The sequence below is a fragment of the Juglans regia genome, chromosome 13 (genome assembly GCF_001411555.2).
Source record: "Juglans regia cultivar Chandler chromosome 13, Walnut 2.0, whole genome shotgun sequence".
Lineage (NCBI taxonomy): Eukaryota > Viridiplantae > Streptophyta > Magnoliopsida > Fagales > Juglandaceae > Juglans > Juglans regia.
In genome coordinates this window covers 26,552,049-26,624,137 of record NC_049913.1, presented here as the reverse complement: position 1 = coordinate 26,624,137, position 72,089 = coordinate 26,552,049, and the positions used below count along the sequence as shown (strand labels likewise).

At 36.7% G+C, this 72,089-nt stretch overlaps 2 protein-coding genes across 4 annotated transcripts; one reads left to right on the top strand and one right to left on the bottom strand.

Moving 5' to 3' along the window:
- Window positions 1–15,313: 15,313 nt before the first annotated feature.
- Window positions 15,314–32,829, top strand: LOC108979086 (alpha-glucan water dikinase, chloroplastic). 3 transcript variants are annotated; one of them, XM_018949668.2, is made up of 34 exons: window positions 15,314–15,438; window positions 16,151–16,452; window positions 18,465–18,509; window positions 18,606–18,715; window positions 18,895–18,973; window positions 19,140–19,231; window positions 19,333–19,486; window positions 20,288–20,509; window positions 20,688–21,026; window positions 21,128–21,238; window positions 21,374–21,472; window positions 21,578–21,718; window positions 21,911–21,999; window positions 22,527–22,661; window positions 22,941–23,103; window positions 23,292–23,381; window positions 23,463–23,648; window positions 23,927–23,989; window positions 24,094–24,156; window positions 24,255–24,314; window positions 24,409–24,561; window positions 24,701–24,784; window positions 25,136–25,312; window positions 25,393–25,499; window positions 25,716–25,929; window positions 26,014–26,117; window positions 26,315–26,453; window positions 26,615–26,740; window positions 27,763–27,873; window positions 28,473–28,571; window positions 29,796–29,969; window positions 30,041–30,133; window positions 30,337–30,452; window positions 32,273–32,829. In XM_018949668.2, the coding sequence occupies exons 2-34, from the start codon at window positions 16,174–16,176 to the stop codon at window positions 32,475–32,477; spliced, it is 4,422 nt and encodes a 1,473-aa protein (XP_018805213.1). In that variant the 5' UTR covers window positions 15,314–15,438; window positions 16,151–16,173; the 3' UTR covers window positions 32,478–32,829. The 3 variants fall into 3 exon arrangements, with proteins under 3 accessions (XP_018805213.1, XP_018805215.1, XP_018805214.1); XM_018949670.2 differs by having other exon boundaries at window positions 15,314–15,470; window positions 18,468–18,509; XM_018949669.2 differs by having other exon boundaries at window positions 15,314–15,470.
- Window positions 32,830–70,065: 37,236 nt separating this feature from the next.
- On the bottom strand, window positions 70,066–70,545 carry LOC108979076 (uncharacterized mitochondrial protein AtMg00810-like). The gene has a single exon (XM_018949658.1). The coding sequence runs from the start codon at window positions 70,543–70,545 to the stop codon at window positions 70,066–70,068; it is 480 nt and encodes a 159-aa protein (XP_018805203.1).
- Between the last annotated feature and the right edge of the window lie 1,544 nt (window positions 70,546–72,089).

Genomic DNA, 72,089 nt, shown 5'->3' with positions numbered 1-72,089 from the left:
TACCCAACTACAATATAAGAAATTAGACTATCCACATCATCAATCTTCTCAAACGTCAAACCAAGATCTATGGTCCCCAAAATATAGCACAAAATCCATTTAGTTGCTTGTCAGTATGTCTTTCCTAGGTTATGCATATATTGACTAACTAAACTGATAGCCTGAGAGATATTAGGTCATGTGCACACCATGGCATACATAAGGCTTCCAATAACACTTGCATACCGGACTAGTCATATAGTCTCGATCCTCATCGCTGCTAGGAGATTGCAAAGCACTAAGCTTGAAATATGGGGCCATCGGAGTACTTACTAGCTTTGTCTTCGAGTCCATACTGAAATGTTGTAGTAGTCTCGTTAGATATTGCTTTTGAGTAAGATGAGTTGTGCCTTTCACCCTATCTCTGTTAATTTTTATCCCCAATATTCTTCTTGTTTCTCCCAGATCCTTTATCTCAAACTCATGACTCAGCTGAGTTTTCAAACGATTTATCTCCACCTTGTTTTTACATGCAATTAGCATATCATCTGCATATAAAAGTAAATATATAAAGGATCCATCTACAAGTCGTCTGAAATACATATAGTGATTGAATTGTCTACATGTATTTCAAGTCAATCATGATGTAGTCAACCAAAGCTAGTAATATTCAAATTGATGAATTTTTTACAACAGGAAAGAATACTTCATAGTAGTCAATTCCCTTTGTCTAAGCGTAGCCCTTGGCTACCAACCTAGTTTTGAATTGCACTCCAGTTTTGGTGGCTTGATCATCTTTCTGATTGAATACCCAATTACATCTAATTGCTTCTTTCCTCGAGGGAGCGGCTCAAGCTCCCAAGTTTGGTTCTTATAAAGAGACTGCATCTCCTCACGCATCGCCCTTATCCATTCAACATGTTCACTTGACTAAATGGCTTCTTTGTAAGTGGTTGGGGTCTGATCCCCTTCTACTGGTAGTGGATATGTCCCATAGTCTGCATAATGTGTTGGTAATTGTATCTCTCTTCTCGGCCTATTTGTTGTAATGGATTCAGGTTGACTTGGAGACATTATGACTGGACCATCAACCTCATGTTGTCCATACTCTCTGTTAATGATTTTTGAATCTTTTAGAGTAGAAAACTCTACCTTCTACGAATCATGAGGTGTTTCGCTACGTATGCTGCCTTTACGAGAGTCTTCATGCTCATGTGACTTGAGCATCTCAGACTCATTAAATGTGACATCTCTACTAATAATGACCTTGTTTGATTCTATGCACCAGAGTCTATACCCTTTTACACCATTACTGAAGTCTAAAATTTTTGCTTTCTTGGCTCTAGGATCAAGTATGCTTTCGTGAGCATGATAGAAAGCAGAACATCCAAAAATTTGTAATGAATCATAATCAGTAGCGTGAGTACCATTCTGCATTTCCATGGGTGTTTTCCTGCCATTAGCAACTATGGGTAAACGGTTGCTGAGGTGGCAAGCATATGTCATAGCTTTAGCCCAAAATTGTTTATTGAATCCAGCATTCAGTAACATGCACTGAACCTTCTCCAGAAGAGTACGGTTCATTTGTTCTGCCACCCCATTCTATTGTTGTGTTCCTCGTACAGTGAAGTTTCTAACAATTCTCTCTTTCTAGAAACTTCCATGAAAGAGTCCAGAGTATATTTGCCTCCATTATATGATCTGAGCCGCTTGAATTTTCTGCCGGTTTGAGTCTCAATCATTTTCTCCCAGTCAAGGAAGATCTTTAGCACTTCATCATTTTGCTTCATCATGTACACCCCCACACAATGAGAATAATCATCAACAAAATTTACAAAAAAAATCAATGCTTACCATCCAAAGATGTAGTTTTGGTAGGTCCCCAAATATTGGAGTGCACATAGTCAGGTATCCCTTTCGTACAATGGACTAGTACTCCCCTGCAAGAGGTATAAATTTCCTCGTCTCGAGCCTTTCATAGCCACAAGAGCTCCCATTACCACTTTGAGAACTCTATCTTCTATAGTGATTCTAAGCCCCTTTGAATCCATAGATCCATGTAAGATAAAATTCTTTCGCAAGTCTGAAACATAACGAACTTCTATCAAGGTCCTAACGATTCTGTCATGCAACTTCAGCCGGATGCTACCTATTCCCTGAGTCTTACAGGCATTGTCGTTTTCCCTATAAGTATTGCTCCACCATCAATATTTGTGAAGTCAGTAAACTAGTCCAGATTGGGACACATGTGATAGGTACACTCAGAGTCCATAATCCACTCATCAGCATAGCAAATGAATGATAAACCTGTCATGACAATCTATAGATCCTTATCTCTGTTGGTGACATTGACTGTGGATGGTTGGTTCTTATGTCGTCCCTTTAGCTTGGGACAATCATTTTTCCAATGCCCGTTGTTGTGACAAAAGGCACACTCATCTTTGGCGAGTCTTCTACCAATTGATGCACCACGTGACATGGCCCGTGTTCTAAACGAGAACTTCTCCTTTTTCTTGGATGCTTTGACTGTGATCTTCCTCTTGCTGTAAAAGTTTCACTTGATGTATCTAGTTGGACCTATTTATACTTCCTGTAATACTCATTATTTATCAAAACACTAGATACATCACTAAAATGATATTTTCCTTCCTATTCAAAAGTGTGGTAATCAAGTGGTCATATGTATTAGGCAAGGAATTGAACAAAATTAAATCCTTATCTTCACCTTGGATTTTGAAACCAAGTTCTGCAGGCCAGCAAGTATTTTATTGTAATTATTGAGATGTTCGGACATACATATACCTTCTCGGAATTAGAATCAGAATAGCTTTTTCTTCAAGTACAAATGACTCTCAATGCTCTTCGTCATGAATTTTTCTTCCAGTTTTCGCCAAAGATCACTTGCCTTTGTCTCTCTCATGACGAAATACTTCTGGTCTTTGGCAAGGAACAAATGGATTGTACCAAAAGCTTGAAGATTAAGCTTATCCCAATCATTTCCTGACATGTCCTTGGGTTTGTCTTTTAAGGTAATTTCCAACTCTTGTTGGATTAAAACATCCATGACTTCACATTGCCACATTCCAAACTTATTAGTTCAATTGAACTTTTCAACTTTAAATTTAGCATTTGATACCATGGACCTACGTCCAAAGTTGCTGACAACTCCTGAGCTCCTTTCTCCTAAAGATTCTTCCATTTGGACCTTTAATGCTTTTCCACAAATAATACCTAATGCAAAAAAAAAAAAAAAAAAACACAAAACCAAATTTGTAGGCTTTAAAATGACCATATCAAAATTTAGGAGCAAGATTTCACCATTTTAACACTGCGGTTGGATCTAGAATAGCTGATTTTGCTAAGAATGAGTCTTGCTTCACCAAAATTGGCCTCAAATAGTTCCAAAATAGCAAAAAAAGAAAACAATTCTAGTATATGCGCGTCGCATGCGCTGCAAGTAGGTTCATGCATGTCACGCACCTTCTACCTTTGGCGCACGTGAAAGTGCATAGGCAAGTGCATGTCACGCATCATCAACCTCTAGTGCACATGGACACATGCAGCGCTATGGGGCGGCACGTGGAGCGTGTCAGATGCACACTCTAGACTTCTAGAGGTGAGTGCAGGCTCATGGAAAGTGTGTTTTTTAGGCGGTTTGTGGCAATGTGTTCGTCTTAGAGAGACGACCCTTCTGATATGATCAAATGTTGATTGAGATCAACTTTGTTTCTGGGCAATACTTCAAACTTGTTCTCTAATACCAATTTGTTGTGATAGAACGCCCACACACACACACACCAAATAGAGAGCGTATTTATGTGGTTAGGCAATTTGTCCACATTCATAGGAGCGGAAATAACCGATTTCACTATAATTTGGTGAAAATATAAACACTCACAGAAAAACTACACATCTCTCAAATGCCGCTTGATTTTCCACACACTTTAGCCAGTAGGCTTCGGGTCGATGGCAGGTTATAACCGCATACAATCCTTCTAATTTTGGCCTGAGCTTTCCTTCTTCTTGAGAGGTCACTCTGGCTTCCTTTAGGACCACGTCTCTTACTTTAAATGATCTGAGTCTCACTCCGGCTTTCCACAGACGGCGCTAACTATTAAGGATGTGATTCATATCACAGCCGACGAACTCAATCAACCTGCAATAAAAGAAACGTAGAGGCTTGGTGGGATGGGAACACCTTTGATGCCTAAGTCAGTGTTTATGTAAGAGAATTGAGAAATCAATAGGGTCACAAAAGTTACCTCGAATCACCAGTTGGTGCCAATTATATAGACGCTCACTCAACTGATAAGAATCGCGTAATTGCATGATCTGCTTCGATGATCTTGGATGTGTTGAATGTCAGGCCCTTGGATAGGCAATAACTATGGAATGAAACATCATTATGGGTGAGTATCTCGGATGCCTATCCTTTTCTGGAAGGTCTGAGATTCCCTCGACGATTACACCATTAATATGTAATTAACAAGGTTCGAATATATTGACGATATCTTCTCGTGGTTACACGATTGGGCTCCTTATTTCCCATTCGTTGGGCTTGTGGTATTGGGTTCGTGAGCTTATGTAAGGTGGATCGGGCCAGTCCGATTGAGAAAATATATGTCCCTCAACAGTTCATGATTAGTTTTATCACTTTCTATTCAACCCCATTTGACGCATGACAGTTTTCAAGAAAGGCCATTTCACATGATCATGTGCTTTACTTATGTCAACTTTAAGTGTCATATAGCATGTTCTACCTTTTATTCACGTATTAATTAAATGAAAGATTTCATAAGCAACTTGGATATTATCTAAAAACAATCTTTCTAAAACAAACACACTCTAATTTGGGGAGAAAATAATCGGTAGCACAACTTTAGGGCATCCTTCGAGAGCCTTGGTCATTACTCTGTAAACGACATTGCATAAATTTGGGGATCAATATGATGAAGGTGTCATTGATGTCCTGTAGAGAGCTTATGTGCTTAAGGATATCCAATATCTTTTGACATGTGCCATCTCCAATTATATGCCACTAGGTTTGGAAGAAATCATGTGCTGGGAAACAATTCGACACGAGAGAACTCAATGGAACCAGTTGAAATACAGCCTGCTTGACCTTTTTAGCTTTGAAGTCTCTCATCAAGTTCCCATTCATTTTTTTAGTAACTCGGGCCTCCATGTCTTCTAAACAATCTGCAAAACTTGTAGGCTTCGATGAGGTAAATAATTCAGTAAAGAAGTTGGTAAAGATTTCACCCACTGTAACAAGTCTAGACTCTACGGCTTCGTTGTCATTAGTATCTGGGCTATGTAGTTGTTCTTCCCCCTCACCATCATGTCATTCCTTAACCCTTCTTTTCCTCTCTCATGACACGTGCATCTACCGCCCTGTCTCGCAATAAATCTACGTCAATGTACGTCATTCTTTGCCCTAATTTGCTTTTGATTTTCAAAGGAGGTGCTCTATATTTTCTCATTGGAGAAGGTTAGTTTTGATGTCCCTTGCACCTCCAATGCATGCCTAAAATTGCCCCACCAGAACACCTCAAAACTCCTTCAATCTAATTATTATAATTTTTCTAAACTTCCAAATAAAATATAAAAAATAATTCAACCTTTTCAAATCCCAAAATAAAAATTATATTAAAAAATTATATTCTAAGAATATTTTATTCAAATTTCAACTTTAATCTCATCTCATCTCATCTCATCTGTGTAACCAAACGAGGCCATACTATTGTCAGAGGATTGCTATGCATTAGCCTTTATTCACTCCCACACCCCACACTAAAAGTTTTTTCATAGGGTGTGAGGGTGCTTTTCATAGGGTATAGAGGTGTTTTTCATAGGGTGTGGGATGTAGGATGATAAATAGTGGCTAATGAGAAAATTTTTTCTTATATTCAATCCTTCATGCAACTTTTTTCTTGGGCCATTGCAAAAACTATCTTCCAAGGTGGCCCTCTTCTTGGGCTTTGGATCATAGGATTTTGGTATTTTGGAAAAATCTTTGAGGATCTCTACGCAACTAAGCTTGGTTTGAATAGCAAGAGTCTCTCATTTCATCCAATCTCATTTCATCTCAATATCCAAACAACACAAAGATAAACACTTTTCAATTTTAAATTTTCAAACTTTTCGTCTAATCATTATAACTTTCTCAAATTTCCAAACAAAACACAAAAAATAATTCAACTTTTTCCAATCCCAAAACAAGAATTATATTAAACATTATATTCTAAAAATATTTTAACTTTATAATATTTTTATTTAACTTTTTATCTCTCATTTTTCAAAATCTCATAAAACATCTCAACTCAAACAATTTCACTTCTACTAATCACTAACAATTTCATTACTATTCATAGATTATTTCATCTGACTATCTAAACCAAGCCTAATTGTAACTTCTTAGTTTTGAAAAATATTGTATGTTCTCATCGAGATGAATTGTTTTAACACACCCCTTTAAGTTCAACGAGAAAGGGATGAATTGAACCGCAAGAACGACAGTCAAGTTGTTGATAATAGTCACCATTTGCTAGCTAGTCCTTATTTCCTTATTTCCATTTGCTAGATGTGGATAATGGTCTTCATCTACCTCAAATCAATTGGAATCTATTTCAAAATGTTTTATTCATGAATGATTGTGTTTAGAGTTAAATAACCATGAATGTTGAAAGAAATTAATTCCCCAACTTGATGCTTGCACCCAAATTAAAGACCTGACCTTTTTTTTATGCTTAATTATGATCCAACGGCCATGTTTTTTAACCCATCAACCAACCAATCGAAAAATTTAGGAGTGCTATCCGCATGGTGCGGGACAGATGGGACCCTTCTCCGTATTACTAAATTTCACATTACTTAAATATGACTATTGTATTACTTTGACCTTCTATATAAATGTTGGCTTAAGAAATTAAGGTAATCCAATAACTTGAATATAATTTCAAGTTCTTAGTAAATTGTATATATCTATATAATATATTTATTGATATATATAATTATAAAAAAAAAATTGTATATGTGAAGCGGAGGGGGGCGGGCGGACGGGGGTGGGGTAGCTGGATATGGCCCACTGCCCACACCTAGAAAAATCATGCATCATAATTCCACAGGCAAAAGATAAAGGATGGCTTGCTGGCGTGGTTGGGTAAGTATCTTTCACACAAAAACTGATATTTTTTAATTTTGTATGCATTTTTCATGTGTCCTTTTGCATCTTTCATCTTACTTTTGTTTTTTTGTTTTATATATACTCGTGACCGTCATGATCAGTCCCGCCTTTGGGAAGCAAGTCGACGATTTTCCAAGATCCCTTTCGTTATCTTTACACCTTCACTGCAAGTGGCCGTGTGCATGCGTTTCCTATATATGATAATCCAATCTATTGAAATTAATTATATATTTATGTTGAATATATATATATATATATATATATATATGTAAGATAATAATTAAGGGAGGTCGGTATATATATATATATATAGAAAAATTCTAGACATAAGTTCAACACCCTGCACACCACTTAAAAAATATATAATTTTACTTTTTTACTCTCATATTTCATATTGAATTGAAATATGAAATATGAGGATAAAAAAATAAAATCACATATTTTTAAATAATGTGTAAGGATGTGGAGTTTCTGTGTAGAACAACTCATATATATATATATATATATATATATATATTTATATATACACACACAAACAAACAATATTAATATATATTTAGCTCCCGAAAATATATGCTGAAATATAAATATAATAAGAAGATTTGAGTTAGAATCCAGTGCACGCCTTGGATCTGTCAATGAGTGCATTAATGAACTGCATGCATCTAAAAAATGAACTGCATGCATCTAAAAATATATCTTGTAAATAGCCGACTAGAGCAATATATTTACAAAAACGACATTAATGCTAGTATATAATTGTATGTCGTATGGTTAATGTCCCCATTTAGACGTGATAATTTATTTACGGGTGAATTTGGACGTGTAATAAATACGTGAGGGCCAGCATTTCTTTCTTCCATTCTCAAATTTTCCTGACCATTGAAATTATCTATTGATCATTCTTGTGGCGCCCCCTTCTTCGATTTTGACACTTAAAAATTCATTGTAAAACCAGTCGAAGGTGACAAGGTGACTGGAATCCTTTTAGAGTTGCGTTCAGGGTTTTAAAAAGCGTTTAAATTTTAAATAGTTTTAAAATTTCTTTAGCAAAAAAATTAAGTTGTATGGGTTCTACATATTAAAGTATTTTTTAATCTCAAATAAGTTAAAAATACGTTTGTGAAAAAATATCATTTTTTATTTTTTTTAAACGTGTTTTTTTGGATAATACAGAACATAATTCAAATTTTAAAAATACTGTCAATGGGCAAAAATACCTATATAATTTTCAAATTATTTCAACTTTCAAACTTTCAAGATTATGGTCATAATTTTTAAAAAATCAAATAATGGTCATTTCTACCTCAAAAAATACTTTTTAAATTTGTTTTCAAATAAATATAACATATTTGAAAGTGTTTTCATAATAAAACTTATTACTTTTCTTTTTACTATAGGGGTGAGGTTTTTTTTTTTCAAAAAAGGAGGGCGGCACCTCCATTTATTAAAAAACTCTCACTAAGGTGGAGGAATAACCAGGATTACAACTTCTCCCAAAAAACCAGAAAACTCCACTAAAAAACAAGGCTACTTAATGAATGTAAGGTAAACCCCATCTATCCATACGCACAAGCCCACAAAATCTTCCCGGACCAAAACCATCTCCTAAAAAATCTCTTACCCGACCATTAACCCCTTCTTTTGCCAAAAAATAGCAACCATATTAGACTCTCTAAAAATATGACACACTCAAGCGTTGAGAGAAGTAATAAGACCCAAAGCTTCCTCCAAAAAATCCCACAAATACTAGTAATTACAAGTCTCCGACAAAAACCATCCCACTACTACCTTCGAATCAAACTCTACTAAGACATCCCTCAACCCAAGTTGATTACACAATCTCAATCCCTCTAGCAAAGCCCAACACTCCGCAATTGTGTTTGTTGTATTTCCATAAGAATAAGCAAAACCTGCCACAACTTTTTCATATTCATCCTGAATAACTGACCTCCTCCCGATGCACCCAGATTCCCACAAGAACTCCCATCAACATTTAATTTATACCAACCCGCATTAGGCTTAGACCACGCACACACCCTCAGAGGATTAGATACCATGAGCACAATGAGACAATTCAAGTTCCTTAATATACCTCTCCCGCTAGAGCTTAAATGCTTAAATGGCTTCAATGTGTTCGAAATTTGCACAATAAAAGTCTTCACCAACCGAACTATGGCCCTCCAATCAAATGGAACCTCTTCCATTTGGGATGCATGTCTTGCTCGCCAAAGCGCCAAAAAAAAAAAAAATAATGGGAAGCACACCACGAAGCCACCTAATTTGAGTTGAGAAAGATGAACCCAACCACCAAGAATTCATCATTATTTTCCAGCCACGATCCTGGGATAGCAGCACCCCCATCACACCTGCAAAAAATCCCATACCTTCCTCACCCTAGTCCCATCACACAAACCATGATCTAAAGTCTCTATCTTAGAATCATCACAACAATTGCACTTTGGAGCCATTTGAACACCAACCTGTCGAACTCCTTCATCCACTGGAAGTGCATACCGATGAGCTCGCCAACACAAGAAAGACGTTTTTTTTAGACATGTTTATGCCAGAGCCACTTCCTCCATGGACACTTAATCCTGTGCTACCTGATTAAACTACATGCTGATTTTGTGGTAAAACAACCATCAACAGATTGCTTCCACACACAAATGTCCCACCCTTCCCGTAAACGGACTTGAGAGTTTAATACACATTCCAGAACCTCTTCGTTCACCAGTGTACGCAGTCTATCCACATTACATCCAGAGGCATTCAACAATGAATTCAATTTCACAACAGGATCAACCACCTCTACATTCGCCTCTACCAAAGCACCATTTTCCAACCAATCATCATACCAAAAACTCAGATTTCCCTTTCAAACTAGCCAACGAGTATTCTGTAACACTTTAGGCATAACTTGCATAATACTCTTCCAAAAACATGACCCTCTATTCATATTCATTGCCACCGAAAGATGAGAATTTTTCACATACTTCCTACTGAGAAAATCAGACCAGAGGGAGCTACCTGAAACCAACTTCCAAGCAAACTTCATTAATAAAGAACTTTGAATCTCCGAGATCTCGAATACCCAAACCACCCCCCTCCATCGGCAAGCAAATACTATGCTATGATACCCATTTCCTCCTCTTTCTATCCCCATTGGAGCCCCAAAGAAAATTTGAGAAAATGGGATTCATACATTTTATAATCCCTTTTGGAAAGTTCATTACTGATAACAGATGTATTGACATGCTATTTAAAACATGTTTCACAAGCACAATTTTACCTCCAAATGACAATAGTCTACTCTTCCAGCCTGTAAGCTTTTTTTGTATTTTAACTAACAAAGGTTCAAACATTTGTAGGGTGATTCTTCCCATTGACAAAGGCACCCCCAAGTACGTACATGGCCACGTTCCCTCTTCAATACCTAATAGCCTCTTCACCTCCAACTTCTTGGCATATTGAAAATTGCTTGAGAAAAAAAAATGAAGACTTATGTGCACTTACAAGCTGACCCGACATTTCTTCATACGAGCGAAGCACCTTCATGAGGTTTCGAATGGATTTCTTCCCACTATTAGAGAAAATCAAAAGATCATCCACATATAATAAGTGACTAACCATAGAACCACCACCCGAATTAAAAGCCTTAATATCTCCTACTTGAAATCTTTTATTAAGCATCCGAGATAAGATTTCTTCCGTCAAAATAAAAAGATACAGCGACAAAATGTCTCCCTGACTAACACCACGAGAAGGCTGGAAAAATCCTTTCGAACTCCCATTTAGCATAACCGAGTACATCGGTGAAGAAATCAAATTTTAAATAATATTCCTTCACTCATTCGAAAATCTCAATATCCTCAAAACCTCTAGTAAAAATCTCCAAATGACTAGATCGTAGACTTTTACCATATCAATTTTGATCATTACATTTCCCCCCTCGACTTCCGATTTAGCCCCTGCACCAACTCTTGAGCAATCGCAATATTATAAAAAATGCTACGCCCCCGAATAAAAGGCGCTTGCTCCAAAGATATAATTTTTTTTCCAAAATCGGCGCCAATCGAAACACCATTATCTTTGCCATAATTTTATAGACCACCAAACACAAACTAATATGGCGAAATTGTGTAAAACCCTATGGCAGATCCACCTTCGGAATCATGACAACATTTGTTGCACCCAAAAATTTTGACATCGGTTTACCTTAAAAAAACTCTTTCGCATAGCCAATAGATCATACTTCACAATCTCCTAAGCCATCCTAAAAAAACTTGTTGTATAGCCGTTAGGACCTAAGCTACTGTCCTGTGGAATGGACCAAAGAGCAGCCCGTAGTTCTTCCTTTGATGGTGGTACACAAAGTCGAATATTATCCTGATCTAAAACCACCTGACTGAGCAACTCCAGTGCCTCCTCATCAAACTCCACACTGGACGTGGTTAGAAATTCTTTGTAAAAATTAACAGCTCCATCATGCACTGCATCAGCTGATTCCATACTTGCCCATTTGAAATATTCATCCGATCAATGAATTTAGTCTTCTTCTTAACAAGCAAGGAAGCATGGAAAAAACCTGTATTTAAATCTTTTTCCGAAAACCATTTAATACGTGACTTTTGGCAGCCCATAATTTCCTCTCTTTGAAGCCATTGCAGATGATCTTGCTTACAAGACAACAACTCAGCCTCTTTTTCTACAGAGTAATCCACACATAGCTCCTGCTCAAGAACCACTAACCATTGCTCAAGTTCCTTCAGTCATGCTTCCATTCTACCAAAAACCTCCACATTCCAATTTTGTAAAGCTCTTTTTAATGACTTGAGCTTTTTACTCACCTACACCATAGGACAACCCTCAACTGATTAGTTCCAACAATCCCTCACCACCAGTAGAAAAAGACTCATGGGTTCCCCACATCCATTGAAAACGGAATGGCCTAGCACCACTTCTCCTCATCCGTAGAAGAGAAACCAACATTAGACAATGATCCGACATTGTTCTCGGAAGATACTCAACGCGAACACCATCAAATAAATTAACGAACGCCGCATTTACCAAAACTCTGTCTAACCTTGCCCAGATTCGACGAGTTCCTAACCTGCCATTACACGCTGCCTAGCTCATGGCAAGTCCAACAGACCATAGTCTTAAATTGCGGAATTAAAATCAACTTTGGCACTTGCTGCCCTGAAGATGCCACCCATTTTCTCATCATCACTCCAAATAATGTTAAAACCGCCCCCAACAAACCAGGGCCAACTTCCAGTATCCACATCTCTCAAGTAAGACCAAAGTTCAACCTGTTTTCTTTGAAAACAGCTAGCAGACACAAATGAGGCTAACACACATGCACCATCTCGAGAAAACCACCCAGTTAGAACCTGATCCGAGCTCGACACGAAATCAAAAACCAAACCCTTCTCCCAAAACAACCAAATCTTACCACCCAACTCCGCATTATTACAAAAATTTGGCAAGTTCATCCACCTTGCCCACTGCTTACATTTATTCGCAACAAGAAAATGTTCAAAAATAGTTATGACCGAATGACAATCTTTATTCAAAATGCACCGAAGTCTACTCTTCGATGAAATAATACCCCTAATATTCCACGTAAGTATGTTCAACATAAATTAAAAATTTTTTTAGGAATGAGTCATCCTCTTCAGGATCACTATAGATTTTTTCTTCTTTATACCCTATATACATTTCAACGGAATATTTAATTTTGGGTCTGCTTCAAAGCCTTTTGCTGTCAATTCCTCCAAGTCCTCCTCGTGCTCACCATTTGACATTGATCTGCAGGATGAAAATCCTACCACCTCTCCACCCGCCCCTTTATTTCTTCCTCTGTCAGTCAAATAGAACAATTCAAATTCTAAAGTCTCATAAATGGCCTTTAGATAACTTCTTGGAGATAAACCTCTTCTGAAAAATTATCCAACTAGATGCCCTTATGCTAAGGGAATTCATCACCCTTTAAACACTCTGTTTGCTCAAACCAACTAGTGCATTTGGCTTCCTTTCCATTACTACATTCAACTTTGTTTGGCAAGAACACTGGCTGAGCACCAAAATTTTCTGCCTTACCTGCCTGACTCAATTCAAATTGACTCTTGTTCACGACCTCCCCGTTCTCAACCACAAATAACACTTCTTTTCTAAAATTTTCTAACTCAAGTTTCCGGTTCCTAACCTCTGCCAAAATTATTTCCCTACGCGAAGGCAAGACCACCTCTGGATCTTTCATCACGTTTTTATTATGCTCGAACTTCTCTTTTGCCTCCACCACTTTCCACACCTGCTTAGAGCCCTCTCGCTTACCCTCCTCAAGCTTCTCTACGTTCGCCCTTGCCCTCCCATTTGGAGGCTTTCTCCCATACCTCTGATCCATATGCCCCTGTTTTCGACAAAGCGTACAAAAAACAGGGATCGTCTCATAAACCACCTTCTGAAAATGACTCGATTCCAGTCCTGGTGTGCCTAGTCAAAACGAATGTCTCAAAGGCTTTGAGATATCCATCTCCACACAAATATGTGCTGCCTCTGGTCTTGTTACACATGTCGTCACATTGTCCCGCTTAAGAAACCTCCCAAATCCCCCACCTATACTCTTTAAAATCGAGGCATGAAAATAATTAGAAGGCAACCTCGTCAAGGAGATCCAAACAGGCACCATATGCGATTCTTCTTCTTCGTTGAATTCCGAGATCCAATGAAATACTCTGTATGGCACCCCCTCTATCTCTGTGTTCCCTCTAGCCATTACACTAATAAAATCATCCTCAATCGCCATCCTAATCAAAACGACCCTCGGACTACTAAACTGACCCACAACCGGCCTGGCTCTCAAGCCCCAACGATTCTTGATAAATCCCCTTACATGATCCATGGAGGGTCTGCGCAGTAAGAACTTTAGAACAATTGAGAAACGAAAAGGTTCTGCTGCCTGCTTGATCTCAGCCTTTGAGAACAAAAAGAACATTTCACCATCACTGAATCTCGGCTCTTGCAAAGGGAGATCAACCTCCGGTAAAGGTTGCGGCCTGTTAACAACAATATCCGAGAAAATACGATCTTTCAGTAGGCCAGACGATTGTCCTACGTGAAGCAGAGATTTCTGCCTCTTTGAGAGATGATTCGTAGAAGCCAATCCTGTCGTCTGCTCCAGTGGGACGACATTGAGCGCCATGCAGAAGCCCTAGAATCGCCCCAATCCTCGAGAGAGAATTTGAGGACCACCACGTTAGCAAGTTTGTGATATTTGTTTCCTACAGGGGTGAGGGTTCAAACTTGATTATCTCATTTAGAGGCCAACTTTTATGTCATCCGAAGAACATTAGTTGTAGAACTTATTACTTAAATTATAAGCTATAAGGCTTAAAACTATAAGTTATATTTTTCACGACAATCCCAAATATGCACTAAGCCAAATATCTAATATACACGTTAAATGAAATTGATATATATTTTGTTTAATTTGAGACGAGATGAGATGAGAGTGTAATGTGTAATATTATTTATTGTTTTAGAATATAAATTAAGACATAATTTAACCCTAACTCCATCGAGATTATACACAAGAATTTTGATTCCTCAGCATCATGTTAATAAAGATTTAAAACCCATAATCTTTCATTCATAAATAGTAAATATTGTACGGCTTGCCGACCTTTTCTATGAGACGCAAGCCTCCAAATTTGTAGAAGTTTCAATTTTTATTATTGCCAGAAGACTTCAGAATTCAGACATATGGACCCATGATAAGGATGGTAAAGGACGTGCCAAAATGAGCGCGGTAGGAGATATTACAATATGGAGAAAGTAGAAAAGCGCCACCCCCCGGGCCCCTCCCTTCCCCCAACCCAACAAATAAAAAAAAGGGCAATACAAGACAAATTAGAGAAAACCAAAAAAGTCACAAATATCGAAAGAGGTAGGGGTAGTACTGAAATTCCATCCAAAACCAAGGGCAGTTGTCCAAAACAATTTTAAATATCATGCCGCCCCTCCCCCCCACATCGCACGTGATAAGTTCCATTTCCCGAACTTTTTCGTTACGTGACATAGTAGAAGCGCGCCACGTGTCCAATCTTTGTGATAAAACGCCATATTCCTCGTTAGTCGTTTCAAAGATTTTCTTCCAACAGAGAGCTTCCCAGTTGCAGACTCGGTTCGGAGCTTTATAGTGGCGATTGAAGCTGCACACTCACCTTCTCAGTCTATCTTATTCTCCTTTGCCCCGCGCCTCTAATCGCGTAATCTCTCAAATCCAGTGCTTGGATCGAAAGTACGTAGTTTCAATTATTGAACGCGTGTGTGTGAGTGAATTTTTTATTTTTATTTATTTATTTTTATATATATATATATATATATATATATATTTATATATATACACATAGAGTTTGATCAATTCTAGATAGCGGTTTCTCAATCGATCTCAGTTTGGCAGAATTTAACTAACATTTATTTTTTGAAGTTCTAGGATTTATCTGTAGACTATGGAAGGATTATCGACTATAAATGCTGAATTGTTACGATTTTTGCTTCTTAGTTCTCGTGCTCCGTTTGGTTTCTAGGAAAATGCAGGAATAAATCAAAAGAAAAAAAACAGAGAAAAATTAGATTTTTCATTAGGATTAGTGAAATTCAACTGGGCGTAATACGAACAATTATCGTGGCAAGTTCTCCGAAGTATTTGTAAATCCAAAACAGTGGTAAACATGAGCATCATAGTTTAAATCTTCTTATCTTTTGTTTTCCCCAGTTTTTCTTAATAACCACATCGAGAATTAGAGCTCATAATAGGGTAAATTTATAATGTCCGTAATGGTAGACAAAGTAATTGTTTTGTCTGATCCATTCGTATCTTGTTTAGAATCTGGCACAGTATTGATGCTTAGCTTTACATATGTTTGTTTTTTTGGAATTCCTTTCCCTTATTGTGCTTTGATTCATGAATTTCTTCAGAAGTAACGTGTGCATCAACGAATATGAGTAATATCTTAGGCAATAATATACTCCACCAGAGTTTGCTTCGTCCCCCAGTCGTAGAACCTCTGAGTAAACTCAATTCTTCTGGCATCCCCGCAAACACTTTGTTTCAAGCTGCGTCCTGGAACCAAGCAGCAGCGCAGACACGGAAGTCACCGCTATCCACGAAATTTCTTGGGAACAATCTGAAAGTGCGGAAGCCAAATTTAGCCATGGGAACACATCGACCTTTGAAATTTAATCTGCGTGCTGTATTAGCCACAGATCCAGCTTCTGAGGTAATCTTTCGATTGCAGAAAATGGCCGCTTATTCTTTTCTGTTTATTGTTGAATGTGGAGGAGATGCTGCCTGCTAGATTTGCTTCTCTCCCACTTGCTCGCTCCATACAAATTAAGGTTTGAGGCAACAAGTCTAAAAGGTACCTATAAATATAAACTATCAAAAGAATAATTAAAACTTTTGGTATTATTAATCAAATTTTGTAGTCAAATTTTGTTTTATAATGTATTTTTTTCAACAGATAACAGATTTAATACATTGCAATGTTTATCTAGGATCTTATTGGTTTTTATTTTACATAATTTCTAAGAAACAACTTTACGTCTAGAATCAATAATCTCATATCTTGTGCCCCCCTTCAATAATCTCAAATAAATAATACTTACACTTGGAAAAAAAGAAATCTAGCCCTTTTATGTAATTAATATTTCGATTCAGATACTGGTTTCTATTGGTAAATTTTCAAGAGTTAAAATTTTAAGAACAAATGTTGTCTTGTTTTAGAATGTTTTCAAGATTAAGATATTTTCTCAAACTCTCTTCATTTCTAATTTTAGATTTAGAAATTAAAAACAGCTTCATATTTTAAAAAATATATAAAATAATTCAATTAAAAATTTCTGCCAATTGTCTCATAATCTATTTGCTTTTCACAAAGTATAAATTTTATTTCCATCGGAAGTGCTTTCTATCTAATTAATTAGATGCAAATAAAAATAAAACAGCTGGCTTTCAAATGACTGATTACTTTAATCATTTGTTCATATATAATTTGTACTTTTACAACTTTTTAGCCGCACGATGATGTATCATTAGTTGAAAGACCTTATTTCTTAAGGGATTTAGGTAAGAATTTTAATTGCCTACCTAATAAGCTATCCCCGTTGCCTCGAATTAGATTTTGATAAAATATGGTATTTACTACATTTGAATAACCTTTAAGAAAATAAATAAATATGGTGTTCAAAGAAGCTTCCAGTTTGGTGGGGTTCAACGAATGTGCTAGGAATAGAAAACAACTGGTGATTGGGGATGAGGACAGTGTCAAAGACATTATCCGCCCGTATAGACCATTTGAAACATGGTGATTGGCTTCCCCATATATATGCCTAAATAACACCATTTGAAACATGTATTGTTTGAGTCCTATTTTCCTATCATGATGTTAAGATTTAGATGTTGGATTCATGTATTGAAACATTGAAAATGCTAAACGATTAAAGTCAAGGTCCCAAATATTAAAGCAGTGGTCTTGACTTCAAGCGGCAACTCCTTTCTTGAATCTTCTTTTCTTAAATGTTTTCGTGTGTTGGACTAATTTATAGGGGGTTTTGACCACACATGATAGGGAGTATTGGAATGCTAATTAAATTATACCATGTTAAGTTGCCAGTTTTCTGAAAAGTTTTAAGTTAATGGGAGTAAGAGTGTAGTCATTTTATTAATATTCTAGTATTCCTTCTCACGCATGGGTCAGACTTTCCCATAACAAGTGTTCTCAACGTATGAAATATTTCAATTGAAATGGAGATTAAAGAGTAAAATCATGATTCAAGCTCAGATGGACTGCCCTCATACTATATATTTTTTCAATTTCTCTCATACTATGTTAAATAACTAATTATCACAAAATCTTAACAATATGTATTAATGTTGGTGCTTAAGCAACTTGTCCCTCCTTGAAGAAGAAACTACTTTAGCTTAGGATACGTGATGTGCAACATGAAAATATCATTTTATAAAATATTCTATATGAATGGGGCTTATCGTTTCTCCTAGCTGCCCGTTGCATCTCAAAAGGTACTCATCTAATGTATTTGTGTATGGCATGTTTCTTTCTTATTAGATATTATGCAAATGATGCTTGCTCCAAGTTTGAACCAAGCTTTAGCTAAACAATATGTGAAATCTTGCTCTTGAAATTGATACAGGAATAATTGACACATTTTCTGCGGGATTGTTGGTTGTATATGTGTTTGAGTTAAACAAATTTTGCTTTTGCCTTTGTAGCAGCTTGCAGGAAAATTCAACCTTGATGGAAATATAGAATTACAGGTATGAAGCTGACTCCAGATACTTGATTTGAGGTTTTACTGAAGTGATTTGCAGGAAAATTATACTGACAGAAGCTTCACTTTTTTAACTATGCAGGTTGGTGTAAGTTCTCCTGCTCAAGGGTCTGTTACACAATTAGATATTCAAGTCTCCTATGGCAGTGACTCTTTAGTTCTTCACTGGGGTCTTATACGTGATAGAAAAGAGTAAGTTCAACTGTACTTGTAATTCATTTCTCTCAAACTCAAGTGTATCATTTTATCACTTTTTTAGCTTTTTTATTTTTATTTTTTATTTTTTTTGCATGCTGGGGTGTTGAATAAGATCCAAAGTTTTCATGTAAAATCTGAGACATCTTTCCTCACATCCTTTTTCCTGTTTTTAGAAAGTGGGTACTTCCTTCTCGTCAGCCAGCTGGAACAAAAGTGTACAAGAACAAAGCACTGAGAACTCCTTTCATAAAAGTAAGTTCCAGAGAGCAGCTGCTAATAATTCAACCATAGATGTTTACCATATGACTGACTATTGGTACTCTTTTGAGTAATGTAAATAGACTATTAGATTCTAATTTTTTATTTATTGTTTTTTCTCACTTATCAAAAGAACTTTATTGTTTTCTTTTCCCTCTAGTCTGGCTCCACTTCATTCCTTAAAATAGAAATCGATGATCCTGAAATACAAGCTATAGAGTTTCTTATACTTGATGAAGACCAAAATAAATGGTGAGCCTGTATTACTTCTCATTTGCTTAATTTAGTGGCTCGCAAATAAGATAGTTCAAATTTGATTTGCCTTTTGACTTCATGAATATTTCTGTTATCAGGTATAAAAATAATGGTGAGAACTTTCATGTTAAGTTCTGTAAGAAAGAGAAGTTGACGCCAGATGTTTCAGTTCCGGAAGATCTTGTACAGATTCATGCGTATATGAGGTGGGAAAGAAAGGGGAAACAGATGTATACCCCAGAGCAAGAAAAGGCAAGTGAAAGTGCTGAACTCTCTGAATATAGCTCAAATAATCCATATCACAAAAATTTTCACCAAATCTTCTCTCTCTCTCTCTCTCTCTCCTGTACTGCTCCCGCCTGACCACTTGTTCAAACAATAGGTTCTCACCCCTTGAATCTAGCTTTTCTTCACTATCCAGGTAGAAGAAACATCAAATGTATGAATGTGTCTTAAATTAAAGCCCTCGTCAACCACCTTGATAAAATCTTCTCTACTAAGTGGGGAAGTTTAATTTAGGACACCTTATATTCCTATTTATTTATTTATTTATTATTCTAGCTCTAACAGTTGCCCCAAAAGGCTTTATATGTACAAATCTCACAATTGGAGGAGTTGGTTACTGGCCTGAGAATTGTTTTACCCAGTTCTTAGTTGCCTTGCTCCAACGTCTATTGAAACAACCATGGGAGAGAAGCTGGATTTTTATCTGGGGATGGAGAAACAGGAAAGCACTCTTGTAATATTTGACATAATGTAAAATCCTGTAATTTCTTGTTAAACATTCCTTTCTTTCCATTGCTTCAGTGAGATAGCATCTATAGGAGCCCTAGTGACCTATTCCAGAAATAGAACGCAATATCTATGAAAATACGTCTTCCAGGCAACCTTGTTATATAAGCCATTTTTTTTAGTATAAATGCCATCTGAAAGATCAACAAAGCTCTTCTTGTAGGATGTGTGAGAAATTTGGTGCCTTGGTATGTTGAAATGTACAAATTTGGGCTTCTTTGTCTTAACCTGTTCATGATGAAATTGTAAATTTTTTAACAGGTGGAATATGAAGCAGCTCGAACTGAGTTGTTGGAAGAAATAGCCAAGGGTGTGTCTGTCCAAGACCTCCGAGCGAAGTTGACAAAGAAGAATGATGTTAGAGAAGACAGGGAGTCATCCATTTCTGAAAAAAAGAGAATTCCTGATGATCTTGTACAAATACAATCTTATATCCGATGGGAGAAGGCAGGGAAACCTAACTATTCCCCAGATCAACAACTTGTAAATTCAAATGCCCTTAAGTCTTATTGGTTCTTTGTAGCTCTTCGTTCATTTTAATGGCTTTCTTCTGAAGAAAATGGATGTAATAGATTGTTCATCTGCTTCTTTCTGTCTCAAATGATGTGTGTCCCTAGTTGCTTGTACTCGTTCTTGATTGGTATAATGTTCTGACAAACAGAAAGAATTTGAGGAAGCAAGAAAAGAGTTGCAAACTGAGCTAGAAAAAGGTGCTTCTCTCGATGAGATACGAAAGAAAATTACCAAAGGAGAGATACAAACTAAAGTTACAAAGCAACTGCATCACAAGAAGCATTTTGGTGTCGGAAGGATTCAGCGCAAGAAGAGGGATTTAATGCAGCTTATCACTAAATATTCGGCTGAAACTATAGAGGAACAAGATTTGTTCAAACCAAAAGACTTGACAGGAGTTGAAATTTTTGCTAAGACAAAGGAAGAACAGGATCGTGGTCAAGTTCTGAACAAGAAAATATACAAGCTTGCTGATAAGGAACTTCTTGTGAGAAAAGATCTGCTATTGACATTGTTCTCTTCCAATTTTTTCATTTTCCTACCATTGTGGGGTTTTTCTAATTTTCTCATCCCTTATGTATTATCAAGGTACTTGTCACCAAATCTGCGAACAAAACAAAGGTTCATCTGGCCACGGATTTCAAAGAACCAGTTACCCTTCACTGGGGTTTATCCAAGCAAAGAGCTGGAGATTGGTTGGTAATATTTCAAATCTGTTCAATGTGAACTTGCTCGGCAAAGATGTTGGAAATTAAAGCTGATAATAATGGTTTCTTGTATATCTAGTGGCTAGCTTTTGTGCCTTATGAGATGAAACATATTAACATCTTTCAGGAACCACCTCCAACAGCATTGCCCCAGGGTTCAGTTTCTGTAAACAAGGCCATTGAAACACAACTTACAAGTAGTTCTTCTACAAATCCCCCTTATGAGGTATGCAAGAAATATTTGATTTGATCCTATATGCCTCAAGTGTGAATCCTTACGACCAAGTTTCAAAAGATCAGGTGACAACATGTTCAGTCCCATAATTTTCAGGTCCAATACGTAGAAGTAGAGATTGAAGATGACAGTTTTACAGGGATGCCATTTGTTCTTGTTTCTAATGGAAACTGGATAAAGAACGATGGCTCAGACTTTTTTATTGAATTCAGTGCTGGAACCAAGCAAGTTCAAAAGGTTGCTCTCTGTTTCATAATGAGGATCTTTTTTGATTCACTGATTTAGACTTATTTTTGTTTTGCATTTTTTTGTTTTTTAATTTTTTATGGGTTTATACCATTTATTTTTTTCGTTGTTGCTCTTTTGCATTCTGCTTCAGATTAGATTGCCTTTATAGACTAAATGACTTAGGCTTTCTTCCCATCAAAGGATGCTGGTGATGGCATCGGCACTGCCAAGAGTTTGCTGCATAAAATAGCAGAGAAGGAAAGTGAGGCCCAAAAATCCTTTATGCACCGGTTAGTAATCTCTGACGAATTGTCATCCTAGTGGTTTTTATCTTATGCTATTGCATTTATTTGCTGGGTGTAGGCTATTCTTGTAGGATCTCGAATAAAATAATTTTATTATTATTATCTTCGTTGTAACATGATTTGGTCCTCAATTAGATAGATTTGAGACTTTTACGTCATGCTGATTGAAGCTCTGCCTCCTTCCCCCCCCTCCTTTCCCACATCCGCCACACATGGAAAACAATTATGCAGATCTTCTATCATTTTATGATCCACATTTTTGTTGAAAACCAAATTGACTCGGCTTCATCATAATTCTTAGAATTCTTTTTCTGTTTATTCATCACTTGACACCACACTTGGGTGGTTTTTTTAGAGCTAATAGTGTCTAATCTATCAGATCTAACGGAAAAGAAAATTGGAATTTCATATCAAATCTCACTGCTAATTTTATGCTCAACTCATATTTTTGCCACTCAGAAGATCTAGGTTCAGTTATCTTTAGATTGTCACTCATATGTTCTTTTCCTCAGATTTAATATTGCAGCAGATTTGATAGATCAAGCCAAAAATGCTGGGGAACTGGGTCTTGCAGGATTGTTGGTGTGGATGAGGTTTATGGCTACAAGGCAGCTCATATGGAATAAAAATTACAACGTGAAGCCACGGTACTACTACTCAAGCATTTAATTGTTCAATTTTATCCATGGTCTTCTACTTTAGATATAGGATAAGTCTTCCTAAATTAAATGGGCTCAATAATCCTTATCAATGGCTCAACAAGTTGAACCATAATCTTCACATACTCAAGTTCACTAGTATCTGCTTCCACATATAATCTCACTTATTGATTTTAATTTTGATAATTTCATTTTCTTTTCTTTGTGAACTAGTTGTCACTTATTGATTGGAATATATGATTTTTCCTTTTTGCTCTATTGGTGCAGTGAGATCAGTAAAGCACAGGATAGGCTTACAGACTCGCTTCAGGATGTTTATACGAACTATCCGCAGCATCGTGAACTTCTGCGGATGATTATGTCTACTGTTGGTCGTGGAGGTGAAGGTGATGTGGGACAGCGAATCAGAGATGAGATTCTGGTTATCCAGGTTGATGTGATTTGCTATCTGCTTATCTTTCTATCAAGTCACCAAGTGTCTGAAAATTATAATTTGGTGGGAAATGGTGAATAAATCATATGATTATATTTTAACAGGCTTTTTGTTTGCAGTTTTTATTTCCTTTCTCTTGCATGTGAATGGATAGAACATATGAATAATTTTTGGTTGATCTGCAGAGAAATAATGATTGCAAGGGCGCAATGATGGAGGAATGGCATCAAAAGTTACATAATAATACTAGTCCTGATGATGTTGTAATCTGTCAGGTATTGTGGTTGCTTTTCTGTTTGGAACTTCTCATTAGTTTGCAAACTTTTGACTTTTTTTGTACCATTATGTCCCTCCAGGCACTGATTGATTATATTGAAAGAGACTTTGATGTTGGAGTTTACTGGAAAACTTTGAATGATAATGGAATAACAAAAGAACGCCTTCTAAGCTATGATCGTGCCATTCATTCTGAACCAAATTTCAGGAGAGACCAGAAGAATGGCCTTTTGCGTGACTTGGGAAACTACTTGAGAACTCTGAAGGTTGGCTTCATAAACCTTTCTGGTCCTAGCTCCTATGGCATTTATTTTGATCTTTTTTCAAGACATTAAAACTGCACCCGAATATACGTTCAATATTCATTCAGATTTTGTTGTGTCGTGAATGTATGCTTCCATCTGTTGTTGTTACTCGTTTCAAATGTATGGGAAAGGATATGTTAATTTTCTGATGTTATGCGGCATACCTTTGGGTCGATTGCCTGCCTGTATGTCATGTATCCATATTTGACAATTTGGGTCCAATCATAATTTATATGCAGGCAGTTCATTCAGGTGCAGATCTTGAGTCTGCTATTTCAAATTGTATGGGTTACAAATCTCAGGTATTGTCAGTAACTGGATGGACCAGCTGAACCCTGTGTATTTTTTCTTAGCATTTGATAGAACGTTTTCACTTAGAAAGAAATTAAACTTTGGATTTCTTCAGGGTCAAGGCTTCATGGTTGGTGTGCAGATAAATCCCATCTCTGGCTTGCCATCTGGATTTCCAGTGAAGTTTTCAACTTCGTTTTGAACTGTCATTAATGATTTCTATGTGGGGGACAAATTATGAAATTAATTGCATATTTTGTTCATCTCTTCATACAGGATCTGCTTAAGTTTGTCCTAGATCATGTTGAAGATAAGAATGTAGAAGCCCTACTTGAGGTTTGTATGCTGGCAATTACATTTTTTTCTGTTTGCCTTTAGACTCTTACCTTACTTTTCTATATTAATATATATATATAATTTTCCAACACAGAGTTTGCTAGAGGCTCGTCAGGACCTTCGACCACTTCTCTCTAAGAGTCAGAATCGCCTGAAGGATCTTTTGTTTTTGGACATAGCCCTCGATTCTACTGTTAGGACAGCTATCGAGAGAGGATATGAGGAGTTGAATAATGCTCCACCAGAAGTAAATCCTGTTCATGATACCAGTTGTTCTGTGCAGTATTCATAACCTCTTAGTGTCTTAGTTCTATCTACTTTTATGAATCATAATAATGATATATCATAATAAATGCTTTTGACATGCCAATTTATGCATCATGCAGAAAATTATGTACTTCATTGCTCTGGTTCTTGAAAATCTTGCACTTTCATCAGACGATAATGAGGATCTCATCTACTGCTTGAAGGTAGTACTAACTGAATTAAAATATAATCTAAATTTTAATTACTGACAAATCATTAATGCATACATTGCAGAAGTTTTCAAACTCTTGCTTTGGAACCAAATAGTTCTGTTAAATTTCTCTTGAGAAGCATAGTAAAGTTTAATTGACTTTTTTCGATTGGTAAAGTTTGAGGGACACATCCAACCCTGTTTTGTATAGTGGAAGGACTGGAATTTTATTGGCAGTGACTAAATAGTACCATTGGTGCAAAATCAGAAGTAGAATGTCTTAACATGCTCAACATGGCATGCTTTTCTAGACAACAGGTTTTTCTTTTCAGTATGATCTAATTTTCTACCACTGCTTATGAAGGGATGGAATCATGCCCTAAGCATGTCCAACAGTAAGGACAATCACTGGGCATTATATGCAAAATCAGTGCTTGACAGAACCCGCCTATCGCTTACAAACAAGGCAGAGCTGTACCAGCGAGTTCTGCAACCATCAGCGGAGTACCTTGGGTCACTGCTCGGAGTGGACCAATGGGCTGTATGTTCTAAGTTGTCTTGAATGTCCCAATAACATGACATGTCATATACATTGTTTGGCCTCATATTTGCATCTTACAGGTGAATATATTTACTGAAGAAATCATCCGTGCTGGATCTGCTGCTTCATTATCCTCACTTCTTAATCGACTTGATCCGGTTCTTCGAAAGACTGCTAATCTTGGGAGGTTAATTTTATTACCATCATTTAGCCAAATAATCCCATTGAAAGCTCATGTTTTCATGGCTGTTAACTCGAACATATATAATTCTTAAAACTGAACTGCAATGTGATTTTACTAGGTAATTGAAAATAATAAAGCTTGAAACGACCATATTGCATTATTCACCAATTACATGCTGTAACATAACCTTCTAATGAAAGTTTGGTTGGTCTGGGACAGTTGGCAAGTTATCAGCCCTGTTGAAGCTGTTGGATATGTTGTTGTTGTGGATGAGTTACTTTCCGTTCAGAATAAATCATTTGAGCAGCCTACAATTCTAGTAGCAAAAAGTGTGAAAGGAGAGGAAGAAATTCCAGATGGTACAGTTGCTGTGCTAACTCCTGATATGCCTGATGTCCTGTCCCATGTATCTGTGCGAGCAAGAAATGGGAAGGTAATTGACTTTAGTATCATATTTCTCCTCCCTGCAAGTCTTATAGGTAAGTGTTTATTAAAATGGCTGACATTTCATTTTCAGGTGTGCTTTGCTACCTGCTTTGATCCCAGAATCCTGGCTGACCTCCAAGCGAGGAAAGGGAAGTTATTGCGCCTAAAACCTACGTCTGCTGATATAACATATAGGTGATATTTGTGTACATTTAAAATATGTTTCTTGTATTTCCACTATGTGCATGTTGAAATTCCAAATCAGCCATCAGTCAATTTGGAAAATCCCATTATTTCTATTTATGATTCTCTATATGACATTCTTTTATCTAAATTAGCATCACTAAAATCACTAAAATATAATCTTTCTTTTGTTTTTTATCCCATTTTAGTGAGCTGAAGGAGGGTGAGCTAGTAGATGTGAGTTCAGCTAACTTGAAAGAAGATGCTTCTTCACCTCGTCTCACTTTGGTCAGAAAGCAATTTAGTGGTAGATATGCCATATCATCTGAGGAGTTCACAAGTGATATGGTTAGCCTTCTGAATTTACCTTCCGTTTATGTCCTACGACTGCCTTGTTTCTTTTTTCTTTTTCTACTTTAGTATCTATGTAGTTAGGAGAAATGAAAATACCAATTCCTTTTTGCTCTTATTAAGTTTGTGTAACTTGCACATAATTGTGATTTTCCTAGGTTGGAGCTAAGTCACGTAATATATCATACTTGAAAGGAAAAGTGCCATCTTGGATTGGGATTCCTACATCAGTTGCTCTACCATTTGGAGTATTTGAGAAAGTTCTTTCAGACAATTCAAATCAGGTTTTCCTCCATATCAAACTCATGCTTTTCTTGTGTCATACTAAACTACAACTACAATCATTTAGGATATGTTTGATTAATAGAAATTTAGAGAATGTAAATTTTTATAGATGTATTTTTTTTTTTTTTTAAAATGTCGGGAAACCTCTCCAAGGCTGGGCCTCTCGGACCCACCCATGCAGAGTAAACCCTGGTCCCGTGCATTGCACTCTCGAAAATTTCCTTACACGAAATTGGTTAAATCGCTGGCTCTTCACTAGGAGGTGTGGCCCCAAAGGATTGTTTGCACTTATGAGGTGTTGAACCTTGGACCTTGAAGGGAGTGATACCCCAAGACCAAGGCCTTCACCACTTGGGCCAACCCCTTGGGGTTAAATAAATGTATTGTTTATTGGGGCTTTTGTGAAAGTAGATAGGAAAATCTGAATAAAAAGTTTTTTTGAAATATGTTTTGTGTTGAGGCTTGTGAAGTGGATAGGTAAAGTTGACAATTTGTTTGAATATAACTTTTTTAGGGTAGTTTTTGCTATTTTTTTTTGTTTACTTTTCACTAAAAATTGGGCAAATGATTGGATAGTTTAAATAGATTTTTTTTTTTTTTTTGAGATTGAAAGGATGTTTGGATTGAAGTTGAAAATTTGAAAAAAGAAATGGCAAACCAAACACGGCCTTAATGTCTACTTTCTTATTTGTCAAAAACTTGAGAGGCTTTTTTTTCTGCACTAATAGGTTTTTTTCTGTATATATTAATATGGGAAATTTGACTGTGAATGTTAGCATTGTCCTCAACCTATGGGGAGACCTAAATTTCCTGAGGTGGACTTTAATAAACTCTAAATTTAACAGAATATTAATCACTCTGACTCTATTTTAAATGTAGGAATTACATCAATTATGAAATCTGGAGCTCCGATTGCTCCTGCTGCTGGATATCTTACGTAGAGTTTGCTGTATTCCTCTAGTCTGACAGAATCTCTCTCTCTCTCTCTCTCTCTCTCTCTCTCTCTCCCCTCACACTACAGGCAGTTTCTCAGAAGTTGGAGCTTCTGAAGAGAAAGTTAGGAGGAGGAGAGTTCAGTGTACTAAGGCAGATTCGTGAGACAGTTTTACAGTTGGCAGCACCAACCCAATTGGTATGTTTTTTTTTTTCTTTTTGCTGGGCTTTAGGTGTCATGGTTTTTGAAAACATATTCCACAATCCCCCCCTTCCCCTACTTAGGAAAAGAAAAACAAAAATCCTCCCCCTTACACTGATAATTTATTATATGAAAACCAGTGGGGCATAATTTCTGGTTATTATGATGGAATGATGCGCATATTCCTTTCCTAAAGGCAAATATACGCAAAAAGCTATGATAACAAGGGCAATATTTATAAATCGCATTACTATGCTCTGGGTTCATTTGTAGTTTCCTCAAAACTGCCTCACACCCTTCTACCCTTTTTTTTGTGCCGAGTATCCATTTTCTTTTTGGAAAAAAGTTTAATAGTATAATAGTATTGGTATATGAGTACCTATATCTTACTTAGCCTTTTAGTTGTCAGCAAAGTGGCTATATATAAGGTAGACCTTCACTCGTTCTACTCTAATCTTTTTTCACTTCTTTTTCCTTTTCTTGGTAAAGATGAAGTTCATCTGTCCCACCAAAAAGAGTAATTCTTCTGGGGCCTTCATGCAGAATGATGTAATATTACTGAGAATTAATAGCTTACATGCAAGACTTATTTTCAGGTGCAAGAGCTGAAAACTAAGATGCAAAGTTCAGGAATGCCTTGGCCTGGTGATGAAGGTGAACAGCGATGGGAGCAGGCATGGATAGCTATAAAGAAGGTAAGGCTGGTTTTTTCTGCACCTAAGTGCAATGTACAGCATGATATGTGAGAGCTCTGCTGATCCTCAGTTCAACCATGGGGAGAAGGTGGCCTTGGGTGGATTCCCCGATCTCATCCTATGGTTGAGTGAGAAAAGTAAGAGAATAAGAATGGAGTGTTCCCCTGACACTTAGCTGAGAGTGGTTGTCTGCATCTGAGTATGTTGCATATTCCTTTTCTATGCGGAAAGTCCCGAGGGATGTTGCCACACCACATGTTGCCATCAGACATCTGAGTATGTTGCATATTCCTTTTCTATGCGGAAAGTCCCAAGGGATGTTGCCATCTGATTAGGGGAACCTTGACCAAAGGAAATGATTGTTTGTCATTTAACTAGATATTATCATATTACACACCCGATTCTATAATTTCAATTTGTCAAGGATGCCTTGTATAAGGAAATGATTGTTTGTCATTTAACTAGATATTATCATATTACACACCCGATTCTATAATTTCAATTTGTCAAGGATGCCTGTATACAAGTTCAGGCATCAGGCAGCTAGTGGGTAGCCAGCTGAGCAAGATTTTATTATATACATTCTGCTCGGAATGCATCTAGTAGGCTTTCATGACTTTTACCTCGTCGATGTTGGACTTTCGCCCTAGGCAATACTATTTTGTTTGAACTTTTGGACTGATTTCATTGGGTATTTTCATATTGATATTTGATTGATTCTAATCAAGTCTTGCTTTTCTTTGTAATAAATCTTGAACTACGATGACTTGCTAAAATATTTCATATCTTGTATCTGTAGTGATTTGAGTAATTCTGTTCCGCTGGGCCTACTGTTAGTAGTACATTAACATTACTGTAATGCCTTATATATTTCCGTGGAGGTATTCTGGGACATTATATTTGTTCACTGATATTTTACCCTCTTCACTAAGAGCTTGTATATATCTCTTCTCTAAGAGTTTATCCTTATTTCCATCCTGCTCTTCGATGGTTTTCTATTTGTTTTTTAGTGCTTAGAGGAAATTATACTCTCTCTTTGATTCTATCAACGTTTATAGTTCTACATAGCCGAGTAACATATATTTAAGATATCGATAAAAAAAAACATATATTTAAGCAAGCATACACAAATGGTTTTGTTATAATGCAAGAAATATGCAACTTTCTCAACTATTTCCATGCAAGATTTCTAATGCTGTGTGATATGCGTTGATTACAATACAGGTCTGGGCTTCAAAGTGGAATGAGAGGGCATATTTCAGCACCAGAAAAGTGAAATTGGATCACGATTATCTCTGCATGGCTGTCCTTGTTCAGGAAATCATAAATGCTGATTACGCATTTGTAATCCACACCACTAATCCGTCTTCAGGAGACTCATCAGAGATATACGCTGAGGTATTGCAATGGCATTTTACTATGGTTCTGATTAAGTAGACATGTTGATTTATATCTTTATCCTGGGATAGGTTGTAAAGGGACTTGGTGAAACACTAGTTGGAGCATATCCTGGTCGTGCTTTAAGTTTTCTCTGCAAGAAAAATGATCTGAACTCTCCTCAGGTAATTCTTCAATTGATTTCTCACAGGAGTGTGTTACGTTAGTGGGTATGAGATTGAATAACGAATTGCTGGGTAATCTTGATGATTGGCACATTCTGTTGCACAATTAAATTAATTATTTTGTATTGTGTAGCTTATACTGCTGTATAGAAATGCATCTCTTCAAACTTGACACTGTTCACACAAACGTGGATATTTTCCAGGTGTTGGGTTACCCAAGCAAACCCATTGGCCTTTTTATAAGGCGGTCTATAATTTTCCGATCGGATTCCAATGGTGAAGATCTAGAAGGATATGCTGGTGCTGGTCTTTATGACAGGTAAACTCTTACAACTCCCCCCTACACTGCTACAATAGACTGCCATGGCCAGATGACGTGTTATCACTGGCTGACCATTATGCAGTGTCTCATATTTACAATAGACTTGATAAAGAACATCATCAGGGAAATATAGATATCATCAGGGAAATATAGATATGACTTTGAGTAAATCTGATGGATGCAAAATTGGCAATTGAATTCAAAATAAGGTCCTAGTTTGGACCATATTCAGCCAACATCCGCTTCAAGACTTTTTTGTATTGCAAATTTATATCATTCGATAATCAGGCAGGGTGTAGCCTGGTTCATAGATATTCGCACATGAATCAATTTCATTTCTAGGAATTGTTAAAGTTAAAGTAGAATCTTTGCAGCTTTAAGGAGATCCTAAAAAAACCTCTCCATCTCTTCCAAGCAATTTTTTCTCTTCCAGATTGGTATAAGCTAGGGGTGTAACCGGTCTGGTCCCGTTTTGGCTAAAATTTGGGACCGAACCGGTATGCACTGGTTTTACATTTTCGAAAATCGATTACGCACTGGTTAAAAAAATCTGTTTTATTAAAAATCTATTACTATTTACTAAAATCTGCTTTATAAAAAAAATCTATTATGTAAAAAAAAATCTGCTATAAAAAAATTGCTATAAAACAAATAAAAAAACACTGCTATAAAATGTTATTAATATATATATATATATTATGTTTAAAGCATATGATCAAATAAATTTTCATTTTTAAAATTAAAATTTTATGTTATAAATTATAATAACATTATCTTATATATAATTATAATCTATATTATTATATATATTAATTTTATATAATATTAAAAAAATTAATTTAAAATATATAATATAGTGAACCGGTACAGTCTTAAAAAGCATAGAACCGAAACCAGACCGGAATAGACCGGTTCCACTGGTTCGGGCTAGTCCGGTCCAGTTTTCTGGTTAATTTTTACACCCCTAGGTATAACCCTCCCATCTCCAGCAGACCCACCCTCCTCTTGTCTGACCAATGCCAGACTTGTCCATTGCACCAAGATGCATTGATCTGCTGCCTATCGGCTTCCTATGATTGCCACGCACCCCAACACTAGATTCTTCAGCCGTCGATCTGTCGGACCGTAGAAGAAAACCGACCAAAAGAGTGGCGTGTACATCTCACGCACGGCTCACACTGTGCGAGTCTCGCACCGTCGCGCCATGGTGAGTCTGCCACCGCCACACTCGGCACCATCGGGGTCAACTGATTTGGATCTCTTAGATCTGACTATCACCTTCTTTCCAAGAGTGGCGCGTGACCTACACGTGCCTCCACAGCCAGTGCCGATCATTTGCCTGCGAATCGACCCATCTTCCAATTGCTACTTCCTTATGTTCCCACTTTCTCTAACTAAGGATCAAGATAAAGTGGTTATGAAAGTCTCCTTCAGCCAGTCCAGACTAGCAAAATGCAACACATAACAATCTACTGTGACTTCTAGTTGTAGTTTTATAGTCTGTTTACCAGACTATAAAAACAGCTTCAAGCGGCTTCTCCTTTGTGGGAAATGGGTGGGAGCCAAATCTTTGCTTCCAGATCTCTCTGTTTTATTTCTCGTGTTGTATGTGTTGGTTTTGGGATGAATGTTGGGGGTTCCCATTTCATTGAATCTTGTATCTTGTAACTATTTAGTTTATCTATGAATGAAATGCTTACTTCCTTGAGGGAAAAAAAAAAAAAAAAACCAATTTCATTTCTCTATCAATCACGTGAATAATTTGTGTCTTTGCATTCCCATCTTGTATGCTATGATTAATTCTTCTTTTTCTTTAGTGTACCAATGGATGAGGAAGAGAAAGTTATGCTGGACTACTCATCTGACCCGCTGATGATTGACGGGAACTTTCGGCACTCGATCCTCTCTAGCATTGCTCGTGCAGGTAGTGCCATTGAGGAGCTGTATGGGTCTCCACAGGACATTGAAGGCGTGATTAGAGATGGAAAAGTATTCGTGGTCCAGACGAGGCCTCAGATGTGATTCCTTTTTTCCCCTGTTTCTTTCTTTCATTTCTTGGTAAAAACCATATATATCTTCATGATTGATTTTTCGACATGAGAAAAATCATGCAAAGCACGACCTGAGGAAAAGAAGGAAGAAATAAACTAGGCAAAAAATGAACGAATGGTCAAAGAAGTTGACGCGAATAAAGGATGGGTCTTAGGAGCTGAACAATGTTAATTAGTTTATAAATAACTCTGTCTGTGATTTATTGTTCTTACTGGAATATGTATAAATATGACTGTTGGGGTAACGTCCTCTCAAATCTGCGTATTTTAACTTGTATTATAGCATCCCATAATGGAAAAGGGATGTCCATAAGTTTTTGTACATATCTGAGTGCTTCAAGCGGGAGATTTACAGATATTAGGTGAGTCAAGCGGCATTTATTACAAATTTAATGCAAGCCGGATTGCAGTTTGGTTCACAAAATATGTTTATATCTCACTTATTTGATGTCATAAGTTCAGGTAAAAATTTAGGAAAAATATTTTAGCGGCAAAGAGATTACACAAAATGAAAAAAAAAAAAACCTTATTCTATACATGCAAAATCACACATTCCATCATAACTCAAAAGCCAAATCAATGTTTCCTTGTAACTTCTATCTTCCAGTATTGCTCCCTTTCCAGTTGTGTTTGTCTAGGCTCCTTACAAGAGCTTCAATCTCTTTATTAATGTTATCATCCTTTGCAAACCCAGAAAACTTTCTAACCGCAATGCAATGGCTTCTCCACTTATCAAACTGCAAATTCAGGTCAGGATTGGGCTGTGGAGGGTTTCTCACATATTTAGCAGGGAGATAAAACCTCACAAAATAGTCGGCACCCCGGGATGATGATGAGGAGTTGATAACGCTTGTTAATACAGGAGCAGTTATCATGGTTACCACCATGAAATCTATGGATACAACCTGATAAAAAGCAAGTAGAACGAGTTATTTTGCCCTGTTTGAATTTTCTTTTGAGAGTGTGTAATAATATAGGTTTATGGTTAGAATGTTGTTAACTAAAGCGTCGGTGGCTTCAGTTCCATCACTTTCATATATAGTTTTTCTTAATGCCCACATCATATGTTTGTATATATGTTCCTCCAATATTGAATCTGTAGAAGGAGAGTTTCGTGAATCGCTCTGATAGTGCAAATCAAATGGGTCCTGTAGGAGCTCAGACCATGTGATCTGATTATGTGGGAGCTCGTCACCGGAGCGTGTGATCCGGTCACATGGGCGAGCAACAACAGCGAGCACTTTGCTCGGGCCATGCATTTTGTTAAGATATGAGCTAAGGTCCTCACATCCAGGAGGGCGAGTGATAGCACTGAATGAATGCTCAACCTTTGTGGCAAGCAAGGCACTTTTGTTCGTGTCTCAAAAAGGCAAGTGCTCGCATTGTGACCAATCGCTCATTTTTCTCTCAATTGGTCACGAGTCGTCTACGCGTTTTAAATATTGAAGTTGTGTTTTTAAATATAGCGGGTATTTTTAAATGAAGCTCAGTGTTTTAAAGTCTTCGAAATATTTTAAAAGTCCAAAATTATTTTAAATCGGGTATTTTTAGTGTTATTGAACCAAGCCAAAATTTCAAGTAAGTCTCTTTATATTTTTGGAGCCCCAAAAATGATATATAGTTTTAGAAAATCATTTTTATTTAAATGATTTTAGTTCTTTAAGAGTATTATTGAATATTCCTTATTTTATTTTATGTTAAAAACTCTATTTATTTAGATGGTTTTATTTCTCTTAAAAATATTTAGTAAGCTTCATTATTTATTTTATTATGAAACTATTATTTTTGGGACTAAGAAAATAAAGTTTCATTTCATTTTCTAACTATTTTACTTAGTTTGCTTTCATCCTTTAAGTGTTTAAATATCTACCGTTAGATTAAAATTAGGGACCTTTAGATGAAGGGCTAGGATTAAATCCCCAAGGGAAACCCTAGATCCCTTCATTCTTTCCCTCCCCTCTCTCTCCTTCCCTCCAGCTGACACCCCCTCCCCTGTGAGACTCTCTTCTCCCTAGCTCGTCTCCATCGTAGGAAGCCACTATCGTCGCCGCCGCTACACACCGACACCACCCTCTTGACATCGCCGGCCCCCTCCACCTCCAATCCCCTTCCTCCCGTGGCTCCTCCCCAGCTCACGTGTTAAATACCCTTCCTTGTTGATGGCCAATTTGTGTTGGTTGTAATCTGGTAAAAGGAAAGACAAGTGCACAATGGAAACAACAATATAAGAATGGCACAGAAGGTGTTTGATGGAAAAACTGACAGATAAAAGCATTGTCACGCCAGGCTAGTTCGAGGCAGCCCTTCCTCCAAAATGGAAACCAGAAATTCAGTACAAGTCTAGATGGGATTCCCTTGTTACATTTTTCCTCATATACGTAGTGCACTCCCCATGTCCCTCTTCAGTAACAGACTCTAACTTTGCTAAACTCACCTACACAGACGCAATACTAAAATAACAGTAATAAAACACATTGTTTGGGTATTTCACCAAAACACTGCATAGGACACAACTAGGACACAACAGTAATAAAAACGACAATGTTTATTAAACGACACATCCTCAAGCTTTAATAAAGTGCCTCGTTTCATCTCATGTTCATAACAATTCTCTCTCCTTAAAGAACTTTGGCCTCAAGGTAGCATTGATAGTTCTATGAATACGCTGGCATGTGAAGCTTTCCACCATTTCTTTTCATTTTTCTCTATCAAAGGGCCTCAAAAGTTGTTCCTGTATCAAATGATTAATATCCTAACTAACTTTGTAAGAATCTTGATTTGGGACTTGGGCATCCCTCTCTTGTTTTATGGCTTCCCAGTTACTCATATAAAAAAAAATGACAAGCTCTTCCTAGATGTGTGCAAGTCTTGACTGCCAAGCACATTGAGTTATCAAGCGACCCACTACACCATGAGGTTGTCGCCTTAAAGTGAATATGATGCAGTGTACATACCTTGACGTGAATTTTAAGAACTGTACATAATAGTGAGAAAGAAGACTCATTGAAGTGATGTCAACCATGAACTTCAGAATTGCAGTCAGCATCTTCACTGTAATTGCCTCATCCCTTTAGTCACAAAGCATACACTGCACAATGCTAACTTCCGAGATGATTTTTAAAGCAAAAAATGACGTTTCAAGCATTTGAGCCCCCAACATAGCCTTCCGAGAGTCCTCAGATGTAAACAAGTTCCTTATTTGCATGGCTATTCCTATGGAGATGGAATAATCCTCCTCAAAATGTGACTGTTGCTTTCCACTGTCATTTTTCCATTTATCTGAAATTTTTCCAAAGCACTTAGATTTCTTCCTTTTTGCTGAGGAAACACAATTATTTGGTGCTTCAGTTCCAATTTTTATATGGCAACGAGGGATAGCTTTTTTAGCTTGCCCTTCCAAATTGTCAGATATACAGCTACAACTAATAACAAGGTCCGTACATTCCTCAAAAAACCCAATAGTATCATTTGGAGAAATGGTGGAAACAATGTTGCATATAGAAAATTGAGCACGTACAGTAGATGCAGCAGTAAACAAGAACCTTACTTTTTTACAAGTAAGTAGCTCCTTGAGGGCGTTTTTGCAGCATGACTCTTTTGCTAGAACGTAAAAGAGCCATGTTGCAAAGGTAAACAACAACAAATCTAACATATGAAGATGGCGTCCAAGCTACTGTCAATGCCAAGAAATCATCATCTTCTACAAGAGTATCTTTGTAGATGTATTGAAGCAAGGCCTTAACAACCTTGGGTTCCGTATGTGCAATAACTATTTCAAGATTATCTCCATCATCCTGTGCAGCCAAAACTTCAACTTCTTTCTCTAATTCCAACCTCTCCTCATCACTGCTTATGAGAGCCACTAGTGCTGACATATCAAAAGCTTCAATGTCCCTTGTGAGATGAAAAATGTCCATGTGGTCAGGTATTGCAAGCTCTCGGCACCCTATTGTAGTGAGAAGTGTAGACTTCCCACACCCATTTAATCCAAGCAATCCATAATGTCTACTGAAGTAATTAGCAAAAGTCTCTTCAGACATTTCATCGAACAACTCCCAGGCCACACGAGCACTCCCCACAATAGTAACTCCATAGTCCATTATTGGCATCAGAGTCTCAACTTGGCTAATCCTAAAAAGGTCCTTAAGTCACCTGGGCTGAGAAAAAACAAGTTGGAAAGCTTCTTCAATTTCCATCAATGTAGCTAACGAAGGCTCCACATCAGCATCATCACCTACTTCGGGAACAGTAACAAGCAGTTTTGCACCATTATCAACAGACTCCGACCACTTCCTAGACACATGGTGAAGCCCTAAGCCAAGCTCATAAAAATTCAAATGCTTCTAGGCCTCACTTGCTGCTTGCCCAATAGAATCCTGGTCCACCTTAGAGTAATCCGACCCTATGGAGGTGAATATTGGGTTATCAAAACCGTAGTCAACCCCGTAAATGGAGTACACAATTGTATGTGATTTATGTGCCTCTAGTGGTGACGAAATGGTTAGCCTCGTCGCTTTATCCCTATTCAACACATAAACAAGCTTCTGGTTCACACAAGCCTCGAACATCCCTTCCATAGTAGCGATTGTGGAGAATGCCCATCAACTCCCACAACCCCCTTGGTCCTTGACACCAACACTCGCATCATCTTTAGCGACTTCTTCATAAACCTTCATCTTCCCCAAATCTCTAGCAACCAAACCAACTGTTCCGTCAGTGCCACTGACTCTACTAGGGACATCAACGACCTCTTCTTTGTTGGAATAAGAGGAAGACAATGTGACAACACCAGAAGATCCACTGCCACCATTATAGCCCTGAGTTCCATCCGGAACGGTATCTTTCGCAACCCTAAAAGAATCTATGGTGAAGCTTCTTCTTCCTCTATCAAAGGGCTCCAAAATATGCTTAAGTGGAATTTTATCAAACAACTTAGGCGCCATTTCTTCCCTCCACTTATGATGAGAAAATCCCTTCAAGTAGATAGAGTCATACTTGGGTAAAAACTTCCCACACTCATCCGTAGCTGCTTCCTTCACTTTAATTTTTTTGGGCCAAGTTCTTCACTCTCCGAGATTTCAATATAAAAAATCAGGATCTCTTCTACAACTATATATTTTTCTTTTCCCTCCGTTGAATTTTTAGCCCCTATCTTCTCTTCCTCCTCCACTGCATTTTCATTGGGGATGTCGTTGAAGTTTTGTGCAATTGCACGAAGAGCAGCTAGAAGGGTAGACTCGTTTGTTTCCACTTTCTCTTCCATATCTACATAATCATCTTTATCTTGCCACTCCACGAGAGCCTGTTGCATCCCCTCATAATTGTGTTGCATTCTCTTACAATTTACCTGTATTATGTCGAGTATTTCTTTCATCTCAAGCACTTGTCCAAAATCTTTTCCGGCAAATTTGTTTGTTGTTTGTTAAATCTTACCCTGTCCATGAAGAATCAGTGGCTCTAGATACCAATTGTTAAATACCCTTCCCTGTTGATGACCAATCTGTGTTGGTTGTAGTCTGGTAAAAGGAAAGACAAGCACACAATGGAAACAACAATACAAGAATGGCCCAGCAAGTGTTTGATGGAAAAATTGAGGGATAAAAGTGTTGTCACGCCGGGCTAGTTCAAGGTAGCCCTTCCTCTAAAATGGAAACCAAAAATTCAGTACAATTCCATATGGGATTCCCTTGTTACATTTTTCCTCATATACATAGTGCACTCCCTACATTCCTCTTCAGTAACAGACTCTAACTTTGCTAAACTGACCTACATAGACACAATACTAAAATAACTGTAATAAAACACACCGTTTGGGTATTTCACCAAAATGCTGCATAGGACACAACTAGGACACAACAATAATAAAAAGGACAACTTTTATTAAACGACACATCCTCAAGCTTTAATGAAGCGCCTCGTTTCACCTTAGGTTCATAACACCACGTCTGGTGCCTCTCTCTTCCTTTCTCTCAGTTTCTCTACATGAAACTGCCCAGTGCCGCCAGCTGCGCCATCGCGAATGGCTCCCCTTTCCATAGAGCCACCGTGGGTCTTTTCTCCCTCAGCCCCTCACCCTCACCCTCACCCTCTCGCCGAAGCTCTCTCTCTCCTTCCCTCTTAGATCTCACTCAATCTTGTATACTGCCGCCTCCAGCCACGACCATCACCACCCACAGCCACCTACGACTCCACTAGTCACCAATCGTCTTCCACCATTGCTTCACCCTAGCTCCCTCATCTCTCTCTCCCCTTCTCTATTTCTCAACCCATGGCCCCAGCTCTTCCTGCCCCACCACCAGCCCTCCACCACCAAGACTCACCGCAGCCACCTCCCACACAGCAGCATACCATGAAGCCTTAGCCTCGTTGCACCCCCATGCCACCACCATACTCCCAGTTAGCCCGAGGCCTCTGTCTCTCTCTCCTCCCTCTACCTCACGACCTCGCCACTACCACCCACGGAAGTTCTGCACCAGACGCAACCCCCATCCCCTACCACGGCCAGCCCAACAAAATAACCCCTGCCCTCCTCCACTCCACGCACAGTCAAGACACCAAACCCTAGCTCAGCCCTCCTCCAATTTCCACCACCGTGCCCAAATCAGCAGCTTTGATCAGATAGCAAGCGACAGAAGCTTTTAGCCTCTCGTTATGGTATAATCTATATTCCCTTACATTTAGAACTGTTTTGTTTGTGAAGCTAAAATTGAATGGTGTTGTGAATGGAGTAGGTTGTGATGCGACTGTGTGTAGTGTGAAGTGCGGGGGAATTAACGTGACGTTGTGAATTGTGTGAAGTGCCGGGATTATGTGTGTGGTTGTTGGACTTCATGGATCAAGGGAGGCCATGGTTGAGGTTATGAAACTGTGTGGTTGTGTTTGTGAATGCGTGGTGTAGGTGTATAATCGATATGGTATTTGATGTCATGGATTAAGGAAGTTGTAGTTGAGCTAGCAAAGTTTTGTAAATGGGTAGGTTGTTGTATATGGAGTTTACATGTGCAACAAATTGATTGTATGGGCAGCAACCATGTTTTATAAATTAAGTTGTACTCATGAGAGATTGGAGTGGGATGATGTGAACTAGTAATAATTATAGAAGTGATAAATGGTTGTAGTTTTGTGGAGTCATAATTTGTAACTCATAAAGATTTGTAAATGTGTTGTGTAGATGTATGAATAGTATAGGCAGATTTCATATATTAGGTGTATTTGGGTTGGGTTGCAAGGGAGTGGATGGCATGTATTTGGACAGAGTATATATTTTGAGCGTATTTTGTATGGATGACAATTGTTGATCCTAATTGGATTATATGTTGATCTTAGGTGATAAAGGGATGTGACACATGTATGATGGGTGGATTGGATATGTATGTTTAATGGATTTTATGGGTATGCTTGATTGACTTGTGTTATTTATTCATTTGGATGTGAGGAAATGAATTGGGACTTAGGATTGGATTATGTATGGGGAAAGGGTATTATTTAAAGACTGGTATTGTGACTGCAGTTGGGTCATATGGTGGAGTGAGGTTAAGCTGTAAGCTCATGAATAATAGTTGGAGATTAAAATGAAGCATGGAAGTTCAATTTGTTAATTAGAAAATGAAGTTGGGATTTCTAGATTACAATCTAGACGTAAGATGTATGGCAAGGGTTATACCTCAAGGATTGGATGATGACATGTGTTAGTGAAATGAATGGATGTTATGAATACCTAAAGGTGTAAGTTTGTACAATTAGGGACCTTATGGAGGAGTTGCAAGTAAATAGATAATGGAGGCCATTTGGATAATGACTAGTCTAAGTGGAAGAAGCCTAGGTAAAGAACCAGCTGGAGGTTAAAGTCATAGAAAGAGAATGGACTAAGAGTTAGAGATAGTTTTATTATGCAAGTTCTACGTTTAGTGTTCTTGTAAATGAAAAGGAAATGACGAAAGGTTGTGAATGCATGTAGGTTGCCATCTGACATGCAAATGAATGGACTGGATGAAATGTACTTAGCATAGAGTCCAGCTAAGTATTACATTCATGCTCTTTTAGAGTTTTCTAAAAGATATTAAAATGAAAATGAATGTTTTATGAAATGATTTTATGAAAAATGTCCTTTTATGAAATGAAAAGAAATGAAACGTTTTCTTAGACTGAAAATATTTTACGAATCTATGCTTAAGGTATTAAGGTATTAAGGTTTAAGTTTATGTATGTACTGGACCTCTTTGGCAGCCCCTTTTTACGCATCCCAAAGAATAGTTGTATGCATGTGATTGGATGCTATATGTAGTATGTATTGTATGTATGTTCCCTGAAATAAATGATGAGGTTTTAGGCTTTATGATTATAAAAAGATGTTTTATAAAATGAACTGATGAAAAGGAAAGGAATGAATGAAAATGAAAGGAAATGACTGAAAAGAAATGAATGTTTTAATGTATGAAACTACGTAACGACCAAGATTGATGAATGAATGACGGTACCAAATAACTAGGCAAATTGCAATGTAGGGTAAGTAGTACTGGTAGTGCACCCAATATTGCCCCCTGACTGAGGAATTCCCAACCCGCGGCCACAGGCAGAATCAAGTCTAAAAGACCGCTAACTCCAACATACGGGGTGTAATAGTGTGTACTGGCCAAAGGAAAGTGATAAGAATAATTGTATGCTTGAAAGGTTTTAGTTTTATGAAGGAAAGTACAAAGGTGAGAAATGTTTTGAGGAAAAAAAACCTTTTTTAAAGAAAAACTCCACCTTGTAATGTTTTAAAGAAACAAAAAATCATTTTATGTAAAGTATGTATATGAGTGAGAATGCATGAATGAAACTTATGTCCTTATATTTTTACGGTACAAAGTAATTCTTATTGAGTATTCGACTCATTTTGTTTTTATATGTGCCTTAACCAGGAATGAAATGAGGACGACTCGTCAGGACAGACACAGCCCAAGAAAAAGGTGATAGAAGCCTAGGCATTTTGTGTAACGTATGAAATTCTATTTTGTAAAAGTCTTTATATTTTAATTAAATTAATTTCACTGCAAAATCCTCTCTTGGACTTCTAAATGTGAGTTTTTAACTTTAACTATTGAATCTTTTATATACTGAGAAGGGAAGGAAAAAGTTTTAAAAGGTTAAGTAATTCTCGTCTTATTGTCTAAAACTATTTTCTAAAGTTTCACCACAAGGATGCGCATTACACATATCCTGGGGAGAGCAAAAACTTCTTGCAACTCGAAGAGAGTGCAAAAGTATCTGATCCTGTGCCAACAAAAGTGCTGGAACCTGGGGTGAGCAAAGACTTCTCCAACCTTGAGGGTGACCAAAGAGTGCCCAAACCTACCAAGGTGAGCAAAAATAGCTCGCAGCTCGAGGCAAGTAAAGGGTGTCCCATCGAGGTGAGCAATAACATCTTACACTTAGACAAAAAGGTGTCCTGCCCGAGCAAGCAAACATTGCTCCTCTCAAATAGGAACTAAAAGAACTTGCCTCGAGAAGCGCTCCTCCCAGGTGTGAGCATTCAAAAAAAATAATATGGTGATGCTTGCAAATGTGGTCATCTCGAGGCACACAAAAGTCAAAGTTGCTCGCCAGCCGAGGTGAGCAACATCTGATCACACCTGTTGGGCGAGCAATTTGCTTGCATTATATGCCTAGGCATCGTGCACGATCTTTAAGTATTTGACACCAATCAAATTGGTCGGCTCTTAAGCATGTAAAGCATATCAGATCGCTAAAAGTATCCGATCAAGTCCACGGTAGAAATTCCCATTAGAAGTATCCATCTCTAAACCATCAAGCCAATGCCTACCAAAAATCTCCATCTCTGACCCACGGCAATAGAATCGCCATAGATCTTTGATGTGAAAGTGAAGAGAAAGAATATAATAATGAAGAACAAAAGAAAGGTAGATGGAGAGCGGAGAGTGCGAGAAAAAATGAAGATGAAGCTTGTTATGGAAATTTCTAGATTTCATCGGCTGGTTTGATTTAGATCAAGTTGTTTATGTCTAGTTCAATTTGTTGTAGAGAAATTTTACTCTTACAGGGCACCTTAGTCGAATCAGCAAATATGGTAAGGGATATTTTTATCCAAATTATCACATAAATTCCTACAAAATATAATTATACTGGCTGTTTTATTATAGAATAGATATATATATATATATATATATATAAGAAAAAATTTTGTGAACCCAATAGAATCAAATGGGAGCCAAATTTAGGATGCACATAGGATTGGTCGCCAACCATACTCAAAAATATAATATATATGGGTGGTCATGCGCGCATGTCCAAACTCAATCACAACTCCACTTTTCCCGAATACATAACGACAGACGCATTTAGAGGTGGTGAGAGATTCTGTATCAACAGTAACAGAGACTATGGAATCTATAAAATTAACGACTAAATTAGTGCTTTAAGATCATGTACTAATGTAACTTATCTTGGATATAGTGGATGAAAATTAATGGCCAGCTATGTTGGAAATTGTATCAAATAATGGAAATTTTGATAAGTAATTTCCTAACTGTATGAGCGTAAATATATTGATGTATTGATGTTTTATATTTGAGTATTTTGCGTCATCGATAGTTTGTTCTCAATGATCTTTAGTCAATGAATTGTTCTTGATCATCCCACTAGCTAGTATAGGGTTGGAAGCTAAAAGGTTTCAATTCTCAAAAGTTTTTTATGGGAAAGATGATCATAATATCATGTTAAAGTACTATATATAAGATAATAAAAATGGTGAAGGTGGTGCTAAGGGAGTGGAATAAGTGTGTTTTTGGCTGGACTAATGTTATTATTAATTAGTTAGAGCATCACATTGAAAATTTGGAAAACCGTCTTCAAGTTAGTTTTAACCATGAGGATGAAAATAATCTTTTGGTGTCCAAGTTGGAATTAGGCACTTGGATGGGTAGAGAGAATACTCACCTTTCTCGTATGGCCAAGAAAAGTTGGTTGAAAGATGGGGATAATAATTCCAAATTTTTTCATGCTTATCAGAATGCGAAAAGGTAGAAAAGGATTAGTGATATGTGTTTGGCTGATGGTACTATTTTAAAGTCCCCTTTTGACATCCATCAGGCTGTTGTTGAGTATTTTTATAATTTTTTGGGTCATATTAGTAGTCGTACTTTACCAAATTTAAGTGATTTGATTTCTCCTATGATCACTGTTGATGATAATTTGGCGCTTTGTAGAGGCCCTTCTCTTGAGGAAATTGAGGATGCTCCTTATAGTATCCCCATTGATAGTAGCCCTGGTCCAGATAGTTTTGGCTCTAGTTTCTTTAGAGTTTGCTGGGATATTGTCAAAAAAAAATTATTGGAAGCTGTTTCTGAATTTTTTTATAATAAGTTGCTTCCTAGATTTTATACTGCTTCTTCTATTGTTCTGATTCCCAAAATGGACAAGCCTATTAGCCTCTGTTCGGTGATTTACAAAATTTGTGCCAAGATTATTATGGGTCGTATGACAAATTGATTTCTCAAGAGTAAAGGGCTTTTTATTCCTGGTCATAGTATTTTTTAGAATATTAGTTTGACCTAGGAGATGGTTCATTCTATTCACAAAAATTCTAATAGAGGCAATATCTTGGTTAAGCTTGACATGTATAAGGCTTACGATAGAGTGGATTGGAATTTTTTATTACATGTCTTGGCCACTTTGGTTTTTTCTTCTCGAGTTTGTGATTTGATTAAGGATTGTATCTAAACTCTTTGATATTCGATCATCATGAATGACACCTCATTGGGATTCTTTAAAGGTGAACGTGGTTTGAGGCAAGGAGATCCTCTTTCGCATGATTTGTTTATCATTATGCAAGAGGTGTTTTCTCGTTGTCTTAAGCAATTCTTTGAAAATGGTAAAATTGGCCAGTTTACTCAAGCTAGAGGTACTCCGCTTATTTCCCACTTTATGTATGCTGATGATATCAATATTTTTACTAATGGTGGTACGAGGTCTTTGAGAAGCTTGATAAAGGTTTTGAACCTTTATGAAGCTTGGACGGGTCAAGTTCTTAATAAAGATAAGAGTTCCATTTATTTTTCTAAAAAGATCCCAGTTTCCAGAAAGATTTCTCTTCTTCGCATTATTGGTTTTTTTGAAGGGTCATTTCCTTTTAAATATCTGGGTGTGCCTATTGTGGTTGGTAAATTGAAGGCTTCTGACTTCGGTGAGCTGCTTGGGAAAGTTAAAAGAAAATAACGGGCTGGAAAATGAAATTGCTCTCCGCGGGTGGTAGAATTGTTCTTGTCCATCATGTTCTATCGAGTATGGCCACTCACCTTCTTGTTGTTTTGCATGTTCCTAATGTGGTACTCAAGAGCCTATTTCTGTGGTACTCAAGGCCTGAAATAGGCTCTTGAGTTCTTTCTTTTGGGGTGATGCTGATGGTAAAGGTAAAAGGAAATGGATTTTCTTGGAATCATATTTGTAGACCTACTGATGAAGGAGGTTTGGCTATTCGGGATTTTGGAGACATTCAAAGGGCTCTTCATTTGAAATTGGCTTGGCGCCTCATTAAAGGTCAATCTTTATAGGTTGATTTTTTCATAAGGAAGTATGCTAGAGGTAACCATTTATCCCTTTTGGTGCCTCCTAAGGGGACTTGTTTTTGTAAATCTATTGTCCATAGTATGTTGGAGGTTTTAAATAACTCTAAATGGATAGTAAGAGATGGAAATATCTCTTTCTGGTATGATAATTGGGAGGAGGGAGGTTCATTTTGTGGTAATTATCCTGTGCTCGAACAACCATTATTGAAGATTAAAGAGTGTCGTATTGAACATGGGTGGGATATACCTCTTTTGGAACGGCTTGTGGGTCAACAAAAAGCTACTATATTGTACAAGTTCTTGGCTAGAAGAAAGGATGGCCATGATGTTTTAATTTGGTAGAAGGAAGACGGTGAAAATTTTACTACTAAAAGTGCTTGGAATTGTATTAGGGTTAGGGCGCTTCCTTTACCTTGAGCTAAATGGATTTGGCATAACAATCTTCCTAAGAAAATTTCTATTATAATGTGGAAGGCTTCTAATAATTGTTTGAGTGTTGACGATAAGATTAAAATGGTAGGTATCCCCATGGTCTCTAAATGCAATTGTTGTTCTAGGGGCCATCTTGAGGATCTGAATCATGTACTTTCTATTGGTGATTTTGCTAGACAAATCTGGCTTATGGCTGCGATTCATTTAGGAGTGCATATGGGTGTTTTTCAAACTTGGCAGGAGCAAATTAATTTTTGGTTCCGCCGTGCTGGCAAGTCTTCCCAGTTGCAGATTATTTTTGGTTTCCTTCCGTCTATTATTTCTTGGAAGCTTTGGGATAGGCGTTGCAAAGCTAGGTATGAAGACAAGGGTGCCACGGTTGAATCGGTTTGGCATGTTATTAAATTATGGCTTCATAAAATTATGCACTTGATCATGAAAGTCTCTAGGATCTCTAATCAGGATGTGGCTATTTTAATTCGTTTGGATATTCCGGTTTTACCAATAAAACCTAAAAAGGTTCATGTGGTGAGATGGTCTCGACCTCAGCAGGGATGGGTGAAGCTTAATACTGATAGTAGTAGTTTGGGTAATCCTGGACCGGCAGAAGTAGGGGTGTTATTCTTGATAACTGTGGTAATTTACATGCGGCTTATTCTGTGTTTTAGGGCCAAGGTTCTAATAATTTTGCTTAAATGAGAAATTTGTTGGAAGGGGTTTGTCGATGTTATCAACTTGGCTTTTATCGGATAGAGATTGAGACTAACTCTCAACTTCTTGTTAATTGAATCACTAAAGGAAATTGTAATATCTGGTATTTAGAGGATTTCTAGGACGAATTACATGTCTATTTATCTTGCATGGAGTATAGAGTGAGTCATGTTTTTCTTGAAGGAAATATTGTGGCTAACGTTCTTGCCAAGCAGGGAGCTGAGGGTTCAAATTTGGATTGATCAGATGATAGTGATATGTTATCTAGACAGTTAAGAGGTCTTCTTCGTATAGACATAGTTAGTCTTCCTTATTTGCGTATCTCGTAGTGCTATCCCTGGTATGATGCTTTGTTTTTATTTGTATTTTATCCTTTTGAATGTGTACTTTCTTGCAGGTTTTGTGTTTGCCCAGGGTTGCTTTTTGGTCTAGTCTTGGATTGTGTGCTCTACTCTGTACTTTATAGGTACTTGGTATTTTGGGTGGATGTTTTTAGTTTTTTGATACTGGGTTTTGGCTTTTTAGTTTATCCGTATCCCCCAGGCGTCGGGTTGTAACTACGGTTTTTTTCCACCTCAAGTGAGGAGTGTCAATAAAATTTAGTATACCGTCCTCTTTTTTAAAATAAAAAATGGTGAAGGCCCGGCTCTAACAAACACCCCAAACAAATTAATATAGAGCAAGAAATAGTGAAAAATAATAAGATTATTGGGTCAGTTCCCATTTTATTGGAATGACACCCAGAATGTGTCCCAATTTAGTGTTGGATTGCGTTGAGTTTTGCCCTATAACATCGCCATTCATGAGGTCATTGCTGTAGAATACTATTACGCACCACATTGCATGTAAGAGAGATGAGCCGAAAACTCCTGGAACCATTGAGAAGTAAAAAGAAGATGGACAAAGGTGGAGCTTGACGACATGTGACATCATGCGTCGATCAAAAGCTAGTGATCAATCTGGCTACGAGTTAATGGGTTTAGTGGAATGTCGGTTGTCTTCCAAAGGGGCACGTTGGTAATAGACTGGCACATATCTAAATTTCAGTCCCTGAAATGATAAGCAAAGAATTGAAAGAAAATAGAAAAATTTTAAAATGAGTAAGCAATGTTGAAAAGGAGTTACAAATAGTAACCGTGCAAACAATATTCAAATTGCGAAAATACTTTAGTTATAAATAAATTTTATAAAAATAAATTTATAAACGGCATAACATGACTTGATATGGTATGTCAGATTATAAAAATACTTTTATTGAAAAATAAATTTAACATATCAAATGAAATTACGTCAATTTATGGATTTTTTTATGAAATCTCTTTGTGGCTATGACACTTCTCTTGACATTATGTTAGGATTAGTGGTCACAAGCCACAAGGAGGTGCACGAACTATGTTGATCCTAGATCCTCCAAATTTTTAGATTTTATTTATAATTCTATAAATATAGAAAATCACCTCTCCCCAAAAAAATTTATAATCCCCATATTCACTCAATTTTTTTTAAAAAAAAGATTCAATATACATATAAATGTGTCTCTCTAACTTTTTCCTATAGCCCGAGAATTTTATATTATATATATATATATATTATCTATTTTTAAGGATGTCATCACACCAAAATTAAATTAAAACTAAGTTTAGAAGAAATGATAATCATATTAATATGGATTCCATAATTTTTTATTATACGTATAATATTAGGCTTCTTAATATTAAATCTAAAGTGAAAATAGAAGAAAAATCATTTGAGGTTAATGAGCTATGTAAAAAAAAAAATTTATTTAATGTCTCAATTATAACATTATATAAGGGTGTAATCGGTCCGGTTCGGTCCGGTTTTATACATATTTTAGAACCAAACTGGTATATACCGGTTTTGAAATTTGAAGAACCGATAATACACCGGTTACACTCCTAAACCGGTACTTCCGGTTTTACCAATTCCAGTACGATTCAGTCCGATTTTTCCCGTATATTAAATATATATAATATATTTTATATATTATAGTATATAAGAAAATAGTGATATAGTATTAGTATAACTATTAATACAATAGACTATAGTGATAATATATAGTTATTTATATAGGATTTTAAAATTTAATATTATATTAATTAGTAATTTATCTTATAATACAAAATTATTTTATATATAATTATATATATAAATTATATATATTATAAAAAATCATATAAAAATATTTTATACAATATAAAAAATAAATATACACATATATATATATATAAACCGGTCCAGTTTGATGTTAAGAAAAGGAAAATTGGAACCAGACCAATTTTGACCAGTTTTGAGAAAAGTAAAACAGGTACAGGACTAAACCGAATCCTGTACCGGACCAAACCCACTGGTTTGGTCCAATCCGGTTTACTGGTTCACCGTTTATTTTTCACCCTAATTCTATGCTTAGTGTGACACGAAAGTATTTAGATTTTACGTAAACTTTGATAAACTAGTTTACATACTATAATTAAAGATGAATTTTGTAAAAAATCACTTAATAGTTTCGATGAATAAAATATATTCTAAAGATTTCATTACAAAAATAATTATAGATGAATGTTATTCCGTGAATAGTTATGTTATTAGAATTTTATTTCTATGTGTATGTAGCATATTATTAAAATCTAATTTTATATATAGTTATATTTTTATTATCCTTTTAATCTTTATTTATTTTATATAAACGTGTCATACGGTAAAAAATAATTGACCCGCTCTAAAAAAAACATTATTGGCTCCGCCATTGCGCATGTGGTTCACTTGTCGAAGGAGATGTGGCATGAGTAGGAGTTTTGGATAGCAGTTATTCTAGGTACAGTCATCAGTGTAGAGTCTTGGTGCAGTGACTGAATGTGTCAGTGAGAAAAAAACAGAAACCAGAAGAAGAAGAAGCTCAGTTCGCCACGTAGCAAACAAGATTTGTGTGCAGACGACTTTCTCTCGAATAAAAAACGAGACCAGGCTAGATCTGAGCAAAACTAGAGCATTGTTGTTATGAGCTTTGGCAATGGAACGAGTTAGGCAGGGTTCAATAGGGAAGGACGCCGGATTGAGTCGATGTGCCTTACCTATGTTGAATTAAAATTACAAGAAACGGTTGGGTTGATGAGGAACCTGCCTTTTTCAAACAAGTTTGAATAATAATTCTTTGCATAACTTTATTCATTCCTCCCTTATAATGATATAGTCATTCTGTTATTCAACTTTCCAAAATTAAGCATAATACGTAATTAAAACTAATGGATTTATTCCCAAAATAGAGCACTATTTCCAAAGAGAAAGTTTCCCATTGTGCTAGACTCAATTATGTTGGACGCTTTTCTTTATTCGAATTCCACCTTCCTTACTTGGTGTGATGCCCCCAGATTTTGCTTGGGATTGGACTGACATCTGAGGTATTGGGACATGCAACATAAGATTACTTGTCCTCGTTCATGACATATAAGATGTAATGTTCCTAACATATATCTAGCATTATACAATATTCGCAGCGGATAATTTTTTTCTTGAGCAATACTATACACCAATTTTATACTATCCCAAATAGTTAAAACATAATCTATGCATACTTAGCAAAATAAATATCCACAATTACAGCACGGGTCTCAGAAGACTGTAATCTCAAAACAACGGATATCTGACTCCATAATTACATTGCCAAAATATACTATTGAGCTAGTTCGTTAATTAACTTGCGTAACTCGACTAACGATACCAGAATACTATCCAAAGACCTAACTATGGAGGTTGCAAACTTTGCGTTGCGTCTACGGTGTCTAGTCAACTTCCTCTAGTCTGCTAGTGTTTACTCTCTGCTCTGATCCTGACACATCGCCTACCATTCGGGGGGAATGGTAGTTGAGACTACCATAGTGAGATTTGATTACAAATCTCAACAAGTTAACATAAAACTTCTACATAGGTTAATGATGCATGCATGATAGTAAAAGTATGAATGCATAATCAAAGTCTTAAGTAAGTATAACATAACTGGACATATAGCATGACATATATGACATGACTTGAACTGAAACTGAAACTTAGCTTGACATGACATGACATATACGTAAACTTAAAACATAACATGGACTAACAACATAGCATGAACGTGAATTTGAAACATAACATGGACTTAAAATATAGCATGAATGTAAACATACATAATTTTAACATGAACTTGAACATAACATGAACCTGAGCATAACATTACATAAACGTGAACTTGAAACATAATGTGAACGTGAACATGACATAACATGAACGTAAACTTGAAATATAACATGAACGTAAACTTGAAACATAACATAGACTTGAAACATAGCATGAACGTGAATACACATAACATGAACGTGAACTTGAACATAACATGAACCTGAACATTACATGACATAAAAGTGAAATTGAAACATAACGTGAACGTGAACATGATATAACATGAACGTGAACTTGAACATAACCTGACATAAACGTGAACTTGAAACATAGCATGGATTTGAAACATAACATGAACATGAACATACATAACATGAACGTGAACTTGAACATAACATGAACCTGAACCTGAATATCACATGACATAAACATGAACTTGAAACGTATTATTGTCTCATGGGATTATCATGATAGAGTAGTATTATCTCATGGGGTTACCATGATTACGTAATCTTATTTCATGAGATTACCATGATTGAGTATTCTTATCTCATGGGGTTACTATGATATTATATTCTTATCTCATGGGGTTATCATGATTGTGTATTCTTATCTCATAGGATTACCATGATTTAATAATAATCATGAACTGAACAATAACTTAACTGTACGAAGACGTACATGAACGTAAGTCGAAGACATGACATACTTGACAGAAAATATTTTGTAGTATGACATAACATGTAACAGACAACATTTCATAATATGAGATAACATTACATGACATACATGTAACAGTGAATATTATATGACATGGCATACATGTAACAAATGGCATAACGTAACATGACATACTTGCAACTTATAGCAATACGTGGCAGAATAAATTGTATCACAGATAAATATGTAATGACATAGCATTGCATGACATATATAACAGCATACGAACATAAACTGTAGTTTCCTTACCCATCACACATACATAATAAATTGATAGTAAGTTAACAGTTAACTTACCTTGATCATCAAGTTCTACAAGAATAAAGCGTGAAACATGAGGAACTGAAAATAGTGATTTTAAGAATTAGAAATTTAATCACTAACAATTAGAAGCATGAAAACAATCTAACTTAGAGTAAAATTACCATTTTACCTTCTACATGTGAAAAAATGACCATTTTACTCCCAACTTAAGGATTTCACATCCTAATTTCAAAAATTTCCAAAATTTACATTCTTCATGTAAATTTTGTCCTAAACTCAAATATCAACTCATAAAAAATTAAACGAAATCACATCTATGGAAAACACACTATGGCCGAAACATCCATACAATTTTTTCCCTAATTTTTATCGCACTTCTTCAAATTTCAAAACTCGTGATCAAACCAAATTTTTGCAACAAAAATCTTCCTATCCTAAGTTTAAAAACATACTTAAAATATCCAACAAGAACTTACTAATCATCAACCCAAAACCTTTTAGTAAAAAGATCCAAACTTTTTAACTAAAAACAAATCCTTGAATCACAAGTTTTGATCTTATTCAAAACATTTCTAAGAATTTCAAAAAATCAAATCTTACTTCTAACATATTCATAACATCATCCTAAGATCAACCATGTCTTAAATAATCAAACAAAAGTCACCAAAAATCACAAAATAACACTTGGAGTTTTGGGTTTTACACCTAGTCCAAAAACAGAAACTTTTCTCTCAACTAACTTTGATCAATCTCTTGATCCATAACTTAAGGACTAGTGATCTTCAAACTAAAGTATCACATGGTTTAAAAAGGTGTCCTAAAAAATATCCAACCATCAAACGTAAAATCACATGGCTAAAACTCAATAAAACATGTATCTAACCCAAAAACATCAAATCTTAGGCCTAACCGAAATCCTCTTGCATAGAAAAATAATATCTTTAAACTGATACAAAAAATCTTCAAAATAACATCCTAACATGTATATAAGAGGTTTAGGATCATCACATAAAAATATCAAAGCCTTTGAAGTAAGATTAAACCACAAAATATTCAACCTTTCTCAATACAAAAACTGTTTTTCCACTTCCAATTTTCAAGTTTCTAGATCTAAAGACATGCTAATAACACTAGATTTAAAATCTCAATGAACATTCGTAAACACATGCTAATAACACTCGATTTAAATGTCGAACAAAGATATGTTCATTAACATGGTCAAAATTTTGAAAACATAACATACTCCCCAGTTTCACGCCCATAATGACATTTTCATGGTAAAAAATACTTTTGAATGATCAAATGAGTATGGAATGAGACTAATAAGATATCCACAGAAACTATACTCAAATAAGAACAACTTTTATGAGGGAGTCATCATGCGAAAATACTTTAAAAGGGTTGAAAATCGCCACGCAAAAAGATCTAGGAATCTACTCGAGAGAGCGCTTTTGAGTTTCTCTCTAAGAACATGGTGAAGAAGTGATGAAAGAGAGTGAAATGTGTTTTGAATGACTTTAGACTTCGGGAGGGGGAATTTATGGGCTTGAATGACCCTTGATTGGAGGTGGCTGTGTAACATAAAGTGAAAAATAGTGAGGAGCAAGGACTGCTTGCAGCAACTGTGAGGTATGGAGGTTGATGAGGTGGATTTATCCTTCACATCAAGGTACTATTGGGTGCATCAAAGGGCAGTGGATGGTCTGCCATGTGGGAGGAAAATTCTTCAAGAAACTTTACCAAGGTGGCCAAATTCGTGGGCCTTGGTGGGCCTCAACCAAGTGGGTTTCAATTTGGGGTTTAAATGGGGTTTGGTTAGGGTTTGGAATGCTATCAAGCCCAAGTCCAGTTTTTCTTGACCAAATCAAAATTCCAAGATTTAAAATGTTGGATAATGATGTCATAACAAGGAGTTGATTAATTAATAGAATATGGAAGCAATTTAATCAAGTGATTAAACACAATGCTAGAAATCAAATTAAAAATGGTTTGGAGGCCAACTTTAGGGTTTGGGAAACCGTTTAGGGTTTCGGTTTCAATCAAGTTTTTGGGATTTCAATTGGATTCCAACCATTTAGGGTTTCGCTAGGAATGAAATCCTCTTTCGCTTGGCACAATTTGGTTGATCAGATAAAACAAAGTTTTGCTTAGGTGGCATGATCTCACACCTTGATTTCATTCATAAATCCATCTAATGGTTCCTCATGGTGCCAAGTGTCTAATACTATTCACTATGTGTGGCTAAGATCTTTCCAAGTGTCCAAATGAAAGCTCTCTAACATAATTTGACATTCCACATTGTGATTTTGAAAACACTACATTGGGTGCACTTATCGGAGTTACTATTCACTTTGAAAAATACATAATAAACTTAGTATTGAAAAATTCTAAATATTCATATTAACCTACAGTGAAAATCGTTTACCAAAATTCAACCCCGAAATGCCCCTAAAAATAATTTCACAATTTCGAACAGGCGTTTCACTGAAATTATGAAAATGAGTTATTGCGCCATAAAATCCTAAATAATCAACTGAGTTTAATGGAGTAGACCATAATGCATTCTGACATTTCTAACTATCTCAAATAATTAAAATTGTATTTCTAGCACCATAGTGAGCGATAACACTAACTATGTTGACAGACTAAAACCTGTGCGATTGATCGATTCGTAAAATTTATGAAGTTTTTACAAGGTTCCTAAAGTCAATAGAAATTCCACCAGTGAATTTCTAGCGGGCTGTTACACTTGGCACCTGTATCATCCCTCCTCACTTCAGATTGACACTTGTCCTAAAGGGTTAACTCGGGAAATTGCCACCTGATAGTTGTTATATTCTCCTAGGTAGCTTCAGTGGGATTGGTCACTTGCCAGTGAATGAGTACCATTGCCTTGTACCCTTGGCCATGAATAGCTAAGAGAGGTTGCGGTTGGACTGGAGTGGATGTTAGTGTGGCCTTAGAGATCTTAGTAGCTATTATTTCTTGTTTACCCAATTTTAGCTTTAACAGGGATACAAAAACACCGAGTGAACGCGTGATCCTTCAGGAAACTGGAGTTGGCATGCCACCAGCCCGATTTGTTCCAAGACTCTGAATGGACCGAAATATCGAGCTGCTAACTTCATGGTAGTCCTCATTTCCACAGATTGTTGTCTATATGGTTGTAACCGAACATAAACCATGTCACCTGTTTGAAAGCTCCTCTCTTGACGACCCTTGTCATATTGTAGCTTCATACAGTTTTGAGCTTGCTGCAGTTTCAACCTTACGTCCTTCAGAAGTTGATCCCTTTCCATTAGTGTCTGTGCTACAGCTTCTACCCTTGTGGTTCCAGGTACATATGTGAGCAGTGTGGGAGGTGTTTTGCCATAAACCACCTCGTAGGGAGATTGGCTTGTGCTGGAATGGCTGTTGGTATTATATACGTTCTCGGCCCAAGGTAGCCATTTGACCCCTGCCGCAGGTGTGGAGCTGGTGGAGTAGCGCAGGTACATTTTGAGGGTGCCATTAATAACCTCGGTCTAACCATCCGTTTGCGGATGATATGAGGAACTGAAGTTGAATTTAATTCCTTGCAACTCGAAGAGTTCTTGCCAAAATTTACTCATAAAGGTAGGGTCTCTATCACAAACAATTGAAGTAGGAAGTCCATGCAATTTGAAAATATTTTCTAAGAAGACTTGAGCCACTGCCGCTGCTGTGAATGGGTGTTTGAGGGGCATGAAATGAGCCAATTTCGAGAAGTGATCAACCACTATATAAACAACATTTTTTCCTTAAGAGTTTGGCAATCCAGTTATGAAATCCATGGAGAGGTCCGCCCATACCGTGATTGGAATTGGAAGTGGCTGAAGAAGACCTGCTGGTTTGGTGTATTCACTTTTATGTCTTTGGCAAATATCACATTCACATATGAATGTCTTGATTTGGGACATCGCCCCATGCCAAAAAATATTGCCTTGATTCTTTGCCAGGTCTTGTGGAATCCTTCATGTGTCCCTGCATGAAACTCACTGATAATAAGTTTAGTCAATGGTGAAATTGCCCTCAAGTAAATTTTATCTTTATAGAAAATCATTCTAGACTTGATGCTCCATGGGCCAATGGCTTCGCCAGCTTCAGTATTTTTTTTTAAGGTCTGCAACTCTGGTTCATTCATGATTTCCTCTCAGATTGTGTCGGACCACAAAGGTAGCGGCATGCTTATGGAAAATGACTTGTTTTCAATTCGAGTTCCTTCTTCACGTTTGGAAAGGCTATCTGCAATAGAATTTTCATGACCCTTTTTATATTCAATAGCAAAATCATATCCCACGAGCTTGACTAACCACTTTTGTTGTGCTTCCGTAGCTATGGTTTGGTCCTATAAATATCTCAGACTTTTCTTGTTAGAGTGTATCACAAATTTGTGTCCAACAAGATATGGTCTCCATTTTTGAATGGCAGTGACGAGAGCCATGATCTCCTTCTCATATGTGGATCGGCTTAAGTTCCTTCCTTGTAGAGCCTTGTTGAAGTAGGCAATGGGCCTTCCATCTTGCATGAGGATAGTGCCTAAACCAAAGCCGAATGCATCGCATTCGATCACGAATTGTTTGGAGAATTTTGTAAGAGCCAGAACTGGACCAACCATCATCGCCTTCTTGAGTTGAAGGATTTTTGCCTCTGCTCCTTCATTCCAGCAAAAGCAGTTTTTTTTGAGAAGTTGTGTGAGAGGACGTGCAATCTGGCCATATTCTCAGATAAATCTTCGATAGTATCCTGTCAAGCCAAGGAAGCCGCGCAAAGCCTTCACGGTGTTGGGACGAGGCCACTCCGTCATGGCCGTCACCTTGTTCGGGTCCATTGCCACTCCATTTTCGGAAATGAGGTGTCCCAAATAACTAACCTGCCTTTGCTCAAACTGACACTTATCCATTCTTACAAACAATTGATTAGCCCTCAACGTGTCAAGCACCATCTGTAAATGATAAAGATGGTCCTCCCATGTTTGACTATAGACAAGTATATCGTCAAAAAATACCAACACATACCTTCGTAAAGCTTTTTCAAAAACCTCATTCATGAGTGATTGGAAGGTCGATGGCGCGTTGGTGAGTCCGAACAGCATCACAAGAAATTCATAGTGGTCATGATGTGTCCTAAAAACCATTTTTTCCACATCTTTGGCGTGCATCTTTATTTGGTGATACCCCGAGCGAAGGTCCAGCTTTGAGAAATATTTTGCTCAATTTAGCTCATCTGATAATTCATCGATGATGGGTATCAGAAATTTATCTTTTACTGTGATTTGAGAGCTCGATAATCAACACAAAGGCGCCACAAGCCATCTTTTTTTTTTAACCATCAACACAGGCAACGAGTATGGGCTGGTATTTGTCCAGACTACCCCTGTTTGCAAAAGTTTAGATATCATCTTCTCAATTTCCCCCTTCATGTAATGCGGGCAACAATATGGACGGATGTTGATAGGCTTGCACCCATGCTTCAAGGGAATGTGGTGATTATGTGAGCGATCTTGGAGCAGTCCCACTGGTTCCGAAAATAACTCATTATACTCAAACAATAATTTTTTTAGATCATGGCTCACATTTTTGGAACCTGCAACATTAACACTCATGTTAAAGGAAAATAACTCAGCAACTTCATTTGGGTCCCTATGCGTCGTCGGGAGTAGCTGGCAGAGGAACCCCGATTTTTTTCCTTCGCAATTCTCTGGCTGCAACTCCTTCTTTGCCTACCTTATGTTTTGGTCCCATTATTCCCTTCAACTCCACCTTCCTCCCATTATGTTTGAAGCTCATAACAAGCTTAGTAAAGTCCCACCAGATTTATCCAGGCGTGTGCAGCCATTGAGTGCCTAGGATTGCATCGCACCCCTCAATAGCCAACAAGAAAAATTCAGTAGAACATTGGTTGCCTTGGACCCATACCTCTACATTGCTGCAACAACCTTCATAGTCAAGCCTTTTTCCATTTGCAACCATCACCTTCATTCCTTGTGTTGGTTGTGGAATCAATCCCATTTTCTTTGCGGACGAAGAGTTCAATAATTTATGAGAACTTCCAGTGTCTAGGAGAATGGTGATACCTTGGCCCATAAGCACTCCCCAGACTCTCATTGTTTGTGGCGGCATCAATCCCAGCATGGCATGTAAAGAAATTCTCAGCTCTTAAATAACTCGGATTGTTCCTCTACCTCCACTCTGTTGTCCCCTTCATTATCCTGCACATATATTCCTTCAATTAAAAATAATTTCTTATAGCGATGGCCTGGTATGAAGGGCTCGTCACAATTAAAACAAAGGCCTTTCTTCCTCCTCTCTTGTTGCTCATTGGGGTTGAGGCGTCGGATAACTGGGGTCTTTGTTCTTGATAAGTTGGTTGAAGGCATAGGCGGAGGTGTTGGTTCCAATGTGGTTTGCCTCCTTTTGTCCAGCTGCAGGGGTTTCTTCATACTCCTTGCTTTAAAAGTCTAGCCAACCCAATTGCATCTGTAATGGGCGTGGATCGCACCGCTTGCACATCCGTGCGAACAGGTTCCTTCAGTCCACTGACGAAACACCCCAGTTGGTGGCCAGGAGCCAGCCTCTCCACACAGCTTAACAATTGTTCAAATTGAAGTTGGTATTCTCAGGCAGAGCCTGTTTGGCATAGCTTGCTTAGTGAACCAAAGTGGTCTATGAACATAGTTGGACCATAGCAAATCCTCAGTCCTCCCTTTAACGCTTCCCACGATACAATTCCTTTGTTGTCTTTAAAAAGTTGGTACCACATTTGCATCTCCCCTTCTAGATGATACGCAGCCAAGTGTAATTTTTTCGCCTCCTCAGTTAATTGATAATCAAAGAATTGTTCCACCCTATAAATCCAACTTGTTGGATCCTCCAAACTATTATATTTTGGGAAGTCCATTTTCGCAAATTTGGGTGCCGCTGTATTATGCCGACCACCATTATTCCTCACATTCTTATTTCGTGATCCAGAATCTTCTCCATCGTCATTGCCTCTGTTAGCAATAGAGTTCACCTTCGCATTGGTTTCTTGGAACCTTTTCATGAGCCTTTCCATCATACTCCCCAAATTTTCTATTTGCTTCTCTAAGCGTTCGATTTGGAGATCCGCCATGACCTGCTTTGATGCTAAAATGTTATGAGCTTTGGCGTCGGAACGAGTTAGGTGGGGTTCAATAGGGAAGGACGCCGGATCGAGTCGACGTGCCTTACCTATGTTAAATTAAAATTGCAAGAAGTAGTTGGGTTGATGAGGAACCCGCCTCTTTCAAACAAGTTTGAATAATAATTCTTTGCATAACTTTATTCATTTCTCCCTTACAATGATATAGTCATTCCATTATTCAACTTTCCAAAATTAAGCATAATACATAATTAAAACTAATGGATTTATTCCCAAAACATAGCAATATTTCCAAAGAGAAAGTTTCCTATTGTGCTGGACTTGATCATGTTGGACGCTTTTCTTTATTCAAATTCCACCTTCCTTACTTGGCATCCGTATCAATTGTCCAAAGCATTTTCTCCCAAACCCAGACTACTACAGTTCGCAAACACAGAGGATTTATAGTGACAGTTGGAGATCTCCCAAACCCAGAAGGTTTCTTCTATGTTTTTGCAGATTTACATCGTTACCTTCTTCTACGTTTTTATCGGTTTTGAATCTTCTGATGAATCAAGGAAATGAAGCAGTCATCTTCAATGGATCAATGAGTTTCTTTCGTTTCTCCTGTTTCTCAAGAAATGAGTTTCTGCTGTTAGATCGATGAGGTATTTTTTTCCCCATTTTAATTGCTTATCTCCAAGTTAAATGCATGCATTTAAGAGGGACTAATAGTGAAATTTTAGTGATTACGGGCAGGTTTGGGGCCTTAGTTGTGAAACACAACATTTTCATCTGATCTCTCGTCTTATTCCTAAACATAATTCAAATATAACATTTTCAAGTTAATCATTACAATTTTTTTGAACTAATCATTTCAACTTTTTTAGACTTTCAAATAAAAAACAATTCCAACTTTTTCAAATCCCAAACAAAAATAATATTATTACAATATTTTAATTTTATAACATTTTTTATTCAACTTTTTCTCTCTACTTTCCTAAAACCCAAAAAATACTTAATTCAAACTATCTCACTACTATTCACAAATTATCCTACTATTGTTTACAAGATTCTCATCTCATCTCATCTCACTCCCCAAACAAGCCCTTAAGTCCTCCATTTTTTATGTGGATTTTGTCAAATAGGATTTCTATGGTCTTGAGTGGGTTTCTTTCATTTTTTTCCCTTCCTTTTAACAACAGGAATAAAATGAACACATCCTGAAGTTTCAGAATCCAAAACTGCGGAAAGAGAAAAATTAGGTATAGTGAAATCATTTACTTGTTTTTGGGGTTTATAGAATGTAAGTGTCTTTTTTTATGTGTATGAGAGAGAGAGAGAGAGATCCACACATAAAAGATCAAAGAAATATATTCACTGGCCAATAATCTTTATTAATTTTATACGATTGTTTTGGAATCAAGCCACCACAAGCACATTGAGGAGCAGAGACTAAGGAATGCAGTCTTGTTTCGAATGTACTTGCATTTAAAATTTTTACAAATAATTGTAATTAGCACATATAAATGGAGTGTCAAACACCAGGCATGCTCCAATAGGCGCCTTGGCAAGGAATGTTTGTAGAACAACTAGCTAATTAAGTATTGGCATTGGCTACCAATTTTATTTTCAACCCATTTTTCAAGTGGCCAATTGTCGATAATGCACTGAGATTATTACTGTTGAGGAATAATCCCACATTGGTTGTGGATAAGGTCTTGGGCATGTTTATAAGCAATGAGCAATCCTCTCTTATACAACCGGTTTTATGAGATGAGTTAGGCCCATGAATTTCATCATGGTATCAGAACCTGCCACAGGACGAATGTGGGCCCACACTACTTACCCCGTGACAAGGACCAGAAAAAATACTGGCCTGCACATGAGGGAGGGTGTTGAGGAATAATCTCACATTGGTTGTGGATAAGGTCTTGGGCATGTTTATAAGCAATGAGCAATCCTCTCTTATACAACCGGTTTTATGAGATGAGTTAGGCCCATGAATTTCATCAATTACATCCAAGAAATGATATTAACTAAGAAATTTTTTCTTTAGTACTTTGTATTTTTTGGCTAAGACTTTTGTATTGAATGGTGATAATTTTTATGATTTGCTTTAGCTGCTTTTTGTTACTAGTGTGAATTTGGTATTTCCTTTGTATACTTACTGTGTACTTGAGTTTTGCCTATTCATGATAATAAATTTATCTTATTAACTATATAAAACAATATTTATAGACGATTGCACAAAATAATATGCAATCAGAAGATTTATGGCCTAGAAGAGCTGCTCTATAGACCATGATAATCCTTAACTTGAGGAGTTTTGCTAAATGTTTTCATCCTTGCATTTTCATCCATTTTGTTACTATAGATGAAACAGAAGACCCATTTCCTTCCAGATTTTTACCTATGATAGCAAATAATAAATGGAATAGCTGGATAGCAAAATTTCTACACTGAATAGCAAATAATTGCTAATTTTACTGGTTTTGCACTATTATAACTGGGGTTGTTGGTTTCACAATCTTCTTCTAGATTTCTGAGTTCCTAGTTTTACACTATTATAACTAGATAACAAATAATCGGAATAGCATTAGAGGAAATTCTTGGGATTGGTGAGTTATTTTATGTCTTTTTTTTCTTTTCATTTTTTTTTTTTTTTGCTTTCTTCTTTGAAGTGAATTGACATTTAACCGTTGTACTTGTTAAAGCGTATTTTGTAACCAACAGTTTCGAGCCACACCAAGTGCCTATAAAAGAAGAGAGTTAGGTGGTCAGGTGTATCTGTGAGACATCCAAATCCAAAGTTAGAATATATTTCCGCCGGAGAAAAGAGAGAAAGAGCTAAGAGTTTGTTTAGGGTGATTAACCTATCTTATTTGCCTGCTCTTTCTTGTTTATACTCCTATCCCCTCACGTTGGGGTCTTGTTTGTTCAGGTTTCCATACTGTCGCATGTAATGTAGCAGACCCTTGTTGGCAACGGGATCTTCTGTCGGGATTCCATGCTTGCACTTCATGCCGGCGCATTTAATGTGGCATGGCCTTTTTGCACGTTACTCGGGCTGGAACACGCCGGTGCATACTTTGGCCTATGCCTTCTCCCTAGGATATTGGGCTAGATTAGGTATGTCTAGCCCCAGGACCAAAAGCACTACAAACACAGTTCCGGTCCTATGAGGGGGAAATATCCCTTCTAGTACTGTTTGTATATCTAGTTCTTATTGGAATCGTCTAGATGAGGAAAGAGAAAGAACACGCATCTCCCCTAATACCTCTGTCTCAAATCTATCAACCAGGTATTGCAATATTGCTTCAAATTCAATATCTATATGTTGAATTGATGTGTATTCTATGTAGAGCAACCTTGGGTTCATTATCATTTTGTTTATATGTTAGGACATACCAAGATCACTCCATTCAAACTTCGCAAAGTGCATGCAAGGTTACTATGAACCAGTTTCACATGGGTGGTTATCACCTTTTGTGCCTCGCTCAGATGCCCAAGTTCCAACCCACAACCAGGTGTTGCAAGTTAGTTTGTAGATATTGTGATTTATGAATGTTTCGATGACAATGTTGTACAGTGTTGTGGATCCCAATGAGTATTTTTGTCATTATTTTTTAGAGATCATGTTTGTCAGATTTTGATGGGAGTTCGCCTAAAGTTGAGCATAATGCTGAAGATCTTGTTGTTAGATGTTGGGAGAGCAAAGAAGATTGAGCATTAGTTTAGAGTTCTTGTTTGCTATTAGATTAGTTTGTGTTCAAGGCGGTGCTGTTGTTGTATCAGTTTGAAAAACTGTTGTTGATTTGTTTATTTTGTTCATGAAGATGGGAGAAGCTTTGTGTCACATAAATTTGTTTAGGAGAAGCTTGGTGTTTTTGTGGTGTAGAACTGGTGTTTGAATATTTTTGTGCAGAAGTGGTGCATTGTAACTTTTAAAAAAATGAACAAACATATGTTGTACTTCATTTCAATGCATTTTTTCACCAGAAAAAAAAAAAATATATATATATATATATATATATATATATATATATATATATATATATAAAGAACCTCTTTGTTTTGGATCAATTGCTTTACGAGTTCCTTTAGGTACCGAAGCAAGTTCGAAAATGCAGGTTGTGGTTTTCTCTAGAATTTCTTTTGCTTGAAGTGACACTAAGTCGACCATTTGGAATAAAATTCATTGGCAATATTAACTTTCCCCAGATTTTTGGCTGCCTTTTGGTTTCCCAATTCAATATCCTTGTGAATATCTAAATGGCAAGCAAGGTAGAAATTTGATTTCAAGCATAGTAAGATAGCTATACTAAAGTTGAGCATTATTCCAAAATTTCCAAAAAGTAAAAATAAAAGAAAGAAAGCAACCTTAATTTAATGTTGGTTGATATATCCACAATTACATACAGCATACATTACATAACATAGCAATTAGGTAAACTGGCTCGTCCATTACATAAACCAACCACATGGTTGGGACAATTGTTTTTGCAAAAGCAACCCAATATTTGTTTCACTTAGATCCTATGAAATAACATATATGAAACGAATAGGGGCAATTTCACAATACACATGAAATGGTATGCGTAAACGCTGCATTTTTGCTTCTTGCTTCAAAAGCTCAAATTGATCATTGTGGAGCACCAACTCCCTCTTCTCAATATGATCATTTTTCTTGTGAAGCATCGTCCCCCTCTTCTTGATTTCAACCTCTCTCTTTCGGAGCTCTTCCTCATTTCTCAACAATTCATGTTCTCTCTTAAGGAGTTCTTGCTGATCTCTATTCTCATTATTATCTACCCATTTGAAATAGTTGCAGTATGGTAATCCCTGTTAATATTTCACATAAAACAAATCATGTCTAATGTCACCATTTTTAGTTCAACATGTATATAATGGGAATGAGTCAACATATTCACCTATGTATTGTACTTTGGACACCTGAAGAAGGGTTGTTATGGATTTTTTGGAGTACTAGATTTTTTGAGTGCTACTTTAAGACCGCAGATGCACACTAGGTCTTGACCCAAGGTATGATTCACCAATGATGATGACATTCCAGTACTCCAAAAAATGGCAGATCATGTAAGAAGTAGATAATTCAAATATTATTAACATGCGTGGTTGCCGCTATGTAATGACACGACTGAGTTAAATTATATGAATTTTGTAATGGATATGGATTTTGTAATGGATTTTGAGGCAACATCTATGAAATGACATTGACTTGTGAAATTATATGAACTTTCTCTATATTCATATAATGGATTTTGAGACAACATCTACAAAAATGAGCTTACTTTTTCCTCTCTTTTCTCTATATTCATGTACGTTGTTTAGTAGATGAGCAGATGAGATTAAGTTGATGTTCAATTTTAACGTTTTACACTGGCTATCATATTTATGTATTGGGTTTCTTCATGTAGATTTTCTTGTAGATCTTATGTAGTGGGTTTTAATAAATCCTTCACTGGGAATCACATATGGTAAGTATAAATCCTCCACCGGATAGTTGGCAAACAATAATTTAATTAAAAATTAAATTATTAATTAACATATGATTAATATAATTACAAAATATGAAATACAAAATTAGAAAAAAATTATTATTATTATTGAATACTATTTGATTATTATTTTTGCTAAAAGATGAATAATTCAATGTGAGAATATCTCTTGAATGGCAAAGGCAAAAAGCGAAACAAATGATTTTAGTCAAACTTTACCCTTGCTTACACCATTGCTAATGCTCTAGACATTATACAATAAACAAAACCTCTAAAAAAAGATGTCAATAATAATATTATGATGTTAGAATTTTAGTTGGGCACCTAATTCATCTTCTCTCACATTCTCGTATTTTTCTTCAAACTTAATATTTAAAAATCTCACAAATCTTGGCTCTCATTAACGATATTAAGGCTGTGTTTTGATGTTGAACTGAATTGAATTGAGTTGAGATGATAAAATATTGTTAAAATATTATTTTTTAATATTATTATTATTTTAGAATTTAAAAAAATTAAATTGTTTATTATATTTTATATTAAAATTTAAAAAAATTATAATGATAAATTAAAATAAATTTATAAACCAAACGAAACCTTAACATATCATATGATCGCAAGATGGAAGGAATGATTGGACTTCTTGGATGCTACTACTGCACCAAAAAAAAGAAAAAAACCATACTATAGTCACCGGCCACCAGCAGGCTAGCACTGAAGTAGTAACTTGGCCCATTTTAAAACATATTGAAAATGGACGGCCTTAATTATCACGTCGGAATGGCGTGTAGGCCACAAAGATATGAACCCAACAGAATATTTGCCTCCTAATTCCTATGGATCGATTTTTCGGTTTGGGCAAAGAGTTATTACAACCACAGGTAAGTTAGGCCCACTTTAATTTGATTTGTAGATTTTGGGATGCCGCAAATTGTAAGACACCTTAAGAGCATCTTTATTGATTTGGCCAAAGTTGAATAATGGCTAAAATTTAGATAATCTGTATTAAAAGGCCTCACATGGAATTGGATATCTCTAAAATAATTTAAATTTCTACTATAGTGATTGCCTAAAGATAGAGAACTACAATTGATTCACCAAATATTAAAATATTAATTTCTCACTCCACAATTGGATCTTAAAATTATGTCTTGTAGGCCATGTATGTTGCTAGATATTTGGTTAGTGAATAAGAAATTTAAATAGAATTTTAGATAAGTTTAATCTCAATTTTTGGTTATTAGCATTAAATGACCTTTGAAAATATGATTTTTTTTAAATATTAATCTAATTAGAATATAATTATTATTAATATTTTAATGTAGAATTATAAAATGTGATACAAATAAATTAACTAAAAAAATTATTAATTTAATAATATTTTATTATTATATAGAGAGTGAATGACGAATCCAATGTGGGGATTGAATTTAAATGGAATAGACAAATATAAAAAAGTGTAATATTGACTAAATTTTAAATATGCATTCGGTCAAACCAATGAGTATGCTCTAATGGGCTTGGAAGTTGCTTCAAAACATTGTGCGCTCGAAGATTATGGCTACTAAAATAGCATTATAATTTTAAAATGGAAAATATTTTAGTCACAAAGAGATTACAAAAAACTAAACTTACAAATTAATATGGCTTGATATGATATGTCAGATTGTAAAGTTACTTTTATTGTAAAGTAGATCTAATGGATTTCATGAAACTACATCAGTTTATGGATTTATTTTTGTATAATTGCTTTGTGTATGTAGCACTAGAAACACTACACCCTTTAGGGCAGGTTTGGGGCCAAAAACAAAACACAAAATTCTCATCTCATCTCATCTCATCATTACACATTTTTCAAATTCTCATACAAAATATAATAAACAATTCAACTTTTTCAAACCCCAATACACCTTTTTCAAATCCCAAAACAATAATAATATTAAAACTTAATATTTTAAACTTCAAAACAAAACACAAAATTCTCATCTCACCCTCCAAACCTACCCTTACTCTTTTATACAGTACTTGAGGTGTGTATATATATATATATATATATTATTTAGAGTACTATGAACTTGCACAAGAGTAGTGCTAACTATGGTAAAATGCAGTATATATAATAAGTACCAACAAAATCTTTTAATTAATTTCAGACTTAAAAACCTAATTAATGATCTGTTCAGAAATGAAATGTTTCAAATGTTCTTGAAAATTCTTGTACGCTCTTATTGGATCATTTATTTTGTATCTATATGCATTAGGATACCAATTCATATATTGATCTCTCGGTTTAAAAGATAATCCCAATTAAATTAAGTTTAAAAAATAATCCCAATTAAATTAATTAGTGCACAACGGCCTAAATCTACCCTAGTGTTAGGGTTTGATCAGGTAATTAAGGAGCCCACCAAATTAACCCATGCATATATCCTAGCTAGCTATTTATATATGTACTTCTTGGAGGGATAATTATCTGATACTAACCCTAACGGCTGATGGCTTTCAGCTCCACTTTTTGGCGTTTAATTTGGATTGATAGAGCCATGCACATGCGCAGCATTAATAATGAATGCAACGTATGATTAACCATGATATGTTGTCCCCATGACAAGCAACTCCAAGAGAATCCCGTTCAGTCTCTGTATTTGGCTCAAGTAACACCATCATGATCATGCACATGATGATGTATTAGGCCGGATGTGATGTGGCCCATGAGAATGTGCCTTTAAGGATGCCACTCATACTTAAGATCAAAGAGTGATTGTGGAAACTTCGTTTCCAAACAGTCCCATCCTCCTAAATCATGGCTCATGAACAAACCCAGTACTTGGAGTACCAAATGGAAATCAAGTGATCAGACATCTTTCATGGGCTATGTCCCTTTGCAAACCCTTCTTTTGTTTTTGACTGAGAAACCCTTTTAGGTTTTACTTCTTTATATCTTCATTCAATTAGGAAAGCTGGCCGTGCCGCTTTAGACAAAATCATTGCCTAACATATGTGTTCCATGCCTGCAAGCCTTTCATACATGCATATATATATTTGCCCTTTTCCACGCTTTCAAGAGCCTTATGCATTAAAATATGACTCATGACAGAAGAAAGAATTAATATACAGGCCGAACACATGTACCCATCAGATCTAGAGAGAGAGAGAGAGATCAGAGAGGGGGAGGGATTAATTGGTCATAATCAGCTATTCCATGTATAATTACTTAGAAAATAAAAGTTGGTGTACGTTCTGTGGTTTTGATTCTTTTGAATTGATCATGCAAACCCTACAGAAACTACCACCACTCATTCTCATGATTCTATTCTCTTCTTTTCATGTCGCGCGAGTTTAACTAATAACTAGTAGAGTTCACTTTGAGAAACTCCAATTTGAAACTAAATTTGTATAGTTAGATGCCTAGATTCTGTTCCAAAATAGCTACCCCCCATCCTCCTTCTGCCCCTTTTTCCTTTTACTTTTGATATCACCTTATGCTTTGGATCATGATGATTGCCGTAAACCCTGAGGAATGAAAAGAACCAGTATCTTGCAGCTACATTTACCATTAGTACTACCATTTCGAATATTTTTTGGGTAATATTCCAAATTTATTTTGCATATATTCTTAACGTCCAAAGAAAGAGTTATAACTCTGAGTATTACATTATGCAATATCCTTATCTGACGGTGTTAAGATTGGATGAAGACGCTATATTTTTGAAACGTGTGCAAGTAGTCATGAGATATTGGTGGAAATTTTGAATTTAATGTAATTAATAGACACTATTTTGAGAATGTAATTCTTTTTTCTTCTTGAGAATTGTTAAAGTCGATCTTGATCTTCCATAGTATAAGATTTCACAAACATATATTCTCTTTTCAGCGAAATTGGACAAATATTTCAATTAAAGCTAGCTTGCGAAAAGTTCTTAGTCCCTTTAGACTTCGAGTTGAAGTTCACTGAACATATATATTAACGGCTCAGAATAAATTGAGTAATGGATTCCAACCAAGTCACCATGAGAAACTTCTTTAATTAATTCCTTTACAAGCACTTGAAATTCAAGCCCACACAGCCCCGGCCACTTAAATGTGCATGCATGGTACTAATGATCATTCTCTTACATACTCTTTCACATTCCTCTGTCTGTCATCTTTTAAATTCAAGGCTTCTAGGAATATTGGTTCCTTAAAAGCTTGCCTTTGGTTCCTCCTTGTAGGGTTCTGATTAACCCATTAGAAGAAATGGGTCTAGTCATGTCTCCAAGTCAATATAATGAAAGGTTTTAGTCAACCAGCTTTACGGGATATATGAGTACGTACTCTTTTTCCTCTTTTGCTTTTTTGGGCAGCATGAGTGTTTGAATTCATCCGGTTTGGAATTATATGGAATAGTAAAACTGTTGTTTTTCTGCTATTTGGGGCTGACAGCCACCCTTGATCAGCCTATCCTACCACTTGGATTAATTAAGTGATCACCCTTCTAATTATTCATTTTATCTTCTTTTGTCCGTGTTTTGGTACGATAATAATGCTCATTAACTGAAGCAATTAGTAAGCTAAGATGGACAGGAAAAAAAATAGATCCTTTTTGAGGTGACCATTCAAGTCACATTCTAGAGTCAATGCAACCAAACAACCTACTTAAGATGTAGTCAGTAAAGGGGAACTTTGGCTTCCAGTACTACTGATGTGTCATTTGAGATACATTCAGTATCGTGGCCCTTTAATTTGTGAATGAATGACATTGCTTTATCTTTATGCAGATGCCACAGGCCCATCTCTCATCGTCAAACTTGGGGGCTGTACCATGATTATTATAGCTTGGTAGAAATCCAATTAAAAATACAAAATAGCTGCTCAGACCCCTTCAAATTATATTTGATATATACCGCAACCGAAAGGAGAAAAAAGAGATATATATTTTGCATATTTTTAATCTTTTAGACCACATGATCGTATGATTTGAAGAACCTAGCTAGGGCTTCAAAATCCCGACTAAAGAAAGCAACTTGAAAAGAACATGCATGCATGCATGCGTCAAATGATTATGGTACATAGAGATTGATCCCTGTAATTTTGTCGGTGAAAACTCCCTAGGTGGTGGGATATGAGACCGACCAATTCTCAGTAAAGAATGGCAAAAATGATAGGTGTGGTGTGTGCTAGAGGATTCATGATAGCAGTCTTAGATTTTCAGTGCCTACTCGCAATACTTTTTCCTGCATCTTGGTTTTGTTTATCATGACCACCTTCCGAGCATTTACACTGATGTCAGCTTTTCTTCTCTCAAGTTGATGAAAAGGGGAATGCCGAATCCATTGACAGAAATGTCATGGTTGCTTTGAACAAGATTAATATATATTGCACACGACCCTCTTCAATCTTCATCGCCACAGGAGGCAATCATGATATGGACGATATGATGTAATATCCTCGATCAATTTTTCCATTGCTCTCCCCGAAAAGTTCTAATAATTATCTGCAGGGAAAAAAAAAGTGCTGTTATATATGTGAATGATACGTACTGCACAATATCCCATTATGATACAGTTTGAGAATATTTGAAAAACCACCACACCTTGCGTTGGTGAGTCTATTGCATTATATAATTGTATTTACACATCTATGTATGGAAATTTCATATACAAATTAATTACAAATAAATGAAAGGAATCAAGTGAAGAAATGGAAAGAATCAGACTACCCTAATCACGGGTCAATAAAGTCTGTAAATAGGAAAGTCTTATATTAAGGCAGGGATCTTCATCCTTAACACACCCCCGGCAGGGATCTTCATCCTTAACCCCGGGCTAAGCATCATATTGGATAGGACGTGAAGCTTGGATCGAAAAAATTCAAAGAGAGGCCTGGACACACTTTTGGAGAAGATGTCCGCAACTTGCAGATGAGAGGGGACATACTGAGTGCAAAGTTTTCCGGTGACAAGAAGTTCACGAAGAAAGTGATAGTCTAACTCAACATGCTTTGCTCACTTGTGAGAAACTGGATTGGAGTTCAGGAAGATTGCACTTTTATTGTCGCATAGTAAAAGAGGCCGCTATGGAAGGGAAACTTTGATATCACGAAGGAGGTGTGTGAGCCAGAGAATTTCAACGGCAGTGAGAGCCAAGGCACGGTACTCAGATTCACAACTGGAGCAAGAGACAGTGGGTTGTTTCTTGGCAATCCAAGAGACCAAATTGTCACCAAGATAAATGGAATAGACCGATGTGGAGCAACAAGTATTAGGGCAGCCTGCCCAATCTGCATCTGAGTAGGCAGCTAAAGCACCAAGAGTGGCAAATGGATGAAAAGTAAGTCCAAAGTGTAGTGTACCCTTAACATAGTGAAGAATGCGTTTGATAGCTTGAAAGTGATCTTCAGTCAGAGAGTGTAGAAATTGACTAACTGAATTTACGACATGAGCAATATCAAGACGTGTGATTGTCAAGTATTGTAGAGCACCCACAAGAGATTTGTAAAGTGTAGGGTCCGAGAACAGAGGACCATCAGCAGACAGGTGTTGAGAAACAAGCATGGCAGTATGAACCGGTTTGCTATCAAGTAATTGAGCTCAGGTGAGAATGTCCCATGCATATTTGAGCTAACTATAAAGAGACCATCAGTAGTGAATGTAGCTTCAAGACCAAGGAAGTAGCTAAGAGAGCCCAGATCCTTAGTAGCGAACTCAAAATTGAGCTTGCGAGTAAAGCTGTCAAGAAGAGAGGAGTTGTTGCCTATGAGAATGATGTCATCAACATAGAGAAGCAAATAGATCAGGTCATTTTGCTTGTGGAAGACAAAAAGTGATGTGTCGGCGTGACTGCAATAAAAACCAAGTTGAATGAGAAAGGAACTGAAGTACTGAAACCAAGCATGAGGGAGCTTGCTTGAGACCATAGAGTTTTCTTCAACTGACAAACATGATTAGGAAAGCGAGGGTCAATGTACCCTAGGGGCTACTTCATATAAACATTTTTAGTGAGATAGTCATTAAGAAATGCATTTTTGACATCAAGTTGACGGAGGGAGTCTGAGCAATGATAGGTGACTCAGTAGTGAGCTCGGGAGGAGCCGGTGAAGAGTCCTCTACAGAAAACGGCAAAGATGGACCTACATGCGAATGACCAACCTGCAAAGACTCATCTATAGGATCAGTACAAATAATACATTAGGTGTATCCGGATTGGGGAAGACACAGGTAGCTCCATATGGGAAAGACTTGGTTCTAGGAAATTTGAAATTTGAAGAGATGAGATGGATTGAGCCTGAGAAGTATGATGAGAGGGAAAGTGGTTTTTATCAAATTGGGCATGGAGAGTAATATAAAGTCTGGAGGTGGTGGGATCAAGATAAGGAAATCCTTTGTAAGAGGAACTGTAACCCATGAAAATGCAGGGAATATTGCACGGAGAAAATTTGTTAATCATGTAATAACGTAAACATGGATAAACACGACAACCAAATGGATGAAAATTTTCATAATTGAGAGAGGAACCATAAAGGAGCTCAAAGGGGGACATACCTCCAAGAAGTGGTGTGGGCCAACGGTTGATTATGTAAGCCGCAGTGTTAAAAGCATCAACCTAGAAACAAGTAGGCATGTGAGAATGGAAAAGAAGAGCAAGACCTGTTTCAGTCACATGGCGATATTTCCTTTCAGCGTGACTGTTTTGAGCAGGTTTGTATGGACATAAGAGTTGATGATGAATGCTAGAGTTACGAAGGTGCGCTTGAAAGCAATTACTAGTGAATTATGCACCACCATCACTTTGAAAAATTTTGATACGTGCAGAGTGTTTATTTTTCACAGAATTTTGAAATTGAATGAAAGTAATATAGAAATTAGATTTCAATTTCAATGGATCGAGCCAAGTGAAGCGAGAAAAATCATCAATGAATAAAACATAATAGGTAAAACCCAAATTTGACTTGATAGGTGCGAAGCCCTATAGATCGCAATGACTTAGATCTAATACTTTGGACATATGACGTCCATTGTGAGAATAAGGCAAACGATGATTTTTTACAAATTGACATGTTCCACATAACATAGGTGATGGCAATAAAGAGGTAAGATAG

Coding starts and splice junctions, on each gene's coding strand:
- LOC108979076 (XM_018949658.1), bottom strand. CDS start 70,545: ATGCTTGTTTCTCAACACCTGTCTGCTGATGGTCCTCTGTTCTCGGAC.
- LOC108979086 (XM_018949668.2), top strand. CDS start 16,174: ATGAGTAATATCTTAGGCAATAATATACTCCACCAGAGTTTGCTTCGT. Junction 24,157..24,254: donor GCTTGCCATCTGGATTTCCA/GTGAAGTTTTCA, acceptor CTCTTCATACAG/GATCTGCTTAAGTTTGTCCT. Junction 25,930..26,013: donor TGCGAGCAAGAAATGGGAAG/GTAATTGACTTT, acceptor TTTCATTTTCAG/GTGTGCTTTGCTACCTGCTT.